The following is a 72,089-nucleotide window of genomic DNA, read 5'->3' as shown; positions in this document are numbered from 1 at the left end:
TCTATTCACCAAATCTTGAGGCTAATGTCCCTTTGTTCTAGTCTAACCTGTCAGTAGAAACCACTTCCCTCCTCCTACCTTATCTATTTCTTTCATAATTTTGTATATTGTGGGGCACATGGTAGTTAGTGCAACATAGTAGTTAGTGCAACTTTGGTAGACCAGGGTTCCAATCCCACCCCATCTGAACATTCTCCCCATGTCTGTGTGGGTTTTCCCCCAGGGTCACCAGTTTCCTTCTACCGTTCGAATGTACTGGAGGTCATAGAAACATAGAAAATAGGAGCTGGAGTAGGTCATTCGACCCTTCGAGCCTGCTCCGCCATTCAACGAGATCATGGCTGATCTTAAAGTTCAGTACCCCGTCCCCGCCTTCTTTCCGTAACCTTTAATACCTTTATACTGAAGAAATATATCTAATTCCCTCTTAAATATATTTAATGAACCTGCCACTACTGCCCTCTGTGGCAATGAATTCCACAGATTCACCACCCTCTGGGTAAAGAAATTCCTCCTCATCTCGGTCCTAAATGGTTTGCCTATTATCCTTAAACCATGGCCCCGGGTTCTGGATTTTCCCATCATTGGAAACATCCCATCTGCATCCATTCTGTCCCAGTCCTGCCAGAATTTTATATGTCTCTATGAGATCCCCTCTCAATCTTCTAAACTCCAGCGAGTATAATCCCAATTTGCGCAATTTTTCCTCATAAGTCATTCCTGCCATTCCAAGTATCAGCCTGGTGAATCGCCTCTGTACTCCCTCCATTGCAAGAACATCCTTCCTTAGATAAGGATATCAAAACTGCACACAATACTCCAGATGTGGTCTCACCAAGACCCTGTACAGCTGCAGTAAGGTATCCTTGTTCCTCTTCTCAAACCCTCTTGATATGAAGGCCAATACACCATTTGCCTTTTTAACTGCCTGCTGTACTTGCATGCTTGCCTTCAGAGACTGGTGTACAAGTACCCCTAGGTTTCTCTGCACTTCCCCATCTCTTAATCTATTGGCATTCAAATAGTAATCTGCCCTCCGGTTTGTATTACCAAAGTGGATAACCTCACATTTATCCACATTGTAGTGCATTTGCCATGTATCTGCCCAGTCCCTCAATTTATTCAAATCACACTGGAGCTTCCTGACCCCCTCTTCCATGCACACAACCCCTCCTAGCTTAGTGTCATCTGGAAATTTGGAGATATTACATCCAATCCCCTCATCTGGATCATTAATGTAAATTGTGAACAGCTGGGGTCCCAGTACAGATCCCTGTGGCACCCCACTGGTCACCGCCTGCCACTCAGAAAACGAGCCATTTATCCCAACTCGCTGTCTTCTACCTGCCAACCAGTTCTCAATCCACATCCCAATTGAAGGCAGATAAATCCCAAGGGCCTGATAATCTACATCCTACACCCCAATCCCATGAGCCTTGATTTTGGAAGCCAGTCGTTTATGCGGGACCTTATCGAAGGCCTTTTGGAAGTCCAGGTTCACCACATCCGCTGGCTCTCCCCCATCTATTTTACCTGTCATCATCTCAAAGAATTCCAATAGACTTATCAAGCACGATTTAACTTTTGTAAATCCATGTTGACTCTGTCCGATCCCTTCTCTGCTAGTCATATGTTCCGCTATTACATCCTTAATAATGGATTCCATCATTTTGCCCACTACTGATGTAAGGCTCACTGGCCCTGCTTTTTCTCTACCCCCCTTTTTAAATAGTGGGGTAACATTAGCTACCCTCCAATACATGGGTACTGATCCTGAGTCTATCGAGTTCTGGAAAATAATTCTTAAAGCATCTGCTATCTGAATGGCCACTTCCTTAAGTACCCTAGGATGTAGATTATCAGGCCCTTGGGATTTATCTGCCTTCAATCCCATCAATTTCCCCAAGACCATGTCCTTAGAGATACTGATTTCTTTCAGTTCCTCACTTGCATTAGTCTCTATGTTTCCCAACATCCTTGGGATTATTTGTATCCTCTCTTGTAAAAACAGAACTAAAGTAAGAATTTAATTGGTCTGCCATTTCCTTATTCCCCATTATATATTCCCCTGATTCCGACTGCAAGGGACCTACTCTGGATTTCACCAATCTTTTCCTCTTGACATATTTATAAAAGCTTTTGCAGTCGGTTTTTATATTTGCCGCAAGCTTACTTTCGTAATTTATTTTTGCTCTCTTGATTAATCCCTTTGTCCTCCTTTGGTGCATCTTGAACTGCTCCCAGTCTTCGGTTGTGGTACTTTTTTTTGGCCAATTGATATGCTCTCTCTTTGGACCTAATGCTGTCTCTAATTTCCCTTGTTATCCACGGTTGAGTCACCTTTTTTGGTTTATTTTTGCAATTTATCCATTAGATCTGTGAATGCTTTCCATTGTCTTTCCACAGTCAACTCCCCCATAAACACCACCCAATCAATCTTACTCAACTCCCGTCTCATTACCATCATAATTCCCTTTATTTAAATTCAGGACCTTAGTCTCGGTTTTAATTTCATCCCTCTCCATGTCGAGTGAGAATTCGATCATATTGTGATCGCTCCTACCCAAAGGGCCTCGTAGAACAAGATTGTTGATTAGCCCCTTATCATTGCACAATACCCAATCTAAAATGGCCTCCTCCCGAGTTGATTCCTCGACATATTGGTCTAGATAACCGTCCGTAAACATTCAAGGAATTCCTCCTCCTCAGTATTTTAACTAATTTGGCTAGTCCAATCTATATGCAAATTAAAGTCTCCCATGATGACAGCTGTTCCCTTATTGCACGCTTTTCTAATTTCTCTTTTAATGCCTTTCCTCACCTCTGCACTACTATTTGGAGGCCTATATACCACCCCCACTAACATTTTCCACCCCTTGCTATTCCTCAGTTCGACCCATATAGATTCCGCATCTTCCGAGTTGATATCCTTTCTGTCAATCGTGTCGGTCCCTTCTCTCACTATCAATACTACCCCACCCCATTTTCTTTCTTGCCGATCCCTCCTAAATATCGTATACCCCAGGATGTTAAGTTCCCAGGCTTGCCCACCCTACAGCCATGTTTCTGTAATCCCAATCAAATCGTATTTGTTTATCTCAATTTCCACAGCTAATTCATCTACCTTGTTCCGAATGCTTCTTGCATTAAGATATAAAGCCTTCAGATTTGCTTTTTTCACCCTCCTTGCTCTTTCTGATTCTTTACTTTCGCTGCCTAACCTAACTTTTCCTGTTTTATCTTTTCTGTCCTTTGCCCTATCATACAGGTTCCCACCCCCCTGCCAAATTAGTTTAAACCACACCCGACGGCTGTACCAAACCTAGCTGCCAATATATTGACCCCTTTTGGGTTTAGGTGTAACCCATCCTTCTTGTAGAGGTCATGCCTTCCCCAAAAGAGATCCCAATGGTCCAAGAAGCCAAAACCCTGTCCTTTACACCAGCCCCTCAGCCACACATTCATTTTTCTTAACCTTTCATTTTTGTCCTCAGTTGTACTTGGCACAGGTAGCAAACCAGAGATCACCACCCTGGCTGTCCTTTTTCTTAGTTTCTGTCCTAGCTCTCAGTAATCCTTTTTCAGTACTTCCTCCTTCTTTTTATCTATGTCATTGGTACCCACATGTACCAAGACATCAGGTTGTTCGCCTTCCCCTTTTAGAATACACTGGACCCGATTTGAGATATCCCGCACCCTTGCACCAGGGAGGCAGCACACCATGCGGGCATACCTATCTGGCTCACAGAATCTCCTGTCTGTATTTCTGACAATGGAGTTCCCAATGACCACTGCATTCCTCTTTACCTTTTGGTCCACCATGCCAGGCTCAGTGCCAGCGACCTGATCACTGCTGCCAGCTTCTGTCAGGTCATCTCCCTCAACAGCATCCAATAAAATATACCTGTTACTGAGAGGGATATTCACAGGTGTGCTCTCCATTTTCCTGGTATTTTTCTTCCCACCCCTGACAGTTACCCACTTACCTGACACATCTGGTCTTGGGGTAACTATGTCCCTGAAAGTTGAATCTATCAACTCCTCACTCTCCCTTACCAGTAGGTCAATTGGGTGTAATTGGGCAGCATGGGTTCGTGGGCTGAAATGGCCTGTTACCATGCCGTAGGTCTGTTCTATCTCATCATAAGATAATTCCTTCATTATTAGAGATAACCCCTTCATTTATGTGGTTATTTCCACAAATACATTATTTGAGAAAGCTTAGTTTTGCATATTGCAAAATAAGTCGGAATTAAAAATTCACAGGAAAACACGTGGTTAAAAATAAATTGGCACGATGAATAATGAAGAGCCAACCACTCTCCTCTCTGTGTTGATGGGACGGAGGTGCCTTAAAGTTTCTGTGAGTCCACATATCTGAGGACCTCTCATAGAGCCAGCACATCGAGGCCACTGAAGTGAGTCTCCCAACATCTCTGTTTTCCAAGAAGTCTGAGGAGATTTGTCATGTCATCAAATACTCTATTGAACTTCTTCAGGTGCACTGTCGAAAGTATACTGACTGGTTGCATCACAGGCTGGTTCGGTCAATCAAGTGCCCAACTGTGCAGGTAACAGAAGGTAGCAAACAGAGCCAAGTCCATCACAGGCTCTCATCTCCCATCCATCGGAGACATTTATGTGAGACTGCCTCAAAAAGCCAGCTCATTCATAAAGGACCCCCCGTCACCCTGGTCACAACCTCTTCTCACTATCACCTTCAGAAAGAAAGTACAGAAACCTGAAGTCCAGCAGTTCTAGGTTCCAGTGGCTGCCAGGCCCTTGAATCTCCATTTTCAATCCTAATCATAAACTATTCCAGGACCACAAAAGACCTGTCTAGACGATTGAAATGGCACTTTTTAAAAAAAAATTACACTAACTCTATCTGAATATTATCTATTTATTCATTCTTTCCATGCTGTAGTAATTTGATGCATGCTATTGAAGCAGATTCTCCAACCCCTCCCCTCCCCCACCCCCCACAAGGTTACCTGTTTGGCAGCAGCAAGAATCTTGGTGCATGTGTATGACAGAGGTGGATACCCTTGACAGAAACGAGCCAGTGGAGGTGTTAATTTGTACATTGGCTTTGGGTGATTAATTTTTTGTTGTTTCCTGCTCCTTTAATAAATGTTAGGTGTACGTCCAGCATTTACTGAAGAAAAATAAAGAGCACGTGTGGAATCTGATTCAGAAGCAAAATGGGCACATTTACGTCTGTGGGTGAGTGAAGAGTATAAGTGTTCTCAGCTCCGCATTTCAAAAGCAGAATGGGCACATTTACGTCTGTGGGTGAGTGAAGAGTATAGGGTGTTCTCAGCTCCACATTTGCACCAGATCAGGGAAGCTTCCAGTTGTGTTTGAAGTGGAGAGACAAATTGCAGTAGGTCTGCATCATTTGCTCCAAGCTCCCCGTGAACCTCATCACATCCTTCATCTTCCAACTCCTGTGAGCAGCATCTCCAGATCGTCAGGCCAATGCATTGGGTGGGGCATCCATCCATCTGCTGCTCCATGCATGTTCCTTCTTCTGTCACAAGATTAGCAGTGAAGATGAATTTTATGCAATCTTCCATTCGAAAATCTTCAACAAATGGAGCAACCCATGCTTGAACATAGGATAGCCAAGAATATACCTGAGCATAGGCTAATGATGGCAAGTAGTCATTACTACCAAACTGGCAGACTGTGAGCATCTAATAAAAGGTCACAGCCTGCCAATTTTGAGCACTCAAAATCTTCCCTTGCAGTTGGTGACATTGCTTCGTGACCCCAATTGACTGGGAACTCAACTGGATGGGACACACCAAAACCTTTCCATCATCTAATGGGTACAGGTCAAAAGTACTCTCAAGTTTCCTGAAAGGGTGCAGTGATGTCAACACCCAGCTCAACTCCAGCAATTTCTAATTCCTGTGGTGATTCAATTCCATCTTGAAATGGATGCAATACTGTAAGCAATAACTGATGCATTGTACTGAAAACTGTGCGTAGGAAACTTCTCGATCAGTGGCTAGATCAGGAAGTCTAAACTATGATCAATTGTGTGGGAAAAAAAATTATGACTGAGGTGAAAAATATGGTACAAGAGATATAAGATTAAGGTAAATTGAAAATACTTCTCCAATCTCCAACAGTAACTAACAAGAGGAGTAATGAGCTACACTTATAAAAACAGTGGCAGGCTTTTTCTTTGACAGATATTAAAACTTAAGAATCAGTTACAAAATTGACAGTTATTTGAATGCACAGCTCCTAACTTCTGTCAGCATGTTCAACAGAGTGCGACGGACCTCATATGCATTTGAATAGGTGAACCTCGCTGAGGTTCTGATATGAGTGTGGAACATTTTGGGGCAGTAACCTTTTCTTGAGAGGAACAGATACCACTTCAATAATTTATCCCAGAGTATTGCTGAATGTTAATGGCTTCATAGAGCTTTTATTGCTGTTCAGGGGTATATTTTTTCCCTTCATTCCACAGCGTTAGGTCAATTATCACTTTGTTCTTTGGATTTTGCTTAAAATGTCTACAAGGCCTAATTTACAGTGATGAATACACTTAGAACAAAAAGTCTTTAATTTCTTTAAATTGATGTCATGTAGTTTGGGATCTATTGAGACTGAGGAGAGTAGAATGTGAAAGTCAGCCTTTCTTTTGTCTCAGCGTGGACAAGACAAAGGAGATGATTGTGGACTTCAGGAGAACATAGATCAACCATTCTCCACAAAACATCAATGGTCCTGTTGTGGGAAGAATGTAGGGCATTGAAGTTATAAGGGACGGCCTATCCTGGACTCAACAGTCAGGAAGATGCAGCAGTGCCTACACTTACTACGGACACTGAGGGCAAGGCCGCCATCCCCCATCATGACATCCTTTTACGGGAGCACATGCCTGGTTGCATCATTGTGTGGTCTGGTAGCTGCAAAGTATTAAGTTGGAAGTCCATTTAACAGAAGGTAATTAAAACAGCCGAAAGGATCACTGGGGTCTATGGATGACATTTACTAGAAGCACTTTCTAAAGAAGGCTCGAGGAATTATAGAAGTCCCCTTCCATCCAGCGCACAGTATCTTCAACCCACTACTATCAAAATCAAGACTGCCAGGGTGGGGAATCGCTGTGAGACTGATGAACAGTGTCCTGTAAAGGTTGTCGTGTGGTACTACATTTAAAATGTAACATACATGAAATTCTTTTGTCTCCGGTGAGACACTTTGTCCAGCGCCCCTCACAGAAATGAAGCCCCAGTTAGGAACAAACTCACGACCCCTGGTTTACTCTAACCACTAAGCTATCAGAGCCTGTCACTGTGACAATCATCCTAAATATTTATATAGATTTATTTTGATTATTTATGTGATCTTTGTGTTGTGTACTGGTGCTTTGGCGTGTTCTCATGGTCTGGAGAGATGCTATTTCATTGGATTGTAAATGTACAATCAGATGATAATAAACTTGAACTATTTTTATTTCAGTGATGCAAAGAATATGGCAAGAGATGTCCAGAATACATTCTATGAAATTGCCACTGAACTTGGAAACATGATGCATGAACAGGCTGTTGATTACATCAAAAAACTGATGATCAAAGGTCGTTACTCTTCAGATGTATGGAGTTAAGGTGGAAACGAGGAGCACTGAGCCTTTGTGGCTGCGTTGCCACAATAACGGAACATAATATCAGTTAGGTCACTTCTGGTGAACTGCAGAAATTGATGCAAATATCAAAAACTAAACAATAAAGCAAGATTTGTGCTTTACTTAATATTGTCCTCCATTAGAATTGATACAAATATTGAACTTTAATTTCTATAGTCATCTTTTAAAAGTTAATCTAAACTGCAAAGACCTAAATCCAGGCAAATTTAGTTTTTAATGGAAATTGTTTAAATGGGGAGGTGCCACACAAAAGTACAACTTCCAAACTCCAAAGCTGATTACAGAGTGGCCCTTTCCTCGGTGTTTTTTAAAAAAGTCTCAAATGTTAGTAATTTAAGGGAAATGAGACAAATGACATTGAAATCACACATTTTCTGCAAAGAGGAATCATTTCCCGCATGTCTTTATATTTCTTTATTTTTCTTCTTTTCTTTGGCTTGGCTTCGCGGACGAAGATTTATGGAAGGGTAATGTTACTCAGTTGTTATTATACAGCCTTTTTATTTTGGGAGGAAGTGAGGTTAACAGACTCCATTAATCCTGGAGCTTTCTCTGTCCTTGTTGCAATTATTTAAAACCGTTAAAAGTTGCTAGTTATGTATTTAGATCTATAAATGTAATCTAGCTCCTAATCTTCAGATAGAAATTTTCTAAGATTTTTAATCTTGTGTGGTCTGATAGCTGCAAAGTATTAAGTTGGAAGTCCATTTAACAGAACGTGCCAGCGTCCCAAGACCATCTCCTTGCATTAAAGGAAATGTGGAAATAGCACCGAGAAGTAATGACAAATGAAACACAGACACCATCCTAATGAAGGTCATTGCTTCAAGTCTGTTTTCTCTATTGCAGGCTCTGACTTCACATTTCTCACATTTTTGTTTAGAATGCAAAATCAACTTTAACTTTGAAACATTTATCACTGAGGGAGGGTGAAACATGAAAACCTCAGAAAATGCATCAAGATTTATTGAGATAATGTCATTTTTCATTTATTAGATTTAAAAAATCTTGGCAAAACTTTAAACTTGAGCAGCTTACACCATGAGCCACACGTAATTTATCACTGAATACCTAACTTGGTTCAGCTTCAATACTTTTTATTGCAATGGGGAGAAATTCCATGTTTTAAGTTTTTAAGCCCAAGACTTCAATCAGTTTTTTGTCTCATTTCCAAATTCGGTCTCTGCCATAACTTTCTGAGAGCAGTCCTGACTTTGAAGAGCTTGTCTCAATTTTATGTGCATGTCTTTGGTTTTACTCTGGGTAATTTATGGCCATTTCTCATCCTTTGAACCTTGGAGTTCTCAACACCAACAGCATACACCCTTTGCTCAGTTTTAAATTGGTGCCTTAAGAGTTTTCAACTCTGCAGATGTTGGTTTAATGTTTAAGTCCCTTTAGGGTCTAATGAGATTCAAATAGGAAGAGTTTATTATTGTCTGAGAAATTTCAAAACCCAAATTGTTGAACTTGTTTGAGAACTCGTTAGTTCTTCATCAGGCAACTGATTAAATAATTGGAATGTTTTAAATAATTGGTAACTGTGATCAAAAGCCAGTGACTCATTCAGTAAGTTCTCTATCCATGTATGGCCATTTGTGTGGGAGCTTAGGACCAGCATTTACCATTTTAACAAGGATTTTTGAGTCAAATTTTATAATGTTTTGTCATTACTAAATCTTATAAAATTCAAATTGGTGGTGGTTTCCAATTTAACTTTCTACTGCCTGGTAGTTGAATAAAGGAACAACTGATTTTATTTTTAACCCACTAAGCTACGTACTTTAATATTACCTGCGCTGCTATCCTCTCTCTCTTGGCCTTGCGTGTAGATTAAGCAAGAATGTTTCCTGATTCTTCATTCACCCAACAAAGTCCTCATGACTGACTTGAACTAACATCTATTGTATAATCAGCTTTTAAATTGGATTGTGTAAATGAACTTAAACAAAAATCTTTAAATAGTCTTTGTGTGTGGAATGATTCCATTCTTATTTGTGCATCACCATGCTGGCATGTTTATTAAACCTGTTGTGTGTAATAAGATTTTGTAAAGTTCAAAGAACTCTCCTGTTGCCTTTTTATGCTGTCTGAATTCCCATTATTCCCTGCACAATGAACATCATAGACTTGACTGCTTCCTTGAGCAGAAGCTGATCTGTCGTCCAATGCCTTGCATATGATGGGGTTCTCTGAGAAGTGTGACCAGGTCGTGAAGTTTTAGTTTCCAGCCTCCTGGCAGATAAGGAATTGTAATTTTACAGCCTTGGCAGATGGGTTTTTTTCAAAACCTGAAGGAAAACATTAATCATTATAATCTCTGGTGAGAAACTTGATGCAGTCACTGAACAAATCAGGAGGAAAAGTGGTGACTAATTCTACATTTCTTATTTTTTAAATTCACTGGGCAAACTGCATGTGCTTTTCTCACTGACAAGACTTGATGGAAAAAAATTGACTGCATCTGTTGCTTAGTGAGAACAGAAAAATCTTTCAAATAGAGTTTTCAACAATCTAAGAAATTGTAAGTGGGAATGGGCAGTGTTGCTAGGGTAACAGTTGTGTTAACCACATTCAACTATGTTGAACATGTCCAAATGCATATTTAAAGGGACCAAAAGATCAAACCAATTGGTCAGACAACAGCAAGTTGTGAAAAGACATTTAATGAGGAAACTGTATACAAGAAGAACTTTCTGCCTATATAACTGTTGCCATCTGATGAGAGAGACTGTTGCACATGTGCCAGATATTTCACGAGAACCTGTCCGGATGCTGTCAACTGTAGTGGTAGAAACAGATTGTGTTTATAGTACGTTTAGCAGTTTGGGAAACAACTGTATGAGCTTAAATATTGTAAACTTTTTGTTATGGAATGGTTGGATGAATACGTTTTAATGCCTCCATATGGCACACCCCAGCTTTCCCATCCTCTATTGTTTTGGGAAGATTGGATTGCTGTATACTACAGTAGAATACATTGCTCATTCCATGATACCAAGTAGCATTTCAACCTATCACTGCAATTCCATTACCACTTGTGTATTGGTCTCCACCTGTAGTGTCTGCCTCATCTCTCCATGCAGTCTACATTCTCACCAGTCTTGGGTAGAAATGTCTATTCTGTATTTTACCTTCAAAATATGTTAAACCTCTCTGTTCCTACTTAGCAGTTTCTTCAGGAAAAGATTCCCCACTTGTTTAATATTTGAATGTTTAAAATGTCGTCAATATGATCATGGTCAAAAATTGCTTTCTTTACGATGAGCAGGGACCATTCCAACATCTGCAGCTTAATCTAACTAAGTAAACAACAATGCCCTTCCAATTGGTTAAAGCATTCCAGAGGTTAGGTTGGCAGCTAGGCTGGTTCTGGCTGTGATTGGGAGATGAGGACTGCATTGTTCTACAAAGTAGATTAATTTATTTTTTGAAGTAACAAATTTAGATTCCTGGTCAATATATTGGTTTTGAATCTGGAGCCCAGCCAATGTATGTAACTCTGTCTACTGTGTGTTACCTATTTCTATATCCCCTGAACTACTCAGTTAATTTGCATGCAGTGGGACTGAAAGTTGCCCCCTTGACCGACTTTCCCTGAATGCTGGACAATGTAATTGCAGTTTCCCCCTTCTCATGCTGAATGAGACATGTCCCTTATGACAGATGATGATGCTCACTGGGTGAGCATGTAATGAGAACTAAGCAATGAAACTTTGCTTTTGCCAGACACTGCCCATCATGCTGGTCAAGTTGGATTAGGTGTCCAGAACGGTCCTGGATATAATGTTCAATGGTAAACACTTTTGGCTTTGAACTAGATGACATTTTGCACAGACATGGAAATGCTTTTGAAATTACCACTCTATATTAATGCACAGGCTTGGCTATGTTACAACAAATTATTTTTTGTAGTCAAAAAGTAAGTCCAGCATCCATTTTAAATTTTCTAAGCTCTTTCCCTCTACTTGTAATGTGATCCTGTACTAAATGGTTCCATTGATTTTTATGAAACCTGTTGTGTAATTTGTGTTCAAAGTGATTAAAAGGTATACACAAAAAAATCTCGACTGATTTCTTGATGTACCGGGGGTACTAAAACCCACCTCACTGGACACTTGTGGTTTGTAGGGATCTAAGCAGAATGCATGGAAACAGTGTTCAGTGAACTGTGGCCACTGGAATAAAAAAGCAAGATCCCTAAGTAAAAACAAAATACATGGATATTTGCACAAAAATATGTCTTAGGCCAAGTGTAAACCACTAATTTCTTGTATTCAAATCTGACACAGCTTCTCATTTTGATCATTTAATTTGTTTATCCAGCTAAGATTCCTGTTATTAAAGATTTAGAACTCATTATGTAAACCATTGCTGGAACTATTCAAGTCAGGCAGCAACTGGAGAGAAGCTGTTAACGTTGCTCAGCAAAGACCTTTTGTCACTCTGACATTGCGAGGTATTTTAGAGTGAATTTGCAAATACTCACACCATGCATTTTTGGCTACAATCGCTCCCTCTTTTTCTCTCAGCTCCCCACTCCCCTGTCCGCCAAGGTGGGTAAAGTCCACCCCTCAGCAATGCCTTTCCTCCTGTTGGAGCAATAGAGTTGTCCTCTGAACAAAATCCCCGACCGACGCTGTTCACTCTCCACTGATCACACCAGCCCTCCTGAGTATTTCTGATTGTGAGATTTCCAGTGTTGAGGTGAATTGCATTGGTAAACTGACTCATTATTCAACCTCTTCAGAAGGGGAGGGCAGGGGGAATGTGGCAACATGGCATAGGGTGAAGACATGGGAAGTCATCTCAACTGAACAGTTCAAAACCCAAAATTAATGAACTGATAAATATCTGAAAAGTTAAGGAATGGTTTCCTATGATAGAATGAAAGAAGCAAGAGGAGGAAAACTACAACAATCAAAAAATATACACTTTAAAGGACTGGGGGAAAAAAAACTTGGGCCTACCAAAGAATTGAAGCCTCGGGATCGATTTCAGATGGATGTGATGCCCCAGCATTTTTCTCCAGCAAGGTTGAAGCGGCGTCGTCCTCAGTGTGTGCAGCGACACAAGATGGCTCCGCTGCTGCCTCTCTGTCACTTCTTCAGGAGGTGTGCGGGAGCACCGTGCTGAGCGTTGCTAGTAGCATGGCCAAGCACAGGGGGCCAGGGACGCGAGCATAAGTACGTCAGCACACCTTTGGGTCCGCCGGTACGTGCTGATGCATTCTTACTTGAGTCCCGATCCCGCGCGACTGCTTCAATTAGTATGCCCGCATGCGCAAAACCCTCAGGCGGGTCCAGGCTGCGGGGGGTGCCGCATCCACCGCTGCGCTGACAAGGTCGACCCGGCATGGAGAGGGGTTCAGACCCACAGCCAGGGTGCTAGGGAGGTGAGTTTAATACATGAAGAGGTGGAGGAAGAAGTTACTATTTAAATGAAGAAGATAATGAGTTTCTTATGGCAGCTGCTAACATTATGGAGGGTAAGCCTAGAACCTTAAAGGCACCTTCACTAACTAAATCTCCCAAGTCTGTGGAGCCCTTCACCTGGACCTGATGTGGTAACTATGTACGAAGAAATAACTAAGCAAAATGAAAATTTGATGGACTATATATCTACTAGTTTTCAGAGTATGGATGAACAGTTTGCTGGAATTAGCATTAGAATAACTGACATGACTGGGGATATTGCTTCATTGAAGTTGGACATTAATAAATGTTTGACAGCTATTGATGTAGTTCAAAACAGAGTGAAGAATGTTGACGATATAGTTGATCAGATTAAAGAAACTATTGCCAGATGGTAAATGGAGAAGAAATTTTTTTTGGAGAAGATGGATTCATTGGAAAATCAAAGTCTTCGAAATTATATTAAAATAGTGGGTTTACCTGAGGGTATTGAGGGAGCAAATCCTACAAGGTTTGTTAATGAATTCCTGACATTTTGGATTCTGAATATTTTCCAGAGAATCTGGAATTAGATAGAGCCCATCGTGGTTTAAGAAGGAAACCTTTACCAGGTCAGCCGCCATGGGTAGTTTTCATTAGATGTCTTAGGCATCAAGATCGGGAGATGATTTTACGTGCGGCAATTCAGCAAGCTCGTATGAGTCAAAGCCCGATGATGGTACAGGGTAATAAGGTCTCTTTTTATGCTGATTTGAGACAGGATGTTATTTTTAGATGGAAAGAATTTAATGTGGCTAAAGCGGTTTTGTGGAAGATGAAATATCGGTCCACTTTTCGATATCCAGCAATTTTGAAGGTGTTTTATGGGCAGTATCAGTCTCAATTTTTTTGGAAGGGCACAAGATGCATTAATTTTGGCTAATTCTTTGCCAGATTCCAAGTTGACTCAAGATCTTTCAATTAAACCTAGTAAATAAAGCTGGAAATGGACAGGGAAGTAGAAAGCTGGAAACTGAACAATTGGTGGATTTGGAGGTGGAACTTCCGACTACATCTGAATCTTGATTGGACTATGTACTTCATTCTGGAGTTGTCTGGTTGGGGAGAAGATGATGACTCAGTTGTTTCCGAAGTCATCAGCCAGAGTTGGTATTAACCGCACCCGGTTAATAGAGGGGGGTACTGCACTTGCAGTTTTTTTAAGGGGAATATTTGTATTTTAGTTTGGGGGGGGTTGGGTTTTTTTTCCATTTTTTAGATGGCGGTTATATATCTTTAGTAGTAGTTTGGAGTCTTAGTTGTATTTGTAATTTTACTGTGTACTTGATTTATTTCACAATTATTAGCTAAAGTTAAGAGAAAATATTTGACAGCTTGAGGAAGAGATTAAAAATCTGGAGAAAGACTTGCAGATGAATGTTTCTGAAGATAAAAACATAGTTATCTAATTTTAAAATCTGTTATAATAATTTACAAACCTATCAATATGAAAAGTTAATTCAAAGATCTAAACAGCAGTATTATGAATTGGGAGAAAGAGTTCATAAGGTTTTAGCTTGGCAGTTGAAAACGGAACAAGTTTTTAGGACAATTAATGCTGTTAAAAAAGATATGAAAATTACTTGTAAATTAATGATGAATTTCATTCATTTTATCAGGATTTATATAAATCAGAGGTTGAACACGATGTTGATAGAGTAGAATTTTTTTTGGCTGGATTAGATCTTCCATTTTTGAATGATTTAGAAATTCAAGAGTTAGATTCTTTGTTTCAGGATATATAAAGAGGTGTTACAAACCATGCCTAATGGAAAATCTTCCGGAGAGGATGGATTTACGCTGGAATTTTATGAGGAATTTTATGATTTATTACTAAGGGTATTTTGACAAGTATTAGAGCAAGCAGCATTGCAGGCAAAATCTTCGCTAGGATTCTACTAAATAGAATAATACCTAGTGTCGCCGAGAATATTCTCCCAGAATCACAGTGCGGCTTTCGTGCAAACAGAGGAACCACTGACATGGTCTTTGCCCTCAGACAGCTCCAAGAAAAGTGCAGAGAACAAAACAAAGGACTCTACATCACCTTTGTTGACCTCACCAAAGCCTTCGACACCGTGAGCAGGAAAGGGCTTTGGCAAATACTAGAGCGCATCGGATGTCCCCCAAAGTTCCTCAACATGATTATCCAACTGCACGAAAACCAACAAGGTCAGGTCAGATACAGCAATGAGCTCTCTGAACCCTTCTCCATTAACAATGGCGTGAAGCAAGGCTGTGTTCTCGCACCAACCCTCTTTTCAATCTTCTTCAGCATGATGCTGAACCAAGCCATGAAAGACCCCAACAATGAAGACGCTGTTTACATCCGGTACCGCACGGATGGCAGTCTCTTCAATCTGAGGCGCTTGCAAGCTCACACCAAGACACAAGAGAAACTTGTCCGTGAACTACTCTTTGCAGACGATGCCGCTTTAGTTGCCCATTCAGAGCCAGCTCTTCAGCGCTTGACGTCCTGCTTTGTGGAAACTGCCAAAATGTTTGGCCTGGAAGTCAGCCTGAAGAAAACTGAGGTCCTCCATCAGCCAGCTCCCCACCATGACTACCAGCCCCCCCACATCTCCATCAGGCACACAAAACTCAAAACGGTCAACCAGTTTACCTATCTCGGCTGCACCATTTCATCAGATGCAAGGATCGACAATGAGATAGACAACAGACTCGCCAAGGCAAATAGCGCCTTTGGAAGACTACACAAAAGAGTCTGGAAAAACAACCAACTGAAAAACCTCACAAAGATAAGCGTATACAGAGCCGTTGTCATACCCACACTCCTGTTCGGCTCCGATTTACATTTGCAGGACAATTGGGAACCCCAGAGGAGGGTATAGCAGTAATTCGTCAACAGGCCCTGGCCTCTGCTTTGTATGCAGGGCATTTGAGGCTGTGGGTACATGGGGGGAGCCCTAATGAAGAGATATTCACGGCCATAATGCATACCAGATTGGTTCGTTCCGCCCAAACCACTGCACGTTGACTGGTTCTGTCCGTAACTAGTCCGCTAATTGGACACCCTGTGTCTGAGGCGATGCACGCCTTATCTGGGCTTCGATAATTAGAATTGGGAGGTAAAATCCACTCATGTACAACCCAGGTTAAATCAGACAAGCAGGATGAAAAGAGAGGGCCTGCTGCTAATAACAGACCGACAAGAAAGGACCTTTTTCTAACCTTGTTAAAGTTAGGCGTACCTAAAGTGATATTGATGGGAAACCTACTGCGGTCCTTTATGCCCTTTATAAGAGAAAGGCAGGGGAACGTCATCCCCAGCTGCTGAGCAAGCCTGGCCCAACTGTGCCTTCTGCTCCCACTGCAGCTTCTATCGAGCCAGCTTCTCCTGCTGCAGTTATCCGTGATGAGGTACAACAAATGGTTAAAAAGGCTCTTATGGATAATAGTAGCATGTGGTCCTGGAAGCCCCTGAACCCTACTAAAGCATGAAGGTGTGGTCAGGGCTCCTGTGTCAACTCCATTGAGATACGGCGGATACATGAGGACCCACAGCCCTACATACCGTTAACAATCCATTGGGGTGGGTGTAATGACCGCCAATATTTGGCCTTGGTCGATACCGGTGCGGAGCACTCGGTGATTCCGGGTAACCCCGACCTCTGGACTGGACCAACATTTCAAATAAAGGTGTTGGGAGGAGCAGTCACCCTGGCAAAGGAAATAAAAGTCTGTGCCATGGTGGGTGATAGCCCTTCCCCTATATGGTTACATGCCCTGGTAGCTGCCACTGACGAGTGTATCCTGGGTTTTAATATGTTGGCCGGTACGGCCCTCAATACTAGCCAAGGGGGATTTACATTTGGAATTCGGACTATTACAAAAAGACTAGTGGTGGGTCAGGCTAAGTGGGATCCTGTGATGGTGCACCCCCCCACCCTCCCAAAACCAATGTGCATTCCAGAATATTGCCTCCCTGGAGGGCAAGAAGAGATTAGTGCCTCCATCGATGCTTTGCAAGAAGAAGGGGTAGTGAGGCCCGCAACATTGCCCTTTAATAGCCCTGTTTCGTCAGTCCAGAAGTCGGACAGCTCTTGGAGAATGGCAGTTGATTATCGTTTTTTAAACAAATATGCCCCACCACTTGCTTCGGCAGTTCTGGACATTGTTATCCTTATTAAAAACATTGCTACTGGGAACTCAGGAACATGGTATGCCTTCTTCAGTATCCTTATAGCTGAGGACTCACAGGATCAGTTCGCCTTTACCTGCAAGGGACGCCAGTATACTTTCACCCGCCTCCCTCAGGTTTATGTACACTCTCCCACTATTTGCCACAGCCTAATTGCCCGTGATTTGGAGACGGTGCAGTATCGCCTTCTCTCTTGATTCACCATTATATTGATGATGTGATGATCCAAGGGGCCACGGAAGAGATGGTACAGGAAGCAGAACAAGAGGATCCCTGGTTTACTGATGGTAGCAGCCGGTGGGTGCAAGGAAAGCAAAAGTGGAAGGCGGTGGCTTACCATCCCAGGTCAGGAACTCACTTATCAGAGGAGGGGGGATGGTGGTTTCAGTCAGTATGCTGAGTTGAAGGCAGTCACTTTATCACTTTATCACCATGATCACCCTCTTTGCCTGTTTACTGATTCTTGGGCTGTGACTAATGGACTTGTGGTATGGATGCCTGATTGGCAAAAGAAAGACTGGCTGATACATGACCGCCCAGTATGGGGAAAACAGTTGTGGCAGCTGTTGTGGGATGCTTCCCACCACCGTGAGATAACCGTATATCATGTTGATGCCCATACCAATGTGGTGACTAACATGGCACAACATAATGCAGTAGCAGATCAGCTTGCCACTATCAGCCACGCCGATACCGTCCCCTTGGCTCGATGGGCACATGAACAGAGTGGCCATTTGGGGGAGAAGGGATCAGCTATGTGGGCCCGTACACATGCTTTACCCGTCCATCAAGATGATGTCCGCATGGTCGTGAGTACATTCCCAGCATGTCAGCTTGTGAAGTCCCGCACTGTTCCTCCTGCTCCGCATGGCTGAATAAAACGGTCTGGCAAATTGATTACATAAGCCCCATGCCAGACTGTATGGGTAAACGTTACGACCTAGTAATGTTTGACACCTTTTCGGGCCTGGTTTTTGCTTTTCCCACCAAGACGGCTGACCAAGCTAGCAATATCCAAGGACTAAAGCATTTAATTTCTCGTTATGATGTTCCAGGGGATATTCAGTCTGATAATGGCTCGTACTTCTCCGGGAAGGCAATCTGTGATTGGGCAAATGACACGGTATCTTATGGGTTCACCATATTCCTTATTACCCGCAGGCTGCTGGGTTAGTTGAACGAATGAACGGTTTACTGAAGGAACAAGTTCGTTTGTTAACACCACTGGGGACATTGAAGGGGTGGTGCCATGTGTTGCAGCAGGCAGTCGACAATTTGAATCATCTCCCTTTAAAACGAGGTACACCTTTCCACCAACTTCTTCACGCTTCTGAACTACAGCCTATTCCAGAGGAAAAACAGCCATTGCTCCCCACTCCCGAACTAAAGAATGGCGGACAAAAGGTGTGGGTGGCACCACCAGGTAGTGGCCCTCCTGTAGAAGGAAAAATAGTGAACCTGCCCAGGGTAACACTCAGTGGGTATCTATTGAGGGACAGGATGGTTTAGTTTGTTTAAATACTGAACGCTTACGGTATAGTGAGTGACATGTGTCAGACTTCTTTGTTCCAGGTCCTCCGTCTTACACTCCTGGTAATCTGGCTTAACCGCTGCTTTGGTGCCAACAATTGGATTTGTAATGTCGAGGACATTCCGAGGGAGTTGCCCATGGGGGACACAGTCCGATGCATTACATCAAGGAAGTCCTCGGTCACCTGCCTCAAGTGCAGCTTATATAAATATGTTATTGTTCAGCATGTTTCAAAATCTGTTCGTGAGCTCCAGTATCTGGGTATTGTGGCCCACAAGGATAATTTGAGCCTTGGTTGGAATCCTTTTTCATGGTTAGCTGGTACATTTGGGGGGTTGGGCCACCCTATTCTCTGTTGGTTGCTCGCATTATTGCTTGTTTTTGTGATTATTGTAGTTTTGATTTCTCTTTTATGCTCTTTTTGTACTCTTATGCTTGTTAAGTCTCGTGTCTGACAGCATGTGACCAAGGGGTGGAATGTAATTGTGAGAGATGAGTAAAACTGATATAAAAATATGAAGATGAGTTAACTAATATAGATATATGGGTAAATGAAACCAGTATGAACAGGATAAGAAATGGATATTAGAATGTAGGAAGTCGAGTTAGTCTGAATAAGATAAGGGTCTTCTAGCCCTAGATAGAATTAGCAGGTTTTGCATATGTAATTAGTAAGCCCTAGACAAGGTCGGGTCAGATACAACAATGAGGTCTCTGAACCCTTCTCCATTAACAATGGCGTGAAGCAAGGCTGTGTTCTCGCACTAACCCTCTTTTCAATCTTCTTCAGCATGATGCTAAACCAAGCCATGAAAGACCCCAACAATGAAGACGCTGTTTACATCCGGTACCGCACGGATGGCAGTCTCTTCAATCTGAGGCGCCTGCAAGCTCACACCAAGACACAAGAGAAACTTGTCCGTGAACTACTCTTTGCAGACGATGCCGCTTTAGTTGCCCATTCAGAGCCAGCTCTTCAGCGCTTGACGTCCTGCTTTGCGGAAACTGCCAAAGTGTTTGGCCTGGAAGTCAGCCTGAAGAAAACTGAGGTCCTCCATCAGCCAGGTCCCCACCATGACTACCAGCCCCCTCACATCTCCATCGGGCACACAAAACTCAAAACGGTCAACCAGTTTACCTATCTCAGCTGCACCATATCATCAGATGCAAGGATCGACAACGAGATAGACAACAGACTCGCCAAGGCAAATAGCGCCTTTGGAAGACTACACAAAAGAGTCTGGAAAAACAACCAACTGAAAAACCTCACAAAGATAAGCATATACAGAGCCGTTGTCATACCCACACTCCTGTTCGGCTCCGAATCATGGGTCCTCTACAGGCATCACCTACGGCTCCTAGAACGCTTCCACCAGCGTTGTCTCCGCTCCATCCTCAACATCCATTGGAGCGCTTTCATCCCTAACGTCGAAGTACTCGAGATGGCAGAGGTCGACAGCATCGAGTCCACGCTGCTGAAGATCCAGCTGCGCTGGGTGGGTCACGTCTCCAGAATGGAGGACCATCGCCTTCCCAAGATCGTGTTATATGGCGAGCTCTCCACTGGCCACCGTGACAGAGGTGCACCAAAGAAAAGGTACAAGGACTGCCTAAAGAAATCTCTTGGTGCCTGCCACATTGACCACCGCCAGTGGGCTGATATCGCCTCAAACCGTGCATCTTGGCGCTTCACAGTTTGGTGGGCAGCAACCTCCTTTGAAGAAGACCGCAGAGCCCACCTCACTGACAAAAGGCAAAGGAGGAAAAACCCAACACCCAACCCCAACCAACCATTTTTCCCCTGCAGCCGCTGCAACCATGTCTGCCTGTCCCGCATCGGACTTGTCAGCCACAAACAAGCCTGCAGCTGACGTGGACTTTTACCCCCTCCATAAATCTTCGTCCGCGAAGCCAAGCCAAAGAAGAAAAGAAGAAAGAAAGAAAAGAAGCCCTGAGGTGTAAATTAGAACAAAGACAGGTTTGTGAATAGGACAATGAAGATAATGACATGATGAGACACCGACAGGATACCCCCTGGTCCTCCAAGTTCACAGAAACAGCAAGGAGGTCATCTGATGTCAGGGAACTAGGAAAATAAGTCCAGAGAGGATACGTGGTATTCTGCAGATCCCCCCCTCCCAAGAATGCCCAAGAACTTAGGAAATTCCTTGGTTTAGTGGGATACTGTAGAATCTGGATTGAAAATTATTCTAGCCTGGTCAGATTTCTCTATGATAAACTCACGATTCTAGGGGGCGAAGCTGTTGTCTGGACAGAGGAAGAGATTAAAGATTTTAACTTGGTTAAACAGCACCTTATTAGTGCCCCAGTGTTGGCTTTACCCAACCTAAATAAGCCATTTGACCTATATACCAATGCGAAAGGAGGTGTAGCCACCGGAGTACTAACACAAGACAGGGCAGGCTGTAGACAGCCAGTTGCTTTTCTGTCAAAAGTTTTGGACCCTGTTTGTCGTGGTTGGCCAGAATGTGTGCAAGCCATCGCAGCCACTGCTATTTTAGTTGAGGAAGGACGAAAGATTACGTTTGGTACCCCGATGATAGTTCACACCCCTCACACAGTCCACAATATTCTCTTACAACGTGCTGGAAGGTGGCTCACAGACTCTAGAATTTTAAAATATGAAGCGATCCTAATGGATAGGGATGATTTGACCCTGATTACGAATAAAGAACACAATCCAGCAGCTTTCTTGGTTTCTCCAAATTCTAACAATACCATAAATGAGTTAAAGCATGTATGTTTAGAGGTAATAGATTTACAGACCAAAATTAGAGAAGATTTAAGTGATGAGCCTTTACAGGAGGGTGAAAGGTGGTTTATTGATGGATCTTCTCGTTGCATTGATGGCACTCACTATAGCGGGTATAATGTCGTGGATGGGAAAGAAGGAGTGGTGATTGAAGCCGGTCACCTTCCCGGTCATTGGTCAGCACAATCTTGTGAATTGTATGCCCTCTGTAGATCTCTCCAGGGTCTAGAGAACAAGGTGGGCACGATCTACACAGACTCAGAGTATGCTTTTGGTGTAGTGCACACCTTTGGGAAGATCTGGAAAGAGCGGGGAATGATAACTGGAAAAGGACAAAAGTTGATCCATGAAAACTTAATTGTCCAATCTCTAGATGCTCTTACATTACCTGAGGAAATAGCTGTAGTTCATGTACGGAGCCATCAAAGTGGTGAGAGTCCTGAAGCACAGGGGAACAGACAGGCAGATGCAGCTGCCAAACAGGCTGCGCTCACGGAGAAAATAGACATGCAGCTGTTACTGCCCACCCCTGGAGTATCCTATTCATTCTATTAAACCTGGTGATTGGGTATATGTAAAAGCATGGCAAGATCACCAACTAAAACCTGTCTGGGATGGCCCCTATTGTGTACTTTTGATTACAGACACTGCCGGGCGAATGAAAGAAAAGGGATGGAGCCACATCCAACAAATTAAACGAGCTGCTGAACCACGGACTAAAGACATTGATAATCTACCCTCCACCGGGCGTGCTGTCCTTCATCCTTCTGATCTGAAAGTTACACTACGCCGGGAAAAAGTGCTGTAATGTTGTTTTTACCATTTACTGTATTGTTTACTTGTTGGTTCCCAATTTTTGGGACATCACTAAATTACTCACAATGTATTAAGTCCTCCTGGAATAGGGGCAGCAGAGGTGACAATTATTTCACAGATATAAAGTATAGTCATAGTGGGGTATGGGTTAATATAGGATCCCAACATGGACCAGGGGAACAGAACGGCTCTAGAGGAGTAGATTTGATTTGTATTTTGTTTGTTATTGTCTTTGTTATTGTCGTGCTCAGCCTGTGTTTTCCCACAGAGAGTGACATTATCCAGATAGGGAAACGTACCCTGTAACTCATACATCATAACAATCTTATCCATTTCCCTTTGAAACATGGACACATCATTAGTGACCCCAAAAGGTACCCTTTTAAACTGGTATAACCCCCCATCAGCCTCAAAAGCCGTATAGGGCCGTTCCCTTTTCTGAATATTCCTTTGCGATACCCTGCCCTGACGTCTCGTCAGCATCTGTCATTAAGTCACTTGACAGAATTTTCAGTATTTTTGGTTTTCCCAATTAGATTCATACCGATAGAGGCTCAGCATTCATGAGTGCTGAACTGCGGCGAGCCCTGCTACGTAAGGGGATTTCCACCAGCCATACCACGAGCTACAACCTGCAGGGCAATGGGCAGGTTGAAAGGGCTAATGCTACAGTCTGGAAGACTGTTAATCTTGCTTTAAAAACACATGGTTACCCTATTACCCAGTGGCAGGAGGTGCTGGCTGAAGCCCTACATTCTATTCGGTCTTTATTGTGTACTGCAACAAATCAAACACCTCATGAACGTATGCTTGCCTTTCCAAGAAATCAGGAACTGTGGTGGACTGGCCACCCTGTTTATCTGAGCCTGGAACCGTGCTGCTGAAGTGCCACGCTCCGGCACGTAAAACAGATTCCCCCTAGTCCAACCAGTTCAGCTACTGCATACTAACCCCAACTACGCTCATGTTAAATTCCCATATGGGAGTACTGACACTATACCCCTAAGAGATCTGGCCTCGCCTGGTTTGCCCCTTCCTCACACCCCTACTCAAGAGTGAGCCTGAGAGGTTGGACTCACCCCCCCCCCTCCCCAGCCTGTGACCTCTAGTAAGCTTTCAGATGGCCATGCTGAGGCTCCACTGCCTCACGCTGGCGATTCTGGAGCAGGTCCAGAAGTCAGTCCTTCCCACTCTACAGACCCAGGACCAGTTCCCAAGGTTGCAAAGTAGCCATCTGTTTTGAGATGAAGCACCAGGATTCATAAACAACCTGATAGGCTGACATTATATTTCAATTGCTTGCTAGATACTGGCTTATTTTGGCTGTTAAGAGTATCTCAAGGCCAAACATGGTATCCATGTATCGCTTGCTTCAGTCTTTCCTAGCAGCTGTCCTTTTGATTTTAACCCTTCTTCTGCCGGGGGAAGACTGTGGTGAATGTCTGCCAAGCTGCCTGTCTCTCCTCTGGCGAGCCTTGCTGTACTATTGGCTGTGCATTATCTCTTCTATTAAGGACACCCCCCTTGGGTATAACTGTATATGCATCTATTGTCTTTCACTATTGTACCATGAGTTTCTGCTAATAAAAGCCATGATTATTGTTTGACCACATCGTCTTTGTCTACTTCATCAGAAGGGTAAGAATCCACTTATGCCCTCTTCCTATAGGCCAATTTCTCTGCTGAATACTGATTACAAGATCCTCGCCAAAGCCTTGGCAAATAGATTGGCAATTGCTGAAACTGATAAACAAGGATCAGACAGGTTTTGTGTAGGGAAGACAGGCAGCAGCTAATATTGGCAGATTGCTGAGTGTTATGCATTTGGCACAATCTCGAAATGAGAAGGGCCTGGTCATCTCCTTGGATGCAGAAAATGCCTTCAATGGACTAGGAACATAAGTAGGAACAGGAGTAAGCCAAAAATGGCCCATCGAGCCTGCTCTGCCATTCAATACGATCATGGCTGATCTAATTTATGACCTAACTCTACCTACCTTCCTTCTCCCCATATCCCCTAATTCCTCTATCATGTAAAAATTTATCTAACCGAATTTTAAGTATGTTTAATGAGGCAGCCTCAACCACTTCCCTGGTTAGAGAATTCCAAACATTCATTACTCTCTGGGAAAAACTATTTTTCCTCATCTTTGTCCTAAATCTACTCCCCCAAATCTTGAGACTGTGTCCTCTCGTTTTAGTTTCCCCGGCCAGCTCAAAAAACCTTCCTACATCTATCCTATCCATACCCTTCATAATCCTATATGTTTCTACAAGATGTCCTCTCATTCTTCTGAACTCGAGCGAATACAATCCTAGATTATTTAATCTTTCATCATAAGTCAACTCCTTCATCCCAGGGATCGACCTAGTAAACCTCCTCTGGACCATCTCCAAAGCCAGTATATCCTTCCTCAAATAAGGAGACCAGAACTGGACACAGTACTCCAGGTGCGGTCTCACCAGTACCTTATACCGTTGCAACATTACCTCCCTATTCCTGAATTCAATTCTTCTAGCGAAGGCCAACATTCCATTTGCTTTCTATAAACCTGTTGCACCTGCAACCTAACTTTTTGCCATTCATGAACAAGCACTCTCAAGTCCCTCTGCACAACAGCATGCTGTAGTTTTTCACCCTTTAAATAATATTCAGCTCTTTTATTTTTCTTGCCAAAGTGGATAACCTCACACTTACTAACATTGTACTGCATCTGCCAGACCTTTGCCCATTCATCCAGCTTAACTATATCCCTCTGCAGACTCTCCACATCCTCATTACAATTTGCTCTTCCACTCAATTTGGTGTCATCCGCAAACTTGGCTACACCACATTTTGTCCCCTCTTCCAAGTCATCAATGTAAATGATGAACAGTTGTGGGCCTCACACTGACCCCTGCGGCACCCCACTTACCACTCTCTGCCAACCTGAAAAACTCCCATTTATCCCGACTCTGCCTCCTGTCAGACAACTAATTTTCAATCCAGACCAATATACTTCCCCGAACTCCACTTTCCTTTAACTTACTGATAAGTCTCTTGTGCGGCACCTTATCAAACTGGAGTGGGAATTTTTATTCAAGGTACTGGAGAAGGCAGGGCTGGGAACAATTTTTCAAAACTGAATTAGGGCACGCAAGGCAAAAGTTGTAACCAATGGGCAGGTCTTTCCAGCCTTCCCACTTACCAGATCTAGTAGGCAAGGGTGCTCATTCTCACCGGCTCTCTTTGTGCTGGCTATGGAACCATTGGCAGAAGCCATTCGGCAGGATCCTGACATCAAAGGTCATAGAGTCAGCCAGGAGGAACACAATTTTGTTCGCTGACGACATACTGATATATTTGACAGACCCTGCAACTTCCTTGCCTAGGCTGCATGAAGTACTAGAGGACTATGGAGAACTTTCTGGGTATAAGATCAACTGGGATAAGAGCGAGGTGATGCCACTCACTGAGGGTAATTATAGTCAATTTAAAGGAATTAGTAGTTTAAAGTGGCCACAGAAGGGGATCAAATACCAAGGAGTTAATATTGATAGTGACTTGAATAATTTATATGTTAAATTATGCTCCCTTGCTGGGAAGAGTCGAAGAGGACTTAAAGAGGTGGATGCCCCTGCCTATCACACTGGTGGGCAGGGTCAACTACATAAAAATGAATGTGTCACCAAGATTCCAATATCTTTTCCAATCATTGCCTGTGCCGTTGCCCCAGGATTTCTTCAAACAGTTATCACATATGGTTAGGACGTTTCTTTGGAATGGTAAGGTACCGAGAGTCCTGATGGAAAAATTAACATGGAACTACAGTCTAGGCGGATTGAGATTGCCGGACTTCAAAAAATATTATTAGGCGGCTCAGTCGAGATACATCGCCTCCCATTTTCAGGGAGGAGATGTACCATCCTGGGCACAAATTGTTCTGCACCTGGTGGGTGAGAAGATAGCAGAGGATTTTATTTATAAATGGGACATTAAATTGTTGACAGGGAAGAAGAGCAGCCCCATATTAAAACAAGTGATTTGTATCAGGGCCAAAATCAACCAGTATTTGGATATTAAAGTGGGGTTGTCCCCAAAAAATGCCCTAAAAATGCTCCGAATAAATTAATACCACTGACAGTGGGTAACAAGATTCTGGGCATCTGGCTCCATAAGGGAGTCAGGTGTATAGAGGACTGTTACGAGCAAGGGCAATTAATGTCATTTGAACAGCTTAAAATAAATATCAAAACATTGCACTGCTGTCTTCAAATAAGGTCTTTTCGACGGGACGTATAGGTCCAGGTATGGTCCTACCTTGTTGCAGTAGTATCGAGGACCTAATTCGAAGGGAGATCGGCAAGAAATTTATTTCAGCAATGTATTACCTGTTCCAGTCAGGGGGACCCAAACTGGGCCTTCATAGGTCAAGAGAGAAAGATGGGAGTTGGACTTGGGTATTACAATTGATGAGAGGTGCTGGTCCGACCTGTGCCAGGAAAGTATGACCATGGTCGTTAATGCAAGGTACAGGCTGGTCCGATATAACTTTTTGCACCAGTTGTACATAATGCCACAGAAAATCCATAGATCAAAGCCAGAACTCGTGGACAACTGCTTCAGGCATGGTGTTGCAGCCAGGACATTTGTATATGCCACCTGGTCGTGTGCCAAGGTGAGGCCTTTTTGGCAAAGTCCTGGAAAAAATGATTGGTAAACAGTTGTCTTAGGACACAGAAATGTTCCTGCTGGGGAATATAATGGACATAAAGCTTACAATGAAGCTGTCCAAATTTCAAATCCAATTTGTGTTAATTGCATTGGCAGTGGCCAGGAAGTGCATTGTGATAACCTGGAAGTCCAACTCTATTCTTAGTATTGAGCGATGGAACAAGGAAATGCAAAGTTGCGTTCCCCTGGAGAAAATAATCTACAAACTGAGAAACAAATATAGCACCTTTTGGAAGATTTGACAGCCATACATGCACTACATAGGTCCATGGAAGTGATTATTCTACTGTTCCCTGCTGTGGCTCCCTCTCTCCCACACTGATCCCGATCAAGGAAAGTCAAGAATGACCCAGAAGTCGTCCGTTGAGCCGTGATAGTTCCTGTTTCTTTTCTCGTTTCTTTTTATTATTTATATTCCTGTTTCACTTCCTTAATGTTAGTGTTTGTTATTGTTATCAACATTGTAGTATGAACAAATTGTTTCGTTTTATAGGTGGGGGAGGAGGGTGGGCAATGATGCAGGCTTGAATATATAGTCATAGAGAAAAGGAATATATGTATATGTATAGGAGATTGTGAACTGCCATCGTTGGCAGGTCGAGGTATATGACTACAAGCCTGTATGAAAAACTATAAATAAAATATTCAAAAAAAGATGAATTTGTTTCCATGAATAGAGTATCTTTTTCAGTCTATTTCTTGTTTTTTTTTAACCAAAATCTCTTTTTAAAGAATTAAATGCGGCTGTTCGTTTATTTTTGTGGAAGAATAAATTACCTAGAGTTTCACTGCAAAAATTGACTTGGAAATATGCATTGGGAGTTCTTCAGTTACCTAATTTTGAAAATTATTACAAGGTAGCACAAATGAAATTCATTAATCAAATATTTAGATAGGGAGCAAATTCCTATATGGGCTAGAGTAGAATTAACTCAACTTTCAGAAAGTGATGTAAATTCTTTTATTTATAAGTGGAGACCAAGCTTTTTAAAGTCCTATAACATTCCTGTGTTAGACATTTAATTGTCATTTGGTATAAGAGAGATTGTATAATTGGAGCAAAGGGTAAAATTACTGGTCGGACTCCTATAAATAGGATTATACCATTTTCAATGGATAGTTGTTATTTAAAGAAATGGGATTCAAAAGCTATTCGAAGGGTAGATTATTTTTTTGAGAAAGGAGTTTTTCTTTCTTTTACTCAATTAAAAGAAAAAATTCATACTTCACCGAATTCAATATTTGCTTATTATCAAATATGAGCTCTTTTAAAAGGAAATGTTGGACAAGAAATTAAACTTCCTAATTTGTCCAAATTTGAAAAATTAATTACAGAAACTATGAAAAAAGGATTTATAACAGAAATGTACAGTTTGTTGCAAGAGAAGATGAATAAACTTGGTGTTTTTAGAATAAAAAGTAAATGAGAGAAAGAGTTACAACTTACTATATTGGAGGAGGATTGGTTAAAGATATGTGAAAATGCGGTAACTAAATCGATTAATGTAAGGTATAATTTAGTTAATAATAATTTTGTACATCAGTTATATTTGACACCGGAGAAGCTGAAAAGATATGGTTTTAGGGACTCAGATTTATGTTTCCGGTGTGGAGGACAAAAAGGGACTTTTTTTTTTTTTTTTTTTTTTTTTTTACACTCGGTTTGGTTATGTGAAAAGGTGAAAAATTTTTGGTTAAGTTAGACAATTTTTAGAACGTTTATATAATATTCAGTTTTTACATGATCCTATATTATTTTTATTAGGATTTATGATGGATTTAAGGGGATTGAAATTGGATAACTTTCACATCGCTCTTAATCATTTAACTCTAGCTGTTGCAAGAAAATGTATAGCAGTAACATGGAAAGACGATGTAGAGATTAGTATTCAAAGATAGCATAACGAATTGAAATCTTGTATCTATTTAGAAAAAATAACGTAGACTACATAATAATTATTCATTTTTTACTAAAATGTGGGATCCATATTTAAAATATATGGGTCTTAGTATATGTTAATTAAGATATTTTAATATTTTTAAAATTATTCTTTATATATGTTATGTTGAGGCATTTTTAGACTTTGTATAAAGGCTCCATTAGCTTGTAGAAGTAGGGGTAGTTTGGGGTTGTTTATTAATTTACTAATTTAAGACTTATGTATTTTACTAATGTATTTTTGTTACAGGGATTTTTAAAATTGTTTTATTGTATTATCTTTTAAAAATATTATAAAGTTTTCCAAAAAAGAGGGGAGGGCAATCCAAGCCAACCTTCTGCAAGAGATTAGACAATAAGGGGCATGGCCACAGATGTGAACAATATTTAAATAATTTAGACAAACTCTCTCCAAATAAACTTAGTTTTCAAACAAATACAATAAACTTATTGTAGTGGCAACACCACTAATCAACTCAAAAGGCCCCGCCCTTGCTGGCTTCAAGGAGCATATGGACCTGTAAAAATCTAAGCTGTACTGGACATGGAATGACTGAAAATAATCCAGCCATTTCCCCGTCCATCTAACTTATCCATCTGTAGCAGAAACACTAGGCTGCATTTCTGACACACTCTCAAGTGGGCCGGTGTAATTTTTGTGATTATTTAAACAAGTCAGTTATGAAACTCCACCTGTATATGTGCACACACTCGTTGATCTGTAGTGCATTTTTTTGATGTGCTTAGAATGGTTAACTGACTTAAATATATTTAATGAGGCAGGTTAGAATGGAAGAGGAAAAGCTACACCAACATACTGTATTTAAACTATTGCCTCACCAGTGGGCGACAATAACCAGACCAGTCCTTTCTCTAATCTCTCACAATTGTTTATTGGTCTTCTCCTCCCTCCGCTTCTGCTTTTGGTAGATGACACGAACTGTTGTAAGGAAATTTCCAAGGAAGAGGACGAGAAATGTGATGCCACACATAGAAACCTGCATCAGAGAGGGAGGAATGTAGTTAGCAGAGGAACGGGTAGCGAAGGGCTTTAAAAATACTTGCACTCAGGCTCTTGAAGGCAAAAGCAGTTCTTCAACCACGGTCTGTTTGCGGCTAATTCAAGATTCATCTCTGTTCATCATTCTGCACAAAGGCTCAAGTTACCCCTCTGGCTGGAATTAGAGGTTGGGAAGACTGAATGGTGGAATGGAGAACAAAGTAACAAGATCACAGCAGGCCAGAATGGACATGGTTCATCTTCCCTCCACTGGCATCCAAGCTAGAACGTCGGAAAGTAAATGTCCCAAGACCCTACCAGGTCTGTCGTCTTACTAGCTATCGGAGTTAAATAAATGCACTTGCAAATAATAGGATATCTGGAAGAGTACGACATCATGTAACAGCATTGAATTGTCACTGCCGAACACAACACCCTCACACTCTTGTGAAGCAAGTCAAACCCCAAGGGCTGCACTACATTTATGGGGTACGGTTCACATAGGCACCTAGGTAAATGGCAGTACTACCCAAGAAAGGTTGTGAAAGCCTCTGGTCTGTGCAGCAGTTATCCGAGAGATCTCACTGGTATTTACCTTCTCCACTTAAATAACTATTAAACCTGCATTTTTTTAAATGAATATGCAAACAGAAGAAATGGCCCATCAAGCCTGCTCCACCATTCAATGAGACCATGACAGATTTGGCCATGATCTCAGCTCCACCTACCTGCCTTTTCCCCCATAAACCTTCAATTCCCCTAAGCGAAACTCAAGCTAACTTAAATATATTTAATGAAGCAGGTTGCTTTGTTTCCTTGGGCAGAGAATTCTACATTCTCTGGGAAAAGCAAGTCCTCTTTATATCTGTCCTAAACCTATTCACCATGCCCCCCAACCAAACCTCTTGAAGCTATGACCCCTAGTTCTCACCCAAGAGTGGAAACAATTGTACAATTGGTTTCCATCTTACTGAACCTTTTCATAATTTTGTTTCTACAAGATTCCGTCTCATTCTGTCACAGAGAACAGTCTCAGGTGACTCAGTCTCATCACTGGAATCAACCTGGTGAACTTCCTCTGCACTGTCGCCAAAACTAGCCTATTCTTTCTCGAGCAAGGAGGCCCGAACTGTGCACAGTACTCCAAGTGTGGCCTCATCAGTACCCTGAACAGTTGAAGCACAACCTCCCTGCTCTCCAAATCAATCCTTCTCGCTATGAAGACCCAACATCCTATTGGCCTCCCTGATAACTTGACGCACAGAAATATGAACAAAGGTCGTCAGTTGGCCCTGCTCAAGTTCACAGTTGACTCTTTTCCTCTGTTCTCCACAAGTCCCTCAGCTTCCTCTGGCCCACTTGTATTTCCAGGTACAGAAATCCGAAGAGACATCATACTCTGAAGAAACTTTAGCCCAGTCCTAATTGTTCACGTTAACCTGATAGTCACCTTCGGTTGTGGCCTCCTAAGCAGGGGTGACTGCCTTCCTGCATCCAACTTTGAGAATTGACAAGTTTCTACAGGATCACCAACTCCTTCCTGTACTCGAGAGGATCGTCTGCACCTTCCCTCAGTGCCACACACATCCATTACGAGAACCTTTTTCAAGCTGCCCTTTCCCCATCCCCAGCCCTATAAAACAAGGTACATTTACTCTACTCAGATACATGTTAGCTCACCAGCATATGATTGTAATGGCACTAATTTCCCACAGCTTCCTAATAAAGAATGCCCTCACCCATTTCTTCTATGGTCGACTTTCTTTTATTCACTAGAAACAACATTGGATTCTTCAACTCCCCAAACATTAGAATTGGAATTTATTGTCATGAAATTCAATGTTTTGCGGCAGCGTCACAGTGTAAACATTCATATAATGACCATCTTTCAACATTACTAGTTAAAAAATATAATAGTACACAGAAACTTATACATATAGCAGTGTGTTTCTTTGTTTTGCAGCAGTATCACAGTGTAAATATTTATGTACAGCCCCTTAAAGATAGTGGAATTCAGGCAGTGTCTTTGGTTCATTGATCATTCAGGAATCTGATGGCAGTGGGGAAGAAGCTGTCCTTGTGCCACTGAGTGCTCGTCTTTAGGCTCCTGTTCCTTTTCCCTGATGGTAGCAGAGTGAAGAGGGCATGGCCTGGGTGGTGGGAGTCTTTGAGGACAGAGGCTGCTATTTTAAGATGCCGACTCACGTAGATGTCCTCAATGGAGTGAAGTCTGGTGGCTGTGATGTCGCAGGCTGAGTTAACATTCTTGTCCTGATAGTTGGCATTTCCATACCAGACAGTGATGCAACCAGCCAGAATGCTCTCCATGCTACACCTGTAGAAGTTTACAAGAGTCTTTGGTGACATATTGAATCTCCTCAGATACCTCACAAAGTATAGACGCTGGTGAGCTTTCTTCATGACTGCATCAACATGGAAGCTCCAGGACAGATCCTTGGAGATGTTGACACCTAAAGGTTCTTGACCCTCTCCACTATTGTGCCCTCGATGAGGACTGCGTCATGTTCCCCTGACTTCGCCTGAAGTCCACAATCATCTCCTTGATTTTGCTGACATCAAGCGCAAAGTTGTTGTCGTTACACCATTCAACGAGCTGATCTCTCTCCCTCCTGTACGCTTCCTCATTGCTGTTTGTGATTCCGCTGGCAACTATAGATAGCATACGAATTGTGCCTGGCCACTCAGTCAAGGGTGTATAACGAGTAGAGCAGTGGTGCGCCTGTGATGATAATCAGTGAGGAGGAGACGTTGCTTCCAATTTGTACTGACTCTGGTCTCCCAATGAGAAAGTCAAGGATCCATTTGTGGGGGGGGGGGCAGTACAGAGGCCTAGAGTTTGTAGCTTCTTGACCAGCACTGAGGTGTTGAAGGCTAAGCTGTAGTCGATGAAGAGCAGCCGTATTTATGAGTTTCTGTTTCTGAGGTGATCCAGAGTTGAGTGGTGAGCCAGCGATTGTGACGACAGGTGAGTTGCAGTGAATCCACACCTTTGCTTAGGAACGTGATAATTCTGGCCATGACCAGCCTCTCAAAGCTTTCATCCCATTTGAAGTTAGTGCTACTGGGTGATAGTCGTTGAGACAGCTCACACTACTCTTCTTGGTCACCAAGATGATTAATGTCCTTTTGAAACAGGTGGGAACCTCCGACTACAGCAATGAGAGGTTGAAAATGTCCGTGAGCACACCGGCTAGTTGGTTGGTGCAGATTTTCAGTATCCTGCCAGGTACGCTGTCGGGGCTTGATGCCTTGCGAGGCTTCACCCTCTTGAGTGATGTTCTGACTTCATCCAGCTAAACCCCTCTGACCTTCTCATTGACTCACGGCCACACAGGTAATCCTGACACTCTCACTCTCCTTCTGCATCTGAGATTCATCACCTGGATACTGACACAACACACCCACGCATGTGCACCTATTACCCCCATGCAGTGCATTGCTTATGTCATCAGAGGCAGCCAGCACCACTTCTGATGAAGGTAAGTACACGACTGTGATAACCTCCCCCCCCACCCACAAGCCTCCTAGCCATTCAAGGAGGTGACTGGTTGGAACAGTCCGGAGGGCTGACATTTTGGCCCGACCTCATACGATAGTATAAGACACGTGACGCACAGTCCAACTGTCATGGATGCAACTGGTTCTCTGACTCCGGCTCTGACGGAGAACATGAACCGTGGATAATACACCGCCTTCAACCTGTCAATGTAAACAGTCAGATTTTCCATTCCTGTTGATCACAAAAGTCTTTGGGTGGCATCGTAAGATCTGAAAAGGCCCATCATAAACGGGATGAAGTGGTTTGCGAACAGCATCACATCGGAGATACACACGAGTACAGCGTTGCAAATCATTCGGCAAATACACTGCAGGTGAGGCCTGCCGCATAGGTTGGAGTCATCTCATATTGAAGACAATCAATATAACTAGCTGGATCATCGAGCGTTGTGCTTAGATTCACAACCTCGCCTGGCAAGGTTAACGTAGTGCCATCTACTCGCTCTGCCGTTGAGCATCCAAGATCTGTCTTAACAGCAGTGTGCACTCCAATGCTATTAAAGCTGCCTTCAGTTGTCAATGGAAATGCTCCACAAGGCCATTGGATCGAGGTGCAAATACGGGCAGGGCCCAGAAGATCAGTGAGAGCTTGGAACCATGTCGACTCAAACTGAGACCCTCGATCTCTTGTAATAGTGACTGGAACACCAAAAGATGGACTCCAATGATCCACGCAAGCTCTAGTCTTCGCAGAGATGTCAGTGATAGGAGTGGCCTCCTGCCACCTGGTCTTCACATGTGAACAGATAGTTTTATCCCCAAGATGACGGAAGTGGCCCTACCAGGTCTAGGTGCACGTGCTGGAAATAGGAACGTGGATCAACAAAACCTCCCAGCTTGGACTTGGTCTGCTGGAGACTTCAGAGCATTGACACAGTAAGCAGGTCTTTGCCCATAATCCAACATCCCGGTTAACACGAGGCCAGGTAAAACATTCCGTAACTAGTTTAATTGATGCTCTTCTACCAGGATGCATAGATTGTGAAGAGACTCAAAAATCTCCCACCTCACAGCCACCGGCACAAAAGGCCAAGGCCTTCCTGTGGAAAAATTACAGACTAACTTTTCACCCGATTCATCCAGGGTCACATCTTGAAGATGGAGACCAGACCTGATCCTGTGATACTGGATGAAATCAGGATGTACACGAGCCATGGTGCTGAAATCTATGGCAGTAGTTGTATGTAAGGGGGGGTAAGGGGGGGGGGGGGGGGGGGGCACTCTTGAGACATTTGGCCACACCACATTGGACGAGATTGACCGTCATGAATCTGAGAAGTCCGGCAGGGTATGGGTTCAGCAACCACAAGGCCTGCCCAGGAAAGGGGAGGTCATTGCTCAGGGACCGGGAAGCCCTCAGTGGGTTGCATTCCAGGGAGAAACTACATTAATATGTCACCATACTCATAAACTCTTTAAGAGGGAGTGAACAATATTCCACCCTGCCGGACAAAGACCACATCATGCAGCTGCAGCTCCTCTCCTCGACCTGAGGGTCCACCTATACACTGCAATCTGATTTCAGCCACCTACACCACCAACGACTGTGACCACAGCAGCATTGGACATTTAATTGCACCTATTGTGCGGACTGTGTGTAGGGTCTTTTGTTTTACAGTCACTCTGAGTAGAACTGTGCTATAAGTAGTGAACGACATGTTCTTTTTGTTCCACTTGTCAGTAGCAGTGTCGCCCCAGCCCCTCATTAACAGAAACAAAACAGTGGGGCTTTGGGACCTTGTATTTAAAAACACTGACTTGACTAACTTCATCCATGTCTGTCAGTATGTGACTCCCTCTGGTTATCATTGCAGGATCCAACACAGGCACTTGTGGCATCACTTAAAGAGAAGACAAGCAGGAATGGTATCCTGGTGTTGGACAACAGCCCAACAGGGCACCCCAGGAACATCCTGGATACACATCTGCCAGCCTTCCCCACCATGGGACAGCAGCAGCCATCTGGGCTGTGCTTCGGGAGTGTGGGGCCGGGGCGCAGGATACGCAAGCTAACAGAGGGACCTGGCACCTCATCGATGACCTTGCGCTGTCTGCTCGCAGGCATTGATGGTTGGGGTGGTCACATTCGTCAGCCAAGCCGGAGAAGCCAGGTATATGAGTCGGTGACCAGACAAGTTCCTTTTTCTGCACTCCCCTCCGACACTGGGGAGCAGCTCCCACAGTGTGTGTGTGTGTGTGTGTGTGTGTGTGTGTGTGTGTGTGTGTGTGTGTGTGTGTGTGTGTGTGTGTGTGTGTGTGTGTGTGTGTGTGTGTGTGTGTGTGTGTGTGTGGCTTTCATTAACACCCTCTCCCGCACCACCCCCCCCCCCCCCCATCTCCCCTTATCATGTAGTTGTGATCATGAACGTGCAGGGTGATGGGATGGGATTGTCTGTTGTGACTACCTCCACAGCTACCCAACCTGCTGACGTTCGTACAGAAGGGGGTACAGTTAGGACAGCAAGGTGTGCTCTGATTGGGCTGGAGGCCAATCTTAACTGACACCACTCGCAACAATTGTGAAAAATTTGTAACTTGTATCTTCGATTGAAAAAAAAAGTTTTCAACATACTTACTCACATGTGATGTGTTCTGTGAATGAGTTTCAGATGGAGAGACCAGGTGGCCACCCACACACACCCACACCTACCCACCCACCCCCACCCCCACACCCACCCCCACCCCCACCCCCACCCCCACCCCCACCCCCACCCCCACCCCCACCCCCACCCCCACCCCCACCCCCACACCCACCCCCACCCCCACCCCCACCCCCACACACACCCCCACCCCCACACACACCCCCACCCCCACACACACCCCCACCCCCACACACACCCCCACCCCCACACACACCCCCACCCCCACACACACCCCCACCCCCACACACACCCCCACCCCCACACACACCCCCACCCCCACATTCTTCCCCCATTGCCTTCTCCTAGTTTTGTCTCTCTTGATTTTCCTTCTGTCTCCCTTCACACCAGTCAAAATCAATCCTCACCTCTCCCCTTATCATATCCAATTAACACCTTGAGTTGGTCTGAGTCTCCTTGCCCAGCCAGTATCTGTCATCTGCAGACGAGGTCTTCCCTGGCCTTCCAGTCCCTTTGCCATGACCGAGCTCACCAGTTCGCTCTTTCTTCTTAATGGTGTTTCACACTAAGGTTTGGGCGATGCCTCTTACTGTTTTATTCTTGTTTTTCTGCCTCATAATGGCCCTTTAACTTTCATTGGCACAACTCTGGTCCTCGTGTTGAAGAATGGCAACTACAGACTCCAAAGGTGATCAAAAGCGCTTAGAAGTAAGCCCAGCTCACCAAAGAAGCAATTAAACATACCCAAGTATTCACAAACTCCTGTGAAGCCAAATGTTCTAAACATTATGGTGCACTGAAATGGGGGGGGGGGGGGGGGGGGGAAAACTACGTATAAAAAGTGCTGCAATTTCTACATGGTCAAACCAAAATGTACACAAATAATCTTAATCCAGACAAAACCTAGGAGATAACTGTGGACTTCAGGAGGACGAAGGTTGACCAATCTCCATTGGTGGGTGTAGAATCAATGATTCTGTTATGGAAAGACTGGAGAGCACAAAGTTCCTTGGTGTGCATATAATGGACGATCTACAGGGCCCTCCATAATGCTCGGGACAAAGATACTTTTTTTTTTTCCTTTATTTTCCCCTGTGCGCCACAGTTTTAAATTTATAATCCAACAATTCGCAAGTGACTAAAGTGCACGTTCCTGATTTTATCCAGGGTTACTTGTATACATTTTGGCTTTATCCATTTCAGGCTACCTGTTTGGGACATAAAATCTGGAACATGCACTTTAGTCACATGTGAATTATTTGAAGCCAAATTTAAAACTGTGGAGCACGGGGGCAAGTAAAGGAAAAATGTGTCTTTGTTCAAAACATGGAGGGCCCTGTAACTCTGTTCTTCAAGACCTGGATGCGGGAAGTAACTGGTCAATGTCATAGTGCTGCTCCAACTTGAACTTTATAAGATTTTCCAGAAATGGTACAAAAAAAAGAACTCAGCAGGTCAGGCTGCAGAACGAGAAATAATCTGAAGTAGGGATGATTGAAATGACAAAGTGTTTGCCTGATAGTACCCACAGAGATCATTTCTACACAGTGGTTCACCACAGATCGTGCTAAGTAAGGCCAACCAGAGTTCCATGAAATCTTGCAGCAGAACCCAACTGCCCCCACTACAAGACGAACCACCCAACACAAGAAATTACACTCCATGATCTTCATGAGGAATAAGTGCAAGACTTCATCTTCTACCCCTCTGTAGAGATGGGCAACTCTTCCACAGCCTGTACAATCAGGCCCTGCTCAATGACCACACAGTAGTGATTTTTCCTACAATAGGCAGAGGTCAGATTGCACAGAGAATGTTTCCAATGTAACCCATGGACAAATCAGCGTCATCTTGGGCTTACCTGCCACTCTTTGCAGTCTGGATGCTCTGCTAATTTGAACAGTGTGATTGCGTTAAATAACTGCCAGAACTGCAAAGCAAGAGAGGCAGCAGGTTAGTCAATGGTGTTTGGCCATCCCTGGGGTTAACCTGCATCTGCTCTACACTGCAAGCAATGGCTCACAGCGACCGGCTATTACTGGCACCTAGGGATACCTCCCTCTTTCAGACAATATAGAAACAATACAGGACCCATGACCCCTCCTTTGGATTCAGCTGAGCCGCTGATAAACTGCACCAAAAGTGCCAACCTGAGCCTAAAGCACCTCATCCTGAGCCCAAAGATGTATGGGATTAGTAGATTAATTGGTCACATGGGCCAGCAGGGCCCATTAGCGTGCAGTATCTCTAAATAATGAAAAAAGCTCTATGATACAGTACGATAACTCAGAATTAGAATTAATTAACTATCTGTCCTGTGAAGCTACACCACTCCATTACACCCAAGTGTGGAGCTGTAGAAATGCACAAACCGTGTAAGTTACAGAAAGCTGTGCTGCCTGGTCTGCTGTGGTGACCGGGTCTCTGTCGTGGGGCCGAGGCATTTAGACTTTGATGTCGTTCGCTGCAGATGGCCAAAGAGGAGACGCTGGGGCGGGTTTTGTGGAGGTGGCCTGGAGCGGGCTGCATCGTGCACCTGGCTGGGAGGATCTGGAGGTCTGCATATGGAAGTGTCGGGGAGCCCAGAGAGGCTGTGTCGGGTGCCTGGCCCGGAGGTCCTGCTGTCTTGGAGAGCGGGGCCTTGCGGCAGGGAAGCCGTTGGGTCTCTCTATCGCGATTGTGCCGAAGCTTGCGGGCCTGTATGGACACGTGAACCATGTGGCGGTTCTTCACTTCAAGCTACTAAACATTTTAAAATCTAAGTCTATAAAAATGTAACTTGTCTCTGCTGTGAGTACTGTCTAGGTTTTCATCTCTTGCTGTATTGTTTGCCCTGTCTCTCTTTATTCATGATGTAGCTCTGTGTAGGTGTGTTCCAGTCCCGTGTAGGTTTTGTCTTTTGTTTTGTCTGGAGTAGGAACGACGTAGTCTTGTCTATGTTATTTTTGTGTAATCACGTGCCGTGTAGGTAGCATTATGGTTTGAGGAACGTTATCTCGTTTTTTACTGTGTACTGTTTTACAGTCTGGTCTTAAATAAAAATGAAGGTATCGTATCATGACCATTTAATCTACTAACCCCATATGTCTTTGGAACGCCAGAGAAAACCAGAGCTCCCCCCCAAAGATAATCCTCCCAGGTCACAGGGAGAATGTACAATCTCCCTCCAAACAGTACCAGGTTCGAACCCCGGTCGCTGGCGCTGTAAGAGCGTGGTGCTTAACCGCTATGCTAAGCGCATCACCCTTATTTGATTTGCACCAAGGTACATTTCTGCAATGCTGCTCACCTTCTCCCAGCACAAAGGAGTTGGCTGTGCGCAAGGCCATGGAGTCACGCATCTGACCCAGACTCTGCCAAGCCACACGCTGCCTGTCCAAAGCCTGGGGCGATCTTCCTGATGCCGAGGCCAGGCAACTGGTGCAATGCCAACTAGGGACTAGACTTGGGTCCTTGGCCCTAGATCCAACACCACCCAATACTTAAAAATGACTCACGTGGCCAAAGAAGAGGAATGGGAGGAGAAAGGTGAGGCCTCTCCACATCCATGACTGGAAACCTTCTGTAAAGAAGAACCATACAGGTCAGTCAGTCCTTACTCATAAGAAGCAGCAAAATATCTGATGTTAGATTGAATTGAACAGTTACATTTTAAAAACTGCTTTCATAACTCTACATTCTCAGTAGACCAAGGTTGGCTGGCATGTTCCCCTTGTCGCTCTCCACAAACTCCATCGACATCTCCTGCTGCCTAGGAAAGGCAGGCAACAGACTGAAGGATCCCTCCCATCCTGAATGCCCTCTTCTCCCTCCTCCCATCAGGATAAAGACATTATGCACCAACAGTCTTGAAGACAGTTTCTTCTCTTCAGCCATCAGGCTCCTGTATAAACACCCCTGCTTGGTGCTAACTAATGTTTATTTTCTCGTAACTCCATAGTCTGTATATTGCGCTCTTGTGAGCATGAGATTGGCTGGATGTGAGCATGAGCTCGTTCAGAAAATCATGTAATTCAAAAGGAACTGGGTGCAAAGGTAAAGAAATCACTTAAAATGTAAACAAAATTCCAGAGGCCTCATCCAGGTCTGGGAAATCATCCCCTCCTTCCCCCCCATTTCTGAATCTAGACCAGCTGTCATGGAAGAAACACATTAAGTATTAGTTAACCACTTTATTTAATGTTAATACACAATAAGTGAATAGGAGGATAAGGAATTACACCGACTTTAAACAAATATTCAGTTAATTCTCCTGCAATAGTCTCCACCCATTCCGTTGCATCAACCAGCCTGTCTCACCTACGGTCAGGTCCATGTTGTGTCTCTCTCCCAGGGCTCGGAGTCTGTACAGGCAGCCACTCTGGTAATAGTACTGCAGAAACTGTACAAAACCTGCAGAATATAAGCAGGCAATGGGTCAGCACATCCAAAAAATACTACCTTTGACTCAATTTCACTGCAAACCGTACGGATGAAAAAGTCCTACTGTATCACTGCACAGTGACGAAGAGTGGTGCTCGAGTGCCTTTGACACAGGAGCTATAACGTTATAATATCAGTCCATGCACAGCCACAGAACTGTTACAGTTCCGGAAACTCAGATTTCACACAGCAAATCCAGGTACTGTACAGTAATTCTGGTTGAGCATGGAAAGGTAGAGAATGCGAACACTTGGAGTAAAGGAAGCTTTTATATGACCCCAAAGAGGTGTCACCTCCAAAACTGTGGGCAATCTATGTGTTCCTGAACACAGGTCAAGAGCTCAGATGTCAGCAAATCCTGGGTAGTGGAAATCTCAACACAGAATCCCCCAGCTCAAAAACCAGGTTCTACTTTTGAGGGAGAGGAACGGCATTGAGAAATTACATAGTTAGGGGGGTTGACTTCAAGAGGTTATATACAACTTCACAAATCTTTGGTGAGACCACACACGTGTACAGTTCTGGTCACCTCATTATAGGAAGCTATGGAGAGGGTGCAGAGGAGATTTGCCAGGATGTTGTCTGGATTGGAAAATGTCTTGAGGTAAGGTTAGCGGAGCTGGGACTTTTCCCTTTGGAGCGTAGAAGGATGAGAGGAGACTTAATAGAGGTCTACATGATTACGAGAGGCATAGATAAGGTGACCTGATTCCCAGGGCAGGATCAGTAAATACCAGAGGACATGTGTACAAAGTGAAGGAATGGAAGTTTGGGGAGACATCAGGGTAAGTTTTTCTTTTAACCACAGAGTTGTGGGTGCCTGGAATGCCTTGCGAGGGATGGTGGTGGAGGCTGAAACATTAGGGACATTTCAGAAACTCTTAGGCACATATCACCAAAACCAAGGAGCTGATTGTTGACTTTAGGAAGCAAAACACAAAGGTATATGATCCAGTCATCATTGAGGGATCAGAGGTGGAGAGCGTGAGCAAATGCAAGTTTAAATTTAAATTTTTTTCTAAAATTTAAAAAATTTAGACATACAGCACTGAAACAGGCCAATTCAGCCCTACGTGTCCGTGCCGCCCAATTTACACCCCTTTAACTTACACGTTTGGTATGTTTCGAAAGGTAAGTTTTTGATGGCTGGGAGGAAACCAGAGCCCCTGGAGAACACCCATGCAGACAGAGGGAGAGCGTACCAACTCCTTACAGACAGCACAGGATTCAAAGCCAGGTCCGGACCCAATCGCTGGCGCTGTAGAGATGCTGACCTAACCGCTACACCAACCGCGGCACGCTTCTTGGGAGTCACTCAAGGTGAGTCTTTCCTGGACCGAATACACTAAAGACATCGAGAAGAAAGAACGTTGGCTCCTCTACTTCCTCAGGAGTTGGCGGAGGTTCGGTATGACACCAGAAACCCTGGTAAATTTCTACAGGCATGCAGTCGGTGGAAAGTGTAATGACCGGCTGCATCACGGTCAGGTATGGAAACATCAATACCCCTGAATGGAAAGCCCTGCAAAAGGTAGTGGACACAGCCCAGGACATCACTGGCAAAATCCTCCCTACCATCAAGCACATCCACTGGGAACAAGGACCCACACCACCCACCACTCCTGCCATCAGGAAAGAGGTTTTGGTGCCACAAGGCTCGCACCACCAGGTTTAGGAACAGTGCTACCCCTCCACCATCAGACTCCTCAATGACAAACTCAATCAGGGACTCATTTAAGGACTCTGACTTGGGCACTTTATTTGTTCTTTCTGTACTGCACATTCGGTTTGTTTACATTCATTATCTGTTTACAGTTCTTTATTTGTTTACATGTTTATGCTGTGTACAGTTTATTTTTTGCACCACCAATAAATGAAAATTCTGCCTCGCCCAGAGGAAAAAGAATCTCAGGGCTGATTGTGATGTCATGCATGTTCTCTGACAATAAATCTGAATGGAAGAGAAATAGAAGGCTATGGGGTAGGGAGGGTTTTGTATCGTACTTTTTTTAAAGGAATACTTGGGTCGGCACAACATCGAGGGTTGAAGGGCCTGCACTCCGCTGTAGTGTCTACTTTACTGAGTGAGTGTTGGCAGGAACGTGGAAATGTGACAATCAGATCAGCAAGATCAATCCTCACTTGTGTAAAGTTACTGAACAATAGAACAAACCCCAGGGACCAAATGGACTCTTTCCAATGTGGACATACAACATGGTAACAGGCCATTTCAGCCCATGAGTCCATGCCGTCCAATTTACACCCCATTAACTTACACGTTTGGTATGTTTCGAAAGGTGATAGGAAACTAAAGCCCCTGGAGAAAACCCACGCAGACTCAGGGAGAACATACCAACTCCTTACCAACAGCGCAGGATTCTAACCCCAGTCTGGTCCTGATCACTGGCGCTGTAAAGGCGTTGCGCTAATTGCACTGTCCTCTCATGTGAATGCACGATTGTACAACTGGTGTACAATGGAAGGTGATCTCGCAGGCAGTTTCAGTGACAGGATGATGAGTCTCTCAGATGGAATTGCTTTTGTAGTGATGAATTAGGTTCAGCAGGTTGGATTGGTCAAATCTGGACACCAGACTTGCCACAGTTTGACACGGAAGTAGAGGGCACTCGGGCTAAAGTTTAGCAACTTGTGCTGATCTCAAGATGCAGACGTTGAACAATATTGCAGTGTTCAGTCAGGGAACTGGAGCTGCAGTGAGTGGGAATAGCACCCACGACAGCGCACTCAGGCGGGTGCCCGGCACCCACGACAGCGCACTCAGGCGGGTGCCCGGCACCCACGACAGCGCACTCAGGCGGGTGCCCGGCACCCACGACAGCGCACTCAGGCGGGTGCCCGGCACCCACGACAGCGCACTCAGGCGGGTGCCCGGCACCCACGACAGCGCACTCAGGCGGGTGCCCGGCACCCACGACAGCGCACTCAGGCGGGTGCCCGGCACCCACGACAGCGCACTCAGGCGGGTGCCCGGCACCCACGACAGCGCACTCAGGCGGGTGCCCGGCACCCACGACAGCGCACTCAGGCGGGTGCCCGGCACCCACGACAGCGCACTCAGGCGGGTGCCCGGCACCCACGACAGCGCACTCAGGCGGGTGCCCGGCACCCACGACAGCGCACTCAGGCGGGTGCCCGGCACCCACGACAGCGCACTCAGGCGGGTGCCCGGCACCCACGACAGCGCACTCAGGCGGGTGCCCGGCACCCACGACAGCGCACTCAGGCGGGTGCCCGGCACCCACGACAGCGCACTCAGGCGGGTGCCCGGCACCCACGACAGCGCACTCAGGCGGGTGCCCGGCACCCACGACAGCGCACTCAGGCGGGTGCCCGGCACCCACGACAGCGCACTCAGGCGGGTGCCCGGCACCCACGACAGCGCACTCAGGCGGGTGCCCGGCACCCACGACAGCGCACTCAGGCGGGTGCCCGGCACCCACGACAGCGCACTCAGGCGGGTGCCCGGCACCCACGACAGCGCACTCAGGCGGGTGCCCGGCACCCACGACAGCGCACTCAGGCGGGTGCCCGGCACCCACGACAGCGCACTCAGGCGGGTGCCCGGCACCCACGACAGCGCACTCAGGCGGGTGCCCGGCACCCACGACAGCGCACTCAGGCGGGTGCCCGGCACCCACGACAGCGCACTCAGGCGGGTGCCCGGCACCCACGACAGCGCACTCAGGCGGGTGCCCGGCACCCACGACAGCGCACTCAGGCGGGTGCCCGGCACCCACGACAGCGCACTCAGGCGGGTGCCCGGCACCCACGACAGCGCACTCAGGCGGGTGCCCGGCACCCACGACAGCGCACTCAGGCGGGTGCCCGGCACCCACGACAGCGCACTCAGGCGGGTGCCCGGCACCCACGACAGCGCACTCAGGCGGGTGCCCGGCACCCACGACAGCGCACTCAGGCGGGTGCCCGGCACCCACGACAGCGCACTCAGGCGGGTGGCCGGCACCCACGACAGCGCACTCAGGCGGGTGCCCGGCACCCACGACAGCGCACTCAGGCGGGTGCCCGGCACCCACGACAGCGCACTCAGGCGGGTGCCCGGCACCCACGACAGCGCACTCAGGCGGGTGCCCGGCACCCACGACAGCGCACTCAGGCGGGTGCCCGGCACCCACGACAGCGCACTCAGGCGGGTGCCCGGCACCCACGACAGCGCACTCAGGCGGGTGCCCGGCACCCACGACAGCGCACTCAGGCGGGTGCCCGGCACCCACGACAGCGCACTCAGGCGGGTGCCCGGCACCCACGACAGCGCACTCAGGCGGGTGGCCGGCACCCACGACAGCGCACTCAGGCGGGTGGCCGGCACCCACGACAGCGCACTCAGGCGGGTGGCCGGCACCCACGACAGCGCACTCAGGCGGGTGCCCGGCACCCACGACAGCGCACTCAGGCGGGTGCCCGGCACCCACGACAGCGCACTCAGGCGGGTGCCCGGCACCCACGACAGCGCACTCAGGCGGGTGCCCGGCACCCACGACAGCGCACTCAGGCGGGTGCCCGGCACCCACGACAGCGCACTCAGGCGGGTGCCCGGCACCCACGACAGCGCACTCAGGCGGGTGCCCGGCACCCACGACAGCGCACTCAGGCGGGTGCCCGGCACCCACGACAGCGCACTCAGGCGGGTGCCCGGCACCCACGACAGCGCACTCAGGCGGGTGCCCGGCACCCACGACAGCGCACTCAGGCGGGTGCCCGGCACCCACGACAGCGCACTCAGGCGGGTGCCCGGCACCCACGACAGCGCACTCAGGCGGGTGCCCGGCACCCACGACAGCGCACTCAGGCGGGTGCCCGGCACCCACGACAGCGCACTCACGCTGATGCAAGGCACCCACGACAGTGTACTTACTCTGGTACATAGAAAAGGAGAGAAACTGGTTCCGAAAGAGCTGGTACATCTTCGAGTCTGGCCTAAAAACCAATAAAATTAAAGGTGTAAAGCCTGTACATTCAAGGCTTTTAACCAGAAGCCCAATTACAACAGTGCAAGGGATGGAGGCAGGAGGAAACAGCTCAGCTCAACAAAATGCCTCAGCCCAGCTTCCTACACTAACTTAGAACTCGTCTCCCTTTGGCTTCCAAGCGTTGACAATTAACACTGCAACTTGAAGATTGTGCAGGTTTAAAGTCTCACCAAGCAAGGCTGATTATGAAGCTCCTCCCCCCGCCATCAGCTACATTGAAGCCAATGCGCCTAGTGCCCACTGCACTAACAGCTCCATGTCACGTGGTCACTGAGCGATCGTGCCCAGTGTATCAGAAAAATGGTGCATGAAATGAATAGAGTGAGGTTTGAAGAGGGCCAATGAATGAGATACAAGTTGGACACAAAGGTGAAATATTTTAAAAAGGGGGGGAAAAGAAAAAGATCGAGTGAAACAGAGATTGAAAGAGAATTTTAAAAAGATTTTGCTCAAGACTGTTTCCTGGATGTCGATTTTGTGGAAGAAATGTAACGTGTCGACCAAGATCATGCATTTAAGGTGACAGAGGGAAAGCATAAAGGAGGTGTGCCTGAAAATGGTTGCTTGGTGTAGCAGTCAAAGGTTTGACAGAGTATTTAGAGGTGGTTTGGGAGGAACTGTTAGAGCAGCTTGCACACACACATTTTAAAACAGAGTATTTGCAGGACTTTTGCAGAATGCTTTTTGCAGCAGTCATCAAAGTATCGACAGCAGCTTGCCTGGGAGAGCATGTGATCTTTGCAGGCAGAGGAGAACTGTTTGGCTCTCAGAGAGGGAAGGTGTGAAACAGAGAGAGAGGAGTCATAGAAATCAGTTCCAGAGGGATAAGCAGGCAAACTTTGGAAGGTACTCAAAAGAGGAGATTGGCAATCTGAAAGGTGACCTAAAAGAAAGAGGATCATCTGGAGAACCCTGAAGGGGGAAAGTTTCGTCGCAAGACTGATTGAGAAGGAATCAGTTGCGGATGTCCTGGAAAAGGAATCTCTCTCTGAAAACCAGCGAGACCCCTCCTGAGTGGTAACCATTTGCCTGTTAAGCACCAAAGACTGGTGAACTTTGTTAATGCTAACTTCTGTGCACAGTAAAAAGAATTGCCTGCAACCAGTGAGATTGGACTGTGATCCAAAGAACTTTTCTAATCTTAAATATACATTACACACACCTGCGCTTAAGTATTAGAGGGGAGATTAAGTGGGTTAGGTAGGTTAAGTAATAAGTTAAAGTTCAATTCTGTTTTCTTGTTCAATTATAATTAAAAACTACTTTTGTTTAAGTAACCCTGTGTTGTGGTGCATATCTATTGGTGCTGGTTTTTGGGGTTCTCTGGACTCCACAACATTTTATGGGGGATCGTCGTTTAAGATTTGAACATTGCAATTTGATGAATTATTTGTTGATTGTGGTTTTTTTTTGCAAAGCTATTTTTTGCAAGCTAACTGGTGCTTGTAAATACAGCAGCAATGGAAGTTGATACATTTTTGTTACAACCATCACCTGCAGAGCTGCAGAACATGAGAAAAGAGGAACTGATGGCTATTTCTAAGGCATTGAAAATTGCTTAAACATTGGATGAGAAAAATACAAATACAGAGGATTATAGTGAAATATTATAGAAGTAAAGGAAAATTTGTTGAGGAAGACTTAGAAAATTTTCCAGAAAATAGATCTTTTGCATTGCAATTGGATTTGGAGAAATCGAGGGTGCAAGAAGAAAGGGAGAAACTTAATTTTGAATTGCAGAAACAACAATATGAAGTTGAAAAGCAAAGAGCAGAGGCTGAGAGAAAAAGGATATTATGAGGCAGAGGGAGCTGAAAAACAGAGGAAATATGAGTTGAAAGGTGAAAGGGGCAGATAGTTTCAATTAGAGAAATTAAGAATGGAGATAGAGAAAGATAGCTGAGGCTGTAACTTCTGGGGAGAGAGGCAAATCTAGTGCCTCCTTTTGATGAGGGAGAACCACAGGTTCCAGTTAAACATTTTAGAGATACTGGGGCTGCTCAATCATTGTTGTTGGAAAATGTTTTAACTGTGGATCAAAGAACTGACACAGGGGAGACAACTTTGATTAAAGGTGTTCGAGGTGAGGTAGAGTCAATATCACTTCACAAGAATGTGCTCGATTCAGAATTAGTCAAAGAACCTGTTGTAGTAGGAGTAATTCCAAAGTTATCCATGCAGGGTGTCTCATTTTTGTTGGGGAATGAGTTGGCAGAGGATAAAGTTGGGTCAGTTTTAAGACTGACAAATCGGCCTAGTAAAGATGTGGTTGGAGAGGATGGTGAGATATATCCTGCATGTGCTGTAATAAGGTCTATGACTAAGAAAATGATGACAGCTGAAGAAAATCCAGTTGATAGAGATTTGCCCAGTATTTCTGAAGTACTTTTGACAGAACAGGGTCATTGTTGGAGTAAGGATTTCTCTTTGTCAAGGAATGAGTTAATTCAGCAACAGAAAATAGATGCAGATCTTGTTTGCTTAAGGGAGAAAACAGTAACTGAACAGGAGACTAAAGAAATGGTTTGTGGATATGACTTAGAGCAGGGGTGTCAAACTCAAATTCACGGAGGGCCAAAATTAAAAACTTGGACTAAGTCGAGGGCCGAACTAAATATTTATTGAAAATTTTCAACAACATCTGCATGTTTTCTCTTCTTTCAATATATGTAATGTTAAACTTTTTCTTATTAAAATAAATGTTTAATAATAGTTTTGGATAAACTCTTTCATTGTCATTGCCCCATTTCCTTTGGAGCTCTGAAATCGTGCACATGACGAGTCAATGAGGGATGATTAAAGCAGTGGTCTTCAAACTTTTTCTTTCCACCCACAGACCACCTTAAGCAATCCCTTACTAATCACAGAGCACCAATGGCACAGGGACGCGAGTGGAAAGAAAAAGGTTGAGAACTGTTGTATTGTGGTAACTCCACATCTGATTAGGTTAATTGTTAGGCAAGTGGTCAGAGAAGGACCCACACACACCCCACCCCAAGAAAGGCTTAAATCAAAGGAACAAAATAAGCTTCTGTCTCACTGCTCCCAATCTTACACACAGTCCTGATGTGGAATGTGGGGTCGCGGCTCCACGTTCACCCGAGTTCAGGTGCTGTCTGTGTGGAGTTTGTACACTCTCCCCTTGTCTTGGACCAACAGGTCGGTCGCCTGACGAAGGCACCCGAACCCCCCGTTGAAACGCCGGTGTCCGGGGCGGTGGAGGAATTGGCTGAGAAGAGCGCGTTGCTCCCACCCCCCTCCCATGGTTGGAGAGGGATGAAACTGCGATCTCACGGCGCCGGGCTCGTCTCCAACAAAAGGAGCGGGAGGCAGGGTCCGCCGCGCATGGAGCGAGGGGGAAGGCATCGCCAACGAGACGTTCGGTCCGGCGTCGCCGCAGAAGCGCAGACCCAGCGAGGATGGTCCCCAACTCCAGCCGCGTCTGTGTCCGGGAGCCGGGCGGGCTGAGTGCGGCGCTCCGATCCCCGGGATTCGGGACTCTGAGATCCCTCCACACCTCCGGCGTCTTCATTTTCACCTTCAGTGTGCATGCGCTATACTGGCGCAGCGGCCAGCGGGCCAACTCTAATATATATTTAATATGATCTTGCGGGCCAAATATAATTATATCGCGGGCCAAATTTGGCCCACGTGCCAGAGTTTGACACGTGCGACTTAGAGGGTGAATTGTTGTTGAAACCTTATTATGAGAATAAGGGTAGTGAAGAACAATCTGTATCAGAGGTATTGGCTGTTGATAGAGTGGAGGAAGTAGTGGATTATTGAAACAGAATCTTGTGAGGGTAACCTTAAGGAAACCATGGTTCCTATGGGCCTGTCTAACTCAGCAAATTTGGAAGAAAAGTTAGGCCATCTTAAGTTACAAGAGCCGATGCAGTTGAAAGAATTACTTTTGAAATACACAAATTTGTTCCCTGATATTCCAAAAAAGACATCAGTGATTTACCATGATCCAGCTTCAATGTCATTATGGAAAGAGAGAAGTCAGGGCCAAGGGTTGAGGTTTTTGATTGGGGAAAAGCTAGATTTGAGGAGATGCAAAAGGACTTGCAGGGTGTGCACTGGGACAATTTGTTTTATGGGCAGGATGTAGTAGAGAGATGGAAGTCTTTTAAAGATCAGATTTTGAGAGTGCAAAAGCTTTATGTTCCTGTTAGGTTAAAAGGAGGGGCAAAAGGTTTGAGAGAGCCGTGGTTTTCAAGGAATATTGGAAACTTGGTTCAAAGAAAAAGGGAGGCATACATTAGACATAAGAAGCATGGAGTTAAGGGGATGTTTGAAAGATACATTGAATGTAAGAGGAATCTTAAGAGAGGAATTAGGAAAGCTAAAAGAAGGTACGAGGAAACTATGGCAAGCAGGGTGAAAACTAATCCAAAAGAGTTCTACAAATATGTTAATGGTAAAAGGAAAGCTAGAGACAAAATTGGTCCCTTAGAGAATCAGAGCGGAAAACTGTGTGTGGAGCCTAGAGAAATGGGGGAGATATTGAACAGTTTCTTTTCTTCGGTATTCACTAAGGAGAAGGATATTGGGAGATATGAGATAAAAAAAGCAAATTGGGTAAATATGGGGAATATAGAGATTACAAAAGATGTAGTTTTAGGGTTTTTGAAGAATATAAAGGTGGATAAGTCTCCAGGACCAGACGGGATCTTCCCCAGGAGATTGAGAGAAGTGAAGGAGGAAATAGCAGAGGCTCTGGCGGTAATTTTCCAAATGTCATTAGATATGGGGATAGTGCCGGAGGATTGGCGCATTGCGCATGTGGTTCCGTTATTTAAAAAGGGTTCAAGGAGGAAGCCTGGCAACTATCGGCCTGTAAGTTTGACGTCTGTGGTAGGTAAATTAATGGAGAAAATTCTTAGAGATAGTACTTATAAACATCTGGATAAACAGGGTCTGATCAGGAGCACTCAACATGGATTTGTGGGAGGAAGGTCATGTTTGACCAATGTGATTGAATTTTTTGAAGAGGTGACTAGGAATGTGGATGAGGGTAGCACAGTGGATGTTGTCTATATGGACTTCAGTAAGGCCTTCGATAAGGTACCACATGGAAGGTTAGTTAAGAAGGTGCAGTCTTTAGGTATAAATTTTGAGATAGTCAAATGGATTGAACATTGGCTGAAAGGGAGAGGCCAGAGAGTGGTAGTGGATAATTGTCTGTCAGGTTGGAGGCTGGTGACCAGTGGTGTGCCTCAAGGATCTGTATTGGGTCCATTGTTGTTCGTTATATACATTAATGATCTAGATGATGGGGTGGTAAATTGGATTAGTAAATATGCAGACGATACTAAGATAGGTGGAATAGTGGATAATGAAGAAGGTTTTCAAGGATTTGGGCTGCTTAGAAAAGTGGGCTGAAAAATGGCAGATGGAATTTAATGCTGATAAGTGTGAGGTGCTTCGTTTTGGTAAGAAGAATCAGAACAGGACATACGTGGTAAATGGGAGAGCATTGATGAATACAGAAGAGCAGAAAGATTTAGGAGTAACGGTACATCGTTCCCTGAAGGTAGAAACTCACGTGAATAGGGTGGTGAAGAAGGCTTTTAGTATGCTGGCCTTTATCAATCATTGCATGGAATATAGGAGTTGGAAGGTGATGTTGAGATTGTATAAGACGTTGGTGCGGCCTAATTTGGAGTTCTGTGTGCAGTTCTGGTCGCCTAATTATAGGAAGGATATAAACAGAGTGGAGAGAGTGCAGAGAAGGTTTACCAGAATGTTACCTGGGTTTAAGCATCTAGAGTATAGGGAGAGATTGGACAGATTAGGTCTTTATTCTTTGGAGCGTAGAAGGTTGAGAGGGGATTTGATAGAAGTATTTAAGATTATGAAAGGGATAGACAGAGTGGATGTGGATAGACTATTTCCGTTAAGAGGAGGAAAGATTAAAACAAGAGGACATGAGTTAAGAATTAAGGGGCAGAGGTTTAGAGGTAACATGAGGGGGAACTTCTTTACTCAGAGAGTGGTAGCTGTGTGGAATGAGCTTCCGGGAGAAAGAGTGGCGGCGGAGTCAATTGTATTATTTAAGAAAAGGTTGGACAGGAATATGGATGAGAAGAAGATGGAGGGTTATGGGCATTGTGCAGGGAGGTGGGACTAGAGAGGGGTGTTTGGTTCGGTGCGGACTAGGAAGGGCCTAATGGCCTGTTTCCGTGCTGTAAATTGTTATGTTATGTTAGACGTTGGAGAGGCAAATCCCATAAAACACCACCCATATAGAATAAACATTCAAAAGAGTAAAATCATGGATCAGGAGGTGGAATATATGTTGAGGAATGACATTATTAGACCTTCAATCTCAGATTGGAGTTCTCCTTGTATTCTGGTACCAACACCAGATGGAACTGTTAAGTTCTGCACAGATTATAGGAAGGTTAATTCAGTAACTAAAGCTGATGCTTATCCTATTCCAAGAATAGATGACTGTATTGATAAAATTGGCAAAGCTAAATTTCTTACTAAGTTGGATTTGTTGCCTTTAACTGAGAAAGGAAAGAATATTTCAGCTTTTGTAACTCCATCTGGAGTATAATGTGTATAATCTGGAGTATACGAGTATAATGTGTTACCCTTTGGCATGAAAAATGCCCCTGCAACATTCCAGAGGATGATTAATTTGGTTATCCAAGGGTTAACATACAGATGCTTATATTGATGACTTGGTCACAAAAAATGGCTCATGGGAAGAACATCCAAGGCAAGTGGACAAATTGTTTGCAAGATTATCCAAAGCAAACTTAACTGTTAATTTAGCAAAGAGTCAATTTGCAAATGCCACGGTGACATACTTGGGTTATGTAGCTGGCCATGGCAAAATTGCACCCGTTCAAGCTAAGGTGAATGCATTTTCTGAGTTGACAAGAAAGCAGTGAGAAGGTTTTTAGGAATGGCAGGAGATTACAGGAAATTTTGTAGAAATTTTGCTGAGGTTGCTCTTCCTTTAACCAACCTTTTGAAGAAAGGGGATAAATTTGTGCGGACTAAAGATTGTCAGGCAGCTTTAGAAAATGTAAAGGAGATGCTCTGCCATTGACCGGTGTGAAAATCTCCTGATTTTGACAGACCATTTTCTGCAGCAGTGGACGCCAGTGAGGGAGCAGCAGGTGCAGTTTTATTGGAAAAACATAATGAAGTTGCCCATCCAGTTGCTTACTTTAAAAAAAAATTCAATGTTCATCATAAGAACTATTGTACTATTGAAAAAGAACTGTTAGCTATCATATTTGCCCTGCAGAATTTTGACATACATCTTGGTATCTCTCATGAACCAATTGTTATATTCACTGACCACAATCCTCTGGTGTTTTTGAATAAAATGAAGAATAAAAACTAAAGATTGTTAAACTGGAGTTCAATATTAGAAGAATATGATCTGCAAATTAACCATATCAGAGGTGTAAATAATGTGATTGTCGATTATTTGTCAAGGTGTTAAAATTGATAATTTATCGAAATACTCTCGAAATTGAGTTACTGTACTATAGCATGTGTATGTTTGTGTATTGTTATCTCTTTAGTGATTTTAAGACAGTTTATTTATAACTGAATTTTAACTCAAGAGTTAAAATTCCCTTTAAAAGGGGGAAGGTGTGACAGAGTATTTAGAGGTGGTTTTGGAGGAACTGTTAGAGGAGCTTGCACACACACATTTTAAAAACACAGAATATTTGCAGGACTTTTGCAGAATGCTTTTTGCAGAAGGCAACAAAGTATTGACAGCAGCTTGCCTGGGAGAGCATGTGATCTTTGCAGGCAGAGGAGAAGAGTTTTGCTCTCAGAGAAGGAAGATGTGATACACAGGGAGAAAGGAGACAGAAAACTGTTCCAGAAAGAGAAAGCAGGCAAACTTTGGAGGGCTGCCTGGTCAAAGAATGTGATTGTCGATTATTTGTCAAGGTGTTAAAATTGATAATTTATCGAAATACTCTCGAAATTGAGTTACTGTACTATAGCATGTGTATGTTTGTGTATTGTTATCTCTTTAGTGATTTTAAGACAGTTTAGTTATAACTGAATTTTTAACTCAAGAGTTAAAATTCCCTTTAAAAGGGGGAAGGTGTGACAAGAGTATTTAGAGGTGGTTTTGGAGGAACTGTTAGAGGAGCTTGCACACACACATTTTAAAACACAGAATATTTGCAGGACTTTTGCAGAATGCTTTTTGCAGAAGGCAACAAAGTATTGACAGCAGCTTGCCTGGGAGAGCATGTGATCTTTGCAGGCAGAGGAGAAGAGTTTTGCTCTCAGAGAAGGAGGATGTGATACACAGGGAGAAAGGAGACAGAAAACTGTTCCAGAAAGAGAAAGCAGGCAAACTTTGGAGGGATGCCTGGTCAAAGGAGGAGATTGGTGGTCTGAAAGGTGACCTGAAAGAAAGAGGATCATCTGGAGAACCCTGAAGGGGAAAAGTTTCATCAGCAAGACTGATTGAGAAGCAATCAGATGCGGATGTCCTGGAAAAGGAATCTCTCTCTGAAAACCAGCAAGAACCCTCCTGAATGGTAACCATTTGCCTGTTAAGCACCAAAGACTGGTGAACTTTGTTAATGCTAATTTCTGTGCACAGTACAAGAATTGCTTGCAACCGGTGAGATTGGACTGTGATCCAAAGAGCTTTTCTAATCTTAAATATACATTACACACATCTGCGCTTAAGTAGTTAGATAGGTTAAGTAATAAGTTAAAGTTCAATTCTGTTTTCTTGTTCAACTATAATTAAAAACTACTTTTGTTGAAGTAACCCTGTGTTGTGGTGCATATCTATTGGTGCTGGTTTTTGGGGTTCTCTGGACTCTATAACAAAGGAGATGCAATAGCCATGCTTTGACAGACACACAAGGGAAGGAAATGGAGAGGGATCATTTGCAGAATAGTTTTAGTTTAATATGGGCAACATGTACAGCCCAGACATCGTGGGCCAAAAGAACTGTCGCTGTGCTGTCCAATCATTAGAAACATAGAACCAGCGCCCCCACATTGCTCCCCATGTTCACTCCACCCCCCACCCTGTCAGTTGCACCCCAACCTCTCTTCTCCCACCATTCATACACCCCCACCGCTTACGGGCCCACTCTGGCAAAGCTCATGACACTTAAAAAGAATGGCGACATGGCCAAAGGAAAGTGCATTTGGACACAGACGAGTTGCCCCTCAACCAACCACACTTCCCCGAGAAACCCGTACTTACCAGGTTAACATCACCCCAGAAAGAAAAGCCGAAACATAGTGATGAAACACCCACCAGCCTTTAATCCTGAAGAAAATGTGGAAATATAATCAATAAATACAGCAAGATAGAAACCTTACCAATACATTTCAAACACACTGCTCTGTGGAGCAACAAGCTCCACTGAGTGATCACCGTTTGATTGCATTTCTTCTTAAATCTGTGGATCCCAGATAAGGAATTGATGCACCCAGAATTACCAAGCACATACAAGCACAGCTGGGCTAGGGACCTGTTTCCTTGGCTACTGCCTGCATGGGCCCCCAGTTGCATGCCATCTCATTTCCCTTTCCCACACTGACATGGCCACTCTCAGCCTTCCCCAATGCCAGGGCAAGGCCCAACAGAAACTAGAAGACCACCACTTCACATTCCACCTGGGTACTCTACAGCTAGTTTCAGGAAAGCTTCACCTCCCATCTTCCCTTCTCCTTTCCCATATCCCATCGCCCATTTACAAATCAACCTTGTTTCCATCCACCCACTCATTTCTTCGACATCTGGTTCCATCTGCTCTGCACCTCTCCCCATTTAGCACCCTCCATCCTTTGTTTTCCACATACACCCTACCCTTCCCACCCTCGCCTCCCAACCTGACTCCACCTAGCCCTACCATTTCTCCTTGTGTTAACCCACCCAACACCCACGTACCCCTTCCTCCACCTGGCTCCATCACGGTCATTCCTTGAGCACCTATCACCCACTGACCTGTCTCAGCCCTCCCACTGCTGTTCATCTACCCTCATCACTCAGTCCTGATGCAGGGTCTCAACCAGAGACATTGATGATTCCCTTCACCCCACATTGGCTCAGTTTGTCCAAATGTTGATTTGCTGGGCCAGGTGGGATGGCCTGTTGATGCCCAAGAACAGGATCCACAATCACCTCATGTCCTGACAACATTACAAAACATAACAAACCTTGCACAAATAAATGGTGGGGCTCAAGTGAGGACCTGGGAAGGCGAGGTGTAGGGAGACAGTGCTGATCCGCGGGGTCCTACTGAGCACCGCTGATACCGACAGCTCTGTATAGAATTGAATCAACTTTGCAGAGGCAGCTCAGAGCTATGAAAGACCAGTAGTGGCAAACAAGGCCAAGGAGTTTCAAGCCTTCGCTGATTGTAATGACTCAAGAAAGTTCTACGAAGCAATCGAGGTTGTGTATGGTCCATCAAAGCAAGGTACCCTACAACTCCTGAGCAAAGACAGTACATCCATCTTTACTAAGAGGTCAGAGCATGTGAAAAGATGGCAAGAACACTTCTACGAGCTGTTGAATAGAGCAGGAACCATCACTGATGAAACACTCGGCAGAGTACACCCTCAACCCACATTGTTCAAGCTATATGCCCCCCCCCCCCCCCCCCACTCTTCAAGAGGTCATCAAACAGCTAAAACCCATCAAAGCACCAGGGAATGACGAGATCTACCAGTGTGGTGGTTACATATGGACATTGTGTCTGCACCAGCTATTCAGAGTTGTGGGGAGCTGCAGAACAACCATAAGACTTTAAAGACACAACAATCATGATCATCTACATGAACAAGGGCAACAAGGATCGTGGCATCTCTCTTCTGTCAATCCAACATCAATGACAACATCCTTCTGGAAAGCCAGTGTAGTTTTCGAACAGGCTGTAGTACAGTGGATGTGATCTTCTCACTGAGGCAGCTCCAAGAGTGTTGAGCAGCAGAGAAGTCTCTATGTCACATTTGCTGATCTAACCAAAACGTGTGACACTGTTGATAGAGATGGACAGTGGAAGCTCTTACCAAAAATCGATTTCCCCCCCCCCCCCCACCCCCCAAATGCCTAACATCATCCGTCAGTTCCACCAAGGTATGGAAGGCCACATCCATGTGTGTGGTGAGTTGACAGATCTATTTCCCATCAGCAACGGCGTAAAACAGGGTTGTGTTTTGGCTGCTTGTGTGGTTGGACTATTCTTCGCTGCTGTTCTTCAAGCTGCTACTTCAGACCTGAAGTTAGGGGTCTTCCTACAAATGAGGGCTGATGGCAGCCTCCTCACCTCGCAAGACTGAGAGCAAAAACAAAAGTCAAGGACGTTGTGGTGCATGAGCTACAGTTTGTTGATTATGCACTGGTTGTCCAGTCTCTCAAAGAATTACAGGAGATCACCAGTCACTTTCCCAGTGCTGCCAAGAGCTACGGATTGACAATCAGCCTGAAAAAGATGGAAGTCTTGTACCAACCAGCCCTTGGCTCAAGCTACGAAGAGCCAACTGTCCTCGTTGATGGAACTCATCTCAATGTTACAACGTTTTGCTCCCTGGGCAGGAAAATAACATCCTCAGCTTCTCTAGATGTAGAGATTGAGGCAAGAACCAGAAAGGCCTACTTTGCCTTTGGTCAGCTGAAAGATCGGATTTGGTCACTGAATATCAGATTGGCCACCAATGCAAGGTGTACAGGGCTGTTGTCATATCAGTCTTGCTACATGGACATGAAACGTGGGGCCCATATCAGAGTCACTTATGTCAGTTTGACCAATAACAGCAGCATCACCTACATTCTCTGATGAAGACCACCTGGTAAGACAAGGCCTCCAATATCGAGGTCCTTTCTATCGCTAGAACGCCAGCAGTTTCAACCTTGGTGATGTCAGCCCAAATGCGCTGGGCCGGACATGTTGTCAGAATGCCTGATGGAAGACTACCCAAGGGCATCATGTACGGCCAACTGTCCAGGGGTACCCGAAAATAAGGAGGCCAGTGACTACGGTACAAGGACGTTCTGCACAGGAGCCTCAAGGAAGATGGTATTGCCCCATCAACATGGGAGGATCTGGCTCAAGATCGCTCGCAGTGGAGGGACACCATCAGAAAAAGTGTGGATGCTGTTGAGAACAAGCTCAAAAAGACAACAGTGGAACGGCATAGAAACTCCACAACAGAGTTTCTGCCCCTGTTGGCCCTCCAGGTTTCACCTGCCAAGTATGTGACAAGTAGTGCCTGTCAAGGATTGGCCTGTACAGCCGTTCCAGGATGCACATATCAAACCCCACAAACTGCCTGAAAGAAACCATCATCATTCTACAGGATGGATAGAAAAAGACAGGATTAAATGGTCTATTAAAGGAGCCACCTTTTATTATATATCCTGCAACCACAGTGGTTTGTGCCCAAGATGGCAGCATAGCAGGAGGCATTGCAGACTCTGAGGGAGTAGTGGACTGGCACTGGGCACCGGAAACTGGGTGAATGCACCCCATTGAGAAGGAAATGATTCTATAGGATGGTGACCATGGCAACAGGCCAGCGAGGAGCTCAGCAGCTGAAGGCCCCACAGAGGCTATGGGGTCTTGGCAATGTGGTTGAAGGCCGTGGGCTGGTGGACACAGGCTCATAGAAACAGGTATCAGAGCCGGGAACTAGTCGGGTGCTGAGGGCAAGAAAGGCTTCCAAAGGTCCTCGGTCACTGAAGGCTTCCAGATTGTATCAGAGGTTTGAGTCTGTAGCTCAGGTTACTGATAGTTTGAACTATCAGTCTGAAGGAGTGCTGGAGACGAACCCAAGGACACTCCGTGTCTTTGAAGGGACTTGCTTCTTTCTCATGTTAGAAGCGCCAGGCAATGCTCATGGTGACTCTTTGTTTGCCTTATGACAGACAACAGTTGAAGTATGTCATGTATATTACATTTTACATGTTTTACCATATACTTCAGCGTATAACGACCCTGAAACCCTCAAAAATCAGAGTCGTCTTATATGCCAGACACAAAAATAAGACTTCAAAATCTACTCAAAAAGACTGCTTGACGCAGATTCGGCATATAAGACAACCCGAAGCACCTTCCCATCGCCGACACCACTGCTCCCCGCCATATCCCACCCAGACATTTTACAATTGTAGCGCCCGAGGTCCCTGCTCCTGCCCGGGGAGCCTAAGGTCCCCAAACTGACAAGTAGCCGTGGCTACAGCACATTGGGAAAGGAGTCACCGGCTCCGGCCGATGCTAAACACTTGGGCCCAGCTCCGTATGGCATTTTCCTGGCCAGAAGCAAAGGGTTTATTTTATTTTATTTTTTTTAAAAACGGTTAATTTACATGGCGATTGGCAAGTTGTAACAAAGTCTGGGTTGTTGCTGGGAGGCCTGGACATCAGATTCTGGCCCGTTCCTTGCAGAAAATTGTGGTGGGGTGGGGTCGATTTATACACCTGATATATGATAAAACCATGAAATTCAGGTTGAAAATGGGAACCTGACTTATCTGAAAGTTGACTTATACATCAAAATATACGGTAATATTTCTTTCTCTTTGGCTTGGCTTCGCGGACGAAGATTTATGGAGGGGGTAAATGTCCACGTCAGCTGCAGGCTCGATTGTGGTTGAAAGGTCCGATGCGGGACAGGCAGACACGGTGGCAGCGGAAAATTGGTTGGTTGGGGTTGGGTGTTGGGTTTTTCCTCCTTTGTCTTTTGTCAGTGAAGTGTGCTCTGCGGTCTTCTTCAAAGGAGGTTGCTGCCCGCCGAACTGCGAGGCGCCAAGATGCACGGTTTGAGGCGATGGTCAATATGGCAGGCACCAAGAGCTTTCTTTAGGCAGTCCTTATACCTCTTCTTTGGTGCACCTCTGTCACAGTGGCCAGTGGAGAGCTCGCCATATAACACGATCTTGGGAAGGCGATGGTCCTCCATTCTGAAGACGTGACCCAGCCAGCGCAGCTGAATCTTCAGCAGCGTGGACTCGATGCTGTCGGCCTCTGCCATCTCAAGTACTTCGATGTTAGGGATGAAGGCGTTCCAATGAATGTTGAGGATGGAGCGGAGACAACGCTGGTGGAAGCGTTCTAGGAGCCGTAGGTGATACCGGTAGAGGACCCATGATTTGGAGCTCTGTATACGCTAATCTTTGTGAGGGTTTTCAGTTAGTTGTTTTTCCAGACTCTTTTGTGTAGTCTTCCAAAGGCGCTATTTGCCTTGGTGAGTCTGTTGTCTATCTTGTTGTCGATCCTTGCATCCGATGAAATGGTGCAGCCGAGATAGGTAAACTGGTTGACCATTTTGAGTTCAGTATGCCCGATGGAGATGTGGGGGGGGCTGGTGGTCATGGTGGGGAGCTGGCTGATGGAGGACCTCCGTTTTCTTCAGGCTGACTTCCAGGCCAAACATTTTGGCAGTTTCTGCAAAACAGGACGTCAAGCACTGAAGAGCTAGCTCTGAATGGGCAACTAAAGCTGCATCGTCTGCAAAGAGTAGTTCACGGACAAGTTGCTCTTGTGTCTTGGTGTGAGCTTGCAGGCGCCTCAGATTGAAGAGACTGCCATCCGTGCGGTACCGGATGTAAACAGCGTCTTCATTGTTGAGGTCTTTCATGGCTTGGTTTACGGGACAATAAAAAGAACCTTTGAAGATTAGTCCTTGCTGCTGTATTCACAGTTGGTAATGATTCTACCAGTGAGCAACAGGGTCCACACTGCCCATGACCCTTGCAGGTCTCTCTAGATCTGTATGTATAGAATCGTAGAGAGGTACAGCATGGAAATGGGTCCCCACTGACCAAACTGTCCCACTCACACACATCCCACCTGCCTGTGTTTGGCCCACGTTCCTCTAAACCCCTCCGATCCATGTGTTTCAGTACCTGCCTCAACCACCTCCTCCGGCAGCCCGTTCCGCACACCCTGCACCCTCTCGTAGTCCTCCAAAACTTTTAAAGATCAAACATCGGCCATAGAGTATGAGAGTGAAATTCAAAACTGAACAGGACTCATCAGATTTTCAAAGAGAAGGCACAAGGATCTGCAGGATGTGATCAGTGACAAGGACCTTGTGATCTCTGTGGTCAACATGAACCGTTCCCGGGCTGCACTTCAAATGACATCTCCGGCAATCAGCAATACCCAGGTCGTTAACTCTGATGAGTAGCCAATCACATCGGTGAATTCTCACATCGGTGAATTCTCAAAGTCAGTAAACCGCAAAGGAAGAAGTGTAATTTTTTTTTAAAACTATCTGGGTGACATAAAACTTGGAAAAAAAAACAATTTCAAAATCCAAAATTATGATGGGCAGAGCTTGAGACCTTTTCCACTGATGTTTGGTGAGATAAAAACTGGAATCAAGGAAGGAGGAGAAAAAGGGAACATTAGGGGGAACCACGCAGAGAGTGGTAGGGGTGTGGAACGAGCTGGCGGCTGCAGTAGTGAATGGAACTCATTTAAGAAACATTTTGGACATGTACATGGATGCGAAGAGAATAGAGAGGTGCAGGTCAGTGTCAGCACAAACTGAAGGGCCTATTCCCGAGTTGTAGTGTTCTATGGTTTTAATAGGCCAGACCCAACTGTCCAGAGCTTGCTGTGCACCCCTAAACTTAAATGGCCCTAGCGTGGAGGGTATTAACACTGGCCCTTCAGCCACGGGCCTGACTAACTGCAGGACTTCTCTGGTCCAAATCCCGACCTCCAGCTCTGTTGGCTCGCAGGATTGCAAAATATCTCTGACATTGAATCACAATTTAAATCTATTACAGAAGAAATTAAAATGTTTTAAATTGGTTTTTTTAAAAAAAATACCGTATTTTGTCCTCCTTTCTTGCTCTACCCTGCAATCCTACAGTGGGGTCACCCATCCCGCCTAAGCCTAACATGGTGCAAGAGGAAACAGCCCAGAGCAAACCTGGGGTATCGCATCAGGACTGAACTCCACCACAGACAGATTCAGTACACTTCCAGAGCACGATTTGCCTCCCAGGCCCCTCATTTGCAGTACCTACTTCAGTGTTTGACTGGCAGATTCCAGGCACACAAAGTAGAATGGTGAGAGTCTTACAAAACATGGCCAAAGCATTTAATAATTATACTTCAGTATGCCACTGAGAACTCACCAACAATGGCTTTAATAGTACACTGCTGTGGTTGATTTTGTTTCAAACAAAGTACTTGTTCAGTTGCAGCAAGCAAAAGATGGACAATGTCTATCATAATAAATGCTTTACCGTTAAACCTCAGTTTTCTCATGGCTCTTTAAAGTGAGATTAGTTTGTGAAAATGTTACTGATTTACCAGGTTCCTTTACAAAAGTGATGCCTCTGGATCATTGAGCACTGTGTACCTTGTTTGAGAAAGGATGTGCTTCCGTTGGAGAGGGTTCAGAGAAGACTTACTAGACTGATACCAGGAATGAACGGCTTAGCATAAGAGGAACTGTTGTCGGCCCTTGGACTGTACTCGTTGGAGTACAGAAGGATGAGGAGGGGACTTCAGAGATATTTTGAATGCTGAAAGGCCTGGACAGAGAAGATGTGACAATGTTGTTTCTCATGGTGGGGAGTCTAGGATAGGGTTGGGCAACCTTTTTAAAAAAAATTCAAATTTCACCTTAAGTATTCCTTATGGGTGTATTTAAGACAGAAATTGACAGGTATTTGATAAGTCAGGGCATCAAGGGTTACGGAGAGAAGGATGGGGAGTCGGGCTGAGTGATAAGGGTCAGCTCACGATTAAATGGCAGAGCAGATCTGATGGGCCGATTGGCCTACTTCTGCTCTTGTATCTTGAGATTCTAATGTTAAACTAGAAGTGTGCAGAAGGACGAGGTTTCACAGTATAAAGATGGAAGATGCCACTTCCCCATCAGACAATCCATGGCAGTGAGATTGAAGAGAAAGAGTTTTGACTTCGATGGTAGGAACCGCATAGAAAGTTAAAAGGTTCATTGGATGATGTTTTTGAAGCTTTGGACAATTAAAAAGGGATGTTCAGAAGCATGAAAGGAAATGTCGAGGATACAATTGAGGAAATTGAAATGGAAATTATATGAAACAAGTCCTGAGAGAAAAATGAGATGCAGCCTTTTACCCTTACCTGGATCCATTGTTAATGAGGATGCTCTCCCTGATTGTCAATGTACAGTAGTACCACACCAGTAAGAAGTTGAACACAGAATCTGCCACCCTGCACAAGAATAAATCTAAAAGGTAACATGTTCACACCCTGGCTCTATCAGAGTCTCCACGTTGAATGCTGATGCACAATTAAGGAACGTGTAAAAATCCAATGAACATCAGAACACAAACGAAACCATCTCTAAGCAAGGGTTCACAATCTGATAAAATCCAGACCTCTCTCAGCAAAGAGGGGCTTGATCCCCAGGATGATCAAACTGGCAAAAAATCTGATCTTATTATGGCAGGGGTCCCTTTTTGGGGGCCATTTAGCCCATTGGGTCCATGCTAGCTGCCATTCCCTCACCTCCTTATTCCCCTCTTGCCTCACATTCGGCCACACACCAAAAACCAAGAAGCTTTTGGGAGGAGCCAGGGTACAGGGATGAAGCCCACATGGCAAGATCAGCACTAAATCTGGCAGTGGCACCAAGTCTTCCTCATTCTACTGCCAGCCTCAGTCCCCAGTGAGCTGGGAAGGCTGGAAGTTGCCAGGGTTTCCTCCCTGGGATGCAGTTGTGAGTGCCCACACTGGATAAGGGCAATATTTGGCACAGCTTGAAATCAAACCATTGTGCCGTTCACACCGAGGAGTTGCTGAGGAGTCAAATGCCCGCATGCAACAGTGTTACTGCAGCACCTCCAGCTCAAGAGGTGAGGGGGTGGAACAAGGGAGAGGGAAAATCCTTCAAGACCCTATCATTTCCACCCAAAATCTGCTCCATTCTTCAGCCAGAGAATGGTAAATCTGTGGAATTTGTTGCCACATGCAATTGTGGAGACTGGGTCATGGGTTCTTGATTTCCCCAGGGCACCAAAGGAGAAGGCCGGGCAGTGGGGATGAGAGGGAAAATAAGATTAAATGGCAAGGCAGACTCTATGGGCCGAAGAGCCTATTTCTGCTCCTATGTCTTTTGGTCTAAAAAACATTTTTGGCAGCTAACCTGTTCTGACTGATCAACATCCCAGAATCGGCACCAATCCTTGAGGGACCTGAGATCAGTCATCACTGGCAGGAGGCTGCGACTTTGAGTGGTGGCAGCAGAAGGGCATTTGTTGTGGTGATAGCAATCGCCTCACCTGCCAGTGCGGTGTTCCATTCCAATCAACAGCTCACCTGGAATTTAGCAGGAACCTGCAGCTGAAGGAGAGCAGGAGAAGGATGATGGTGAGATATAGCTTGAATTTTTCATACTCATCCTTGTAGGCAAACCTGGAGGATAGAAAATGGGTAGGTGGTCACATGGAAGTTCAAAGGGGCTAACAAACACACACCTAGTCCCTGGAGATACTCACTTTGCCTGCTTGCTGAGCAGAGTCACATTGACGTTTCCCAACACCAGAGTCAAGTACAACCTGCAACAGAAGACGCCGGATCAATGGACTGCTACCAACAATAAGGCAGACTCATACAGCACCGAAACAGGCCCTTCGACCCATCTAGTCCATGCTGTTCGCTGAAGCTCATCCAATTTGCCTGCATTTGGTCCAAAAAAATCATTTTCAATCAAATATCCTTTAAATGCTGAAATTGAACATCTTCCTTGGCAGCTCATGTCCCCTACCTTAAAAACCTATCCCTCAGATCCTCTTTACATTTTTACCCTTTCACCTTAAACCCATCTCCTCTAGAGCAGTGGCACCACTGTCAAACCAATAATGCAGTGGAAGGATAAAGCACTGGCAACACCAACATCAGCATTCCAAGACAGCTGCATAAATTCCAGGAGTATGCAGATGCTGGGGCCCAGCGCAATATTTAAAAGTACTGAGGAAGGTCAGCAGGCCAGTCAGCATCCAGGGAGAGCAAAGGCCCGAGCTTCTGCCCTTTTTCCTGGGTTCAACTGAAGAACGGCTCAGGCCCGAAACGACGCTGATGCTGTATGACCTGGTATTTCACCGGCACTTTTGTGTGCTGCATAAATTTCAGGCAATCTCTAACTCCGTCTACTCACAGGGTCACCTCTCCAACACTAGTGAGGCCATTCACACTGAAAGGATAGGACCTTGGCTGTAGATTTTCCTCTCTTACAACTGAAAGAGATGTATCAGTGAAGCGTATTGGCAAGGGAGTAAACCAGACAGGAACCTGAGTGTACATGCTCAAATTCTCCACTATTTGACAAAGAAATCTATTTCAAGATCCCTTCCTGACCAATAACCCCTGTGTAGTGTGGTCAGGAAACTCATGACTATCTTAGGAGTGGCATGGTTCATGTGGCAGTTAGCGCAACACCTTTACATCGCCAGCAATCAGGACCAGGGTTCAAGTCCCACGCTGTCTGTAAGGAATTTGTACACTCTCTCTGTGTCTGCGTGGGTTTCATCCCACCCTTTGAAGCATTACCGGGAGGAGGGGGGGGGTTGAAGGTCAATTGGGTGTAAATTTGATGACTCGGGCTCATGGGCCAAAATGGCCTGTTACCCTGCCGAACGTCTAAATTTAAAATAAGAGGAAGAGACCTTCCCATTAACCCAGGAGAAGGAAACCACATGGAAAAGTCCAGGTATATTTACATTTTCTTCTCTGTTGGAATGTTTTTCATTCTTTTCCTTCTAAAATTTAACTTTTCAATTGCAATATTTTTGGAGAGATAATCTGTAATTTTCCAATGGATCAACTGCCTAGAGTCCAAGCAAACACTTGAGTGACAAGGGCATGTTCTAGATCAAAGTTTTGTGAGCATGGAACCAAGAGATAATATTCTGTGGTCTCCATTCCAACTCTGCAAACTCTTCCAGGGTGCCCAAAGGGTTAAGACTCCTCAGAATCATTGCTTACCCATTTTTCTTTGGGAGAAAAGCTTCCATTTCAAAGATTATGTTTTGTCTTTCCTTCATCAATTCCTTGAAGAACTCTGTGTCCCTCACATGCTCTTCACTATCCAATGACTCACACCTGTGAGAAGAAGATTGCATTAGGAGCACGTTGGTTACATCAGTCAGTATGGTTCAGTTGGTTGCAGCCTTTCCTCTTGGTCAGGAGATCATAGTTTAACTCCTGGACCATGACCTAGGACGATCAATGTAGTGTATCCTTTCATACAGCATTGTCAAAGATGCTGAGTTTTAGCTGAGATGTTGATTCCAACACTGTTTAAGAGGCTGTAGAACAGCGGATTTCAAGACTTTTTCTTTCCACTCACCTATGCCATAGGTGGCCCTGTGATTAATAAGAGATGACTTAAGGTGGGATGCGAGTGGGAAGGTTGAGAACCACTGCTCTAGATGCAATTGTTACTGAAATATTTTGCTTGAGAAAAATTGTCATTGGCCCATTTTCTTTAGAGTTATGAAACCGTGCACATAACGAGTCAATGAGGTACGATTAAAACAGTGGTTTGAAAACTTTTGTCTTTCCACCTTAAGCAATCCCTTACTAATCACAGAGCACCTATGACATAGGGAACACTTAAAGGGGGATGTGAATGGAAAGAAAAAGGTTGAAAGTCACTGCAGCAGAAGATCACAAAGTACTGTAGATAACATTCATTCTGTAACTAATACAACAATTATCCAACTTTTTCTTCTCCTTTATGCTACTGATCCACATCTTTCAATGTGCAAAGTGTATGGAGCTTAGGGATGTGACGTACAAAAGCAGGCTCTTCTCTACTTAAATTTGTTTCATTACTTTTTTTCCATAATCCCAACGTAATGAGGCAGCGATACTATTTGAAATAGAAAGGGAGCAGGAACACTTGAGAATTATATGCTGAAAATGGTATTTACCCTGCAAGAATTTTGGAGAGCTTCTTGTATTTCTTCTTCTGACGTTCAATGGAACTGAGGCAGGAATTCTGAAGTTTGATGACTTCTTCCAACTGTTGCTTGTAGAGCTTGTGTGTTTCCTGAGAAGCAGAAGCAGGAAAAATAGAAATATTCTTTGCCTCATCAGCTGTGAACCTTGCATTTTGCTCGATAACTTCAAAACACAGACGAGCAATCACTCTCAGGAGCCGTTTCCTGGTCCACACGCAACCTCACAACATCTTCCAAGGCCCAATTTTCTCAAACTCATTTTGTTTGAAATGCCGTAGGGATCTCAATTACAAAGTTTTATGGTGACCTCGTGTGGCAAAGCAAAGCACTTGAGAATTATGCTGTTCATACCCTTGAGATAATGCATCCCACTTCAAGTATAGTATAAAAGCAAGCTCGCAAAATATTGATTGGATGTCAGCAAGAGATCCACAATCTCTCAGTTGGTACACTCGATCTAGATCACCAATAGGGAACAGACAACAAAAATGAAAAAGAAAGTCTCCAGACACTGTGATTGTAGTAAATACAGAAACTCAGCAAGGTTCCACAACGTCCAGAGGAGACAAAGATACATAACCAATGTTTCGGGCCTGAGCCCTTCGTCAAGGCACAAGCATAAAGTCAGCAAGCGCCTGAAAAAAAAGTAGGGAGAGGAGGGAAGGAGCCAAAAGGCCACAAGAGGATGGGGATTGGAGGGCAGGAGAGGAAATGCTGAGATTTCATTGGAGGAGGGGGTAGCTCTGTAAATGCAGAGCTGGAGATAAGGATAGCGAGCAAGAGAGACTTGGAGGGGCTAATGGAAGTCAACGTTGATGTCATCTGGTTGGAGGAATGTGGCGTTGTTTGTCCATTTGGGCAGCTGTCCACGAGACCATGGGCAGACATGTCGGCGTGGGAATCGGGCAGGGTGGCCACTGGGAGATACTGCCGCTATTACAGCAGGTGCATGCCCAGTCTCTCAAATGTAGAGGAGGCCACAACGGGAGCACCTGATGCAGTGGGCAACCCCGGCAGATTCACAAGCGGTGTTGCTTCACTTGAGGGACTGCTGGGGGACCTGAGTTGTAGTGAGGGAGGAGGTGTGGGCGCATTTCCTGTGGTCGCAAGGGGGCGATTGGTGGGAAGGGAAGAGTGGACAAGGGAGTCATGGAGGGAGCAGTCCCCATGGAAGGCGGAGAAGGGAAGAGGTGAAGGTGCCAGAAATTGTGGAGGATAACAGTCAATTAGATATCTTTTCCTCCTCTGCCACTGCGGGAACTGCTGAGTTTCTCCAACAATTTTGTGTATTTACTAGAAAGAAAAATGGAAGGGATTTGAACAACCTGGGATTTCACCTGCATAAAGTTCTTCCTTTTACTTAATACCACTGGGAATGCTCTCAAATTCGATAGATCAGGCTATACCGTAAATTAATCTGATATTGGTCTTCCATTTAATGAGCATCAACATGCCTCTCGACCTGTGGCCACCTTATTGTTAAGAGATGCAGAGTCGAGATAAGAGTTTATTGCTGTGCAAATGCAACAAAATTCCTGGTTGCTCCAGGTGCATAACACCCAAATAACAAATGATTAGTATAAATTAAATGAATACACAAGAGAAGTAAAAGCTTTAGAGGCCTACTCAATACTGAGCTCAACCTCCTGTCCAAGGACTCTCTGTTATCTACCTTTTCTGGAAGAAAACTATGTCTTAAATGGATATCGATAAATGTTTCCCATTTCTGACTTGCTCCTAAAGTTAAAGCTGCATCATAGAGCCCCAGTGATTTGCCTTGGGACTTGCCCTTGGTCCAAACTATGATGTGATCCAAGCTAGCGCTTCGTCCATTACCACAGGGGACCTATACTACCTTTTGAGATTCCAGCTAGATGAAAAATTCTCAATTTTGGCCCTTTTTAACTACAACTTTTTATATGCCACTGTGAATATTCCTCCTCAATAAAATCCACAGTGACGAAGTGTTCTAAGAGGCTGCTGTTGAATCATATCAGCTCCTGTCTGAGTGGCGACTGGATTCATTCCAATTTACCTAGCACGGCAACAAGTGGCAGATGCCATTTCACTGGCTCCACACAAAGCCCTGGATCACCTGGAGAGCAAAGATGCTTTATCAACTACAGTTCGGCATTTAACACCATCATCCCCTCAAAACTGATCAGTAAACTCCAAGATCTGGGCCTCAACACCCAACTGTGTAATTGCATCAAGGATTTCCTCACCTACAGACCACAATCAATGAGGATTGGCCAGAACATCATCTCCACAATCTCCATCAAAGTCTTGCGCTCTTCGCCTTCTGCTCTATTCACTTTACACATAGGACTGTGTGGTTTAGTACGACAACACCATTTACATATTTGTTGACGATACCACAGTAGTGAATTGTATAAAAAGGGGCGACTAGTCAGCGTACAAGAGCATTCTGGAAAACCAGAATGATACAATCAAGCAATCATTAGGGGAAATCGGAGATGGAAAGGGTGAACAAATTTAAATTCCTGGAAGTCACCATCTCGGAGAATCTTTCCTGGACCGAAAGATACTCATGTCATCGTGAGGAAAGCACATTAGTGCCTCCACTCCCTCAGGAGTTTGCAGAGGTTCAGCATGTCATCGAAAACCTCAGCAAATCTCCACAGATGTGTAGTGGAAAGTGTGCTAACTGGCTGCATCGTGGCCTGGCATGGGGCACCGATACCTCCAAACAGAAAGCCCTGCAAAGGCTAGTGGACATGGCCCAGTGCATCACAAGCAAAACCCTCCCCACTATTGAGAACATCTAATCTACTGGGAACGCTGCCGTCAGAGAGCAGCAGCAATCATCAGAGACCCACACCACCCGTGGTGTCGGTGCCACAAGACTTGCACCACCAGGTTCAGGAACAGCTGCTACCCCTCCACCATCAGACTCCTCAACAACAAACTCAACCAGAGACTCAATTAAGGACTCACACTCTGCACGTTATTTATTACTGAATATTTATATTTTCTGTATTGAATAATTTGTTTACTGTATTCTTGTTGTGTATAGTTTACAGTTACTGATTAAGTAGAAATTCTGCCTGGCCCACAGTAAATTGAATCTCAGTGTTGTATGTAATGTCATGTATGTACTTGAACAAGAAATTTGAACTCTGAATAAATCTGAACTTTAAAAGTCAGCACCTTCATCGGCGTGGATCTCTTTTCATAATATGCCAATCTACATTCTGCAAATTTGAATTAAAAAGTCCAACTACTGGGCCAGAATTGTCCATAATAATTACAATGCCTCCACATACAATAATTGAACTTTGAAGTGTGAACAATTAGACATGCATGTTCAAATGGTAGTAAACAGCAACAAAGCAGCAATATCAATGCAAGTAAATTCACAGGTTTCCCTTCTTCCCATTACTGTAACTCATCACTCAAAAGGAAGCGAAATTACTTGATGCCTCCCAGTAAAAAGGGCACAAGCTGAAAGGATAAAAAGTCAACCTGCCCCTATGGAAAATATAAAAGGGAGAAATAGTGGCAAAAAGAGTAACTACATCGCATTTCATTCAGAGAGCTTGTTTTGCTCAGGACAACACTGCCCCTGCAATTAATAACATAAAAACACTCTAACAATTTGGTGTTAATAGAAGTAATCAATACAATTTCAAATTGTATCATTACAGTATACAATACACGTACTAGCATTTCTGATAAAGATAGCAGATAATTTTACTTTGATACCTTAATGAAATGCAAACCTTTGCTCCTTAACAGGCACTTTGCATTCTTTTGCCTTTTTTAACTATGTTTATTGTACTCGAGTATCCATGGACAAGGTACCCTGGTTTCCTCTCACTGTACATCGTTCTTGGCTTAGGTGTGGGGCAAGAGGGGACTAAGGTGCATAGGGAATGCCAGTTAGCACGGGCCCAATGGGCCAAACGGCCGCCTGTAAGCGATCCCTGCCCGGGACTAATTTGGTCAATCTCAGTTTGCAGACTGAAGCTCACGTTCAGAGTGGAGAGGGAATGTAACGGCCCCGCCGGTTGCTGCCCTGGAAGGGGTGAAACGACAGTGGAGGGGAGGGAAAAGCATATGGACACGTTGCAGTCCCACACTAGACAAACTCCGGCCCTCGGCAGCAAGCGCGCCGTTGCCAATCAGGAGAGAGGGCCTGCCGCCGTTCACCAATCGGAGCCGGGCAAAGGGCGGGACAAGTGCCTGGGACGCCGGGTCTGGGAGCGGGCGGCGCGGCGCCCGTCCTCACCTGCAGCGTCTGGTAGTCCTGATCCAGGAGCTCCCACTCCTCCCAGCACTCCGGGAAAGCCATGCTGCCGCCGCCGGGCTCCCCCTCCCCGCACCTCGCTACGGCCGCGTCTTTCAAACAGTAGGCGCTATATCAACAGAGAACAGGCAGCGCGCTTCCGGGTAAGGGCCGGGTGACCAGGTCGACGAGTCCCCGCCCTCTTCTGCGCTGCCCCAATGGGACAATGGCCTCCGAGCGCGTCGGAAGACACCTGGCCAATGGGCTGCGGGCGGCGGTGTCGCCGGTGGGGCGGGCGCGCCTTCTTGGGGGGGGGGGGGGGGGGGGGGGCTCGGCGCCGCAGTCCTGGCACCGGACTGGCCGCTGTCATCCTTCCCCCACCGCCCACCTTTGGCTGCTGCTTGCTGGCAGGTAGCTTCGCTGGAGAAGAGCCATTCCGGTTTCCAGCCTTTACTGCCAGTATCAGCAGGGTTTCTGATTGAAGAATTTTACAAGAATAAACTCCAGAGGGTTGTTAACGTGTCCTGCCACATCACAGGCACCAGACTTCACTCCAGGGAGGGCATCTACAGGAGGCGGGGTCTTAAAAAAGCAGCCACCATCCAGGCCACCCCCATTTCACTCTGCTACCATCGGGAAAAAGGTCCAGGAACCTGAAGACCAGCCACAAGGACAGCTTCTTCCCCACTGCCATCAGATTCCTGAATGATCAATGAACCAAAGACACTGCCTGAATTCCATTATCTTTAAGGGGCTGTACATAAATATTTACACTGTGATACTGCTGCAAAACAAAGAATTTTGATTCAGAATCAGCAGTTACATGTGACAGGAGCACTAGAGTAAGGTGTTAGTCCATGGCGATGCGTACTACCATCAATAAGACCCCATCAATTTCACGTGGATCTTCATTGACCACAAAACTCCACTGTATCACCCACATAAGCACAGTGGCAACAGGATTACACAAGAGGCTGGGAATTCTATGCCTACAATGTGCTGATGTTTCCAGTGCCTGCACCTATCCGTGACTCAAAGTGTGCTGAGGGTACACTGAAGCTTCATGCAATCACCATGGACATTTTTAAGACACTGCTTGCAGTTGTCATTGAGGACCCTTGAACTTTGACAGCTCAAAGAAAATTAATATGATGATATAAAATAAATGAGACTAATGTATACTTTGAACATCTTTGCAAATTTAGTGGAGTAAACTTTCTGAAATCAGGAAAGTA

The 72,089-nt window shown here is 45.0% G+C and overlaps 2 protein-coding genes across 6 annotated transcripts in view; one reads left to right on the top strand and one right to left on the bottom strand.

Annotated features, from left to right (window-relative positions):
* LOC138749392 (NADPH--cytochrome P450 reductase-like) overlaps positions 1–9,713 on the top strand; it is a 91,468-nt gene extending 81,755 nt beyond the window's left edge. For 4 of the 5 annotated variants that reach the window (XM_069910661.1, XM_069910664.1, XM_069910665.1 and 1 more), the window contains 2 exons: positions 5,141–5,226; positions 7,486–9,713. In XM_069910661.1, coding sequence (XP_069766762.1) covers positions 5,141–5,226; positions 7,486–7,630 — 231 coding nt within the window. In that variant the 3' untranslated portion in view covers positions 7,631–9,713. The remainder of the gene's footprint in view (positions 1–5,140; positions 5,227–7,485) is intronic. The other variant, XR_011348605.1, reaches the window with a different exon arrangement.
* A 20,212-nt stretch (positions 9,714–29,925) lies between these two features.
* LOC138750010 (ion channel TACAN-like) lies at positions 29,926–71,060 on the bottom strand. Its single transcript, XM_069912161.1, has 12 exons — positions 70,858–71,060; positions 66,576–66,694; positions 65,626–65,742; positions 64,140–64,199; positions 63,961–64,056; positions 62,764–62,853; positions 54,891–54,956; positions 45,553–45,614; positions 40,536–40,628; positions 39,734–39,798; positions 38,098–38,166; positions 29,926–30,055 (listed from the first exon to the last, which is right to left on the bottom strand). Exons 1-12 carry the CDS (start codon positions 70,918–70,920, stop codon positions 29,939–29,941), a joined length of 1,017 nt encoding a protein of 338 aa, XP_069768262.1. The 5' UTR covers positions 70,921–71,060; the 3' UTR covers positions 29,926–29,938.
* Positions 71,061–72,089: the final 1,029 nt, after the last annotated feature.

The sequence above is a fragment of the Narcine bancroftii genome, chromosome 14 (assembly GCF_036971445.1).
Source record: "Narcine bancroftii isolate sNarBan1 chromosome 14, sNarBan1.hap1, whole genome shotgun sequence".
In the NCBI taxonomy this organism is placed as follows: Eukaryota; Metazoa; Chordata; class Chondrichthyes; order Torpediniformes; family Narcinidae; genus Narcine; species Narcine bancroftii.
This window is presented reverse-complemented; position numbering and strand designations above follow the sequence as displayed.

Excerpts from the sequence above, each read along its gene's own strand:
- LOC138750010 (XM_069912161.1), bottom strand. The coding sequence starts at position 70,920 with ATGGCTTTCCCGGAGTGCTGGGAGGAGTGGGAGCTCCTGGATCAGGAC. Across the intron at positions 64,057-64,139 it reads CTGCTCAGCAAGCAGGCAAA|GTTTGCCTACAAGGATGAGT; the intron begins GTGAGTATCTCC and ends TCTATCCTCCAG. Across the intron at positions 54,957-62,763 it reads CTCATTAACAATGGATCCAG|GATTAAAGGCTGGTGGGTGT; the intron begins GTAAGGGTAAAA and ends CATTTTCTTCAG.